At 50.6% G+C, this 68913-nt stretch overlaps 3 protein-coding genes across 7 annotated transcripts; 1 reads left to right on the forward strand and 2 right to left on the reverse strand.

Moving 5' to 3' along the window:
• Nucleotides 1-10093: 10093 nt before the first annotated feature.
• On the forward strand, nucleotides 10094-22436 carry LOC120858174 (voltage-dependent L-type calcium channel subunit beta-3). Of its 4 annotated transcripts, none has more exons than XM_040234072.1 (13): nucleotides 10094-10272; nucleotides 17221-17343; nucleotides 17533-17655; nucleotides 18105-18220; nucleotides 18516-18580; nucleotides 18779-18798; nucleotides 18996-19076; nucleotides 19277-19335; nucleotides 19513-19622; nucleotides 19930-20081; nucleotides 20288-20383; nucleotides 20477-20626; nucleotides 21073-22299. In XM_040234072.1, exons 1-13 carry the CDS (start codon nucleotides 10231-10233, stop codon nucleotides 21385-21387), a joined length of 1452 nt encoding a protein of 483 aa, XP_040090006.1. In that variant the 5' UTR covers nucleotides 10094-10230; the 3' UTR covers nucleotides 21388-22299. The 4 variants fall into 4 exon arrangements, with proteins under 4 accessions (XP_040090006.1, XP_040090005.1, XP_040090004.1 ...); XM_040234071.1 differs by lacking the exon at nucleotides 10094-10272 and adding an exon at nucleotides 13369-13604; XM_040234073.1 differs by lacking the exon at nucleotides 10094-10272 and adding an exon at nucleotides 13635-16308.
• An 885-nt stretch (nucleotides 22437-23321) lies between these two features.
• LOC120858164 (probable ATP-dependent RNA helicase DDX23) lies at nucleotides 23322-37690 on the reverse strand. Of its 2 annotated transcripts, XM_040234045.1 has the most exons (18): nucleotides 37577-37681; nucleotides 37044-37099; nucleotides 32701-32909; nucleotides 32174-32284; nucleotides 30582-30675; nucleotides 30400-30465; nucleotides 29719-29857; nucleotides 29307-29440; nucleotides 29080-29192; nucleotides 28706-28849; nucleotides 28384-28609; nucleotides 27940-28085; nucleotides 27402-27579; nucleotides 26450-26692; nucleotides 25885-26036; nucleotides 25555-25663; nucleotides 24633-24807; nucleotides 23660-24226 (listed from the first exon to the last, which is right to left on the reverse strand). In XM_040234045.1, exons 3-18 carry the CDS (start codon nucleotides 32907-32909, stop codon nucleotides 24003-24005), a joined length of 2463 nt encoding a protein of 820 aa, XP_040089979.1. In that variant the 5' UTR covers nucleotides 37044-37099; nucleotides 37577-37681; the 3' UTR covers nucleotides 23660-24002. The 2 variants fall into 2 exon arrangements, with proteins under 2 accessions (XP_040089978.1, XP_040089979.1); XM_040234044.1 differs by lacking the exon at nucleotides 37044-37099 and having other exon boundaries at nucleotides 23322-24226; nucleotides 37577-37690.
• Nucleotides 37691-41816: 4126 nt separating this feature from the next.
• LOC120858203 (rho-related GTP-binding protein Rho6) lies at nucleotides 41817-48892 on the reverse strand. The gene is made up of 5 exons (XM_040234126.1): nucleotides 48668-48892; nucleotides 47791-47878; nucleotides 45094-45203; nucleotides 43881-44015; nucleotides 41817-42926 (listed from the first exon to the last, which is right to left on the reverse strand). Exons 1-5 carry the CDS (start codon nucleotides 48785-48787, stop codon nucleotides 42681-42683), a joined length of 699 nt encoding a protein of 232 aa, XP_040090060.1. The 5' UTR covers nucleotides 48788-48892; the 3' UTR covers nucleotides 41817-42680.
• Nucleotides 48893-68913: the final 20021 nt, after the last annotated feature.

Raw genomic sequence — 68913 nt, forward strand, 5'->3', positions numbered from 1 at the left:
AAATGGACATGAGTTTGAGCAAACTCTGGGAGATAGTGAAGGACAGGGAAGCCTGGCATGCTGTAGTCCATGGGGACACAACTTATCAACGGTACTATAGTTGCTAACAACAAAACAAATACTATACAAGCTTCTAGCAAAGGTAAAACTATGGAAACTGTAAAAAGATCAGTGGTTGCCAAGGTTTGAAGGAAGAGAGGAATGAATAGGCAGAGCATAGAGGATTTTAAGGGCAGTGAAGAGCCTCTTGATGAAACTGAAAGAGGAAAGTGAAAACATTGTCTTAAAGCTCAACATTCAGAAAACTATGATCGTGGCATCTGGTCCCATCACTTCATGGCAAGTAAATGGGGAAACAGTGGAAACAGTGTCAGACTTTATTTTTCTGGGCTCCAAAATCACTGCAGATGGTGACTGCAGCCATGAAATTAAAAGACGCTTACTCCTTGGAAGGAAAGTTATGACCAACCTAGAAAGCATACTAAAAAGCAGAGACATTACTTTGTCCACAAAGGTCCTTCTAGTCAAGGCTATGGTTTTTCCAGTGGTCATGTATGGATGTGAGAGTTGGACTACAAAGCTGAGTGCCGAAGTATTGATGTTTTTGAACTGTGGTGTTGGAAAAGACTCTTGAGAGTCCCTTACTGCAGTCCCTGGACTGCAAGGAGATCCAAACAGTCCATCCTAAAGGAGATCAGTCCTGGGTGTTCATTGGAAGGACTGATGTTGAAGCTGAAGCTCCAACACTTTGGCCACCTGATGCAAAGAGCTGACTCACTGGAAAAGACCCCAATGCTGGGAAAGATTGGGGGCAGAAGGAAAACAGGACGATGGAGGATGAGATGGTTAGATGGCATCACCGACTCGATGGACGTGGGTTTGGGTGGACTCCAGGAGTTGGTGATGTACAGGGAGGCCTGGCTTGCTGTGATTCATGGGGACGCAAAGAGTCGGACATGACTGAGCAACTGAACTGAACTAAAAGCATCCTACTAGAATAGTCCAAAAGCATCAATTTTTCAGCCCTCAGCCTTCTTCACAGTCCAACTCTCACATCCATACATGACCACTGGAAAAACCACCGCCTTGACTAGACGGACCTTTGTTGACAAAGCAATGTCTCTGCTTTTTAGTATGCTTTCTAGGTTGGTCATAACTTTCCTTCCAAGGAGTAAGTGTCTTTTAATTTCATGGCTGCAATCACCATCTGCAGTGATTTTGGAGCCCAGAAAAATAAAGTCTGACACTGTTGCCACTGTTTCCCCATCTATTTCCCATGAAACGATGGGACCAGATGCCATGATCTTAGTTTTCTGAATGTTGAGCCTTAAGCCAACTTTTTCACTCTCCTCTTTCACTTTCATCAAGAGGCTTTTTGGTTCCTCTTCACTTTCTGCCATAAGGGTTGTGTCATCTGCATATCTGAGGTTATTGATATTTCTCCCGGCAATCTTGATTCCAGCTTGTGCTTCCTCCAGCCCAGCATTTCTCATGATGTACTCTGCATAGAAGTTAAATAAGCAGGGTGACAATATACAGCCTTGACATACTTCTTTTCCTATTTGGAACCAGTCTGTTGTTCCATGTCCAGTTCTAACTGTTGCTTCCTGACCTGCGTATAGGTTTCTCAAGAGGCAGGTCAGGTGGTCTGGTATTCCCATATAGTGGGTATATTCCATTATACATGTCAAAACCCATAGAAAATGAAGTAAGCCAGAAAGAAAAACACCAATACAGTATACTAACACATATATATGGAATTTAGAAAGATGGCAATGATGACCCTGTATGCAGGACAGCAAAAAAGACACAGATGTGTATAGCGGACTTTTGGACTCAGTGGGAGAGGGAGAGGGTGAGATGATTTGGGGGAATGGCATTGAAACATGTATAATATCATGTAAGAATCGAATTGCCAGTCTATGTCCGATGCAGGATATGGCACGCTTGGGGCTGGTACGTGGGGATGACCGAGAGAGATGTTGTGGGGAGGCGGGTGGGAGGGGGGTTCATGTTTGGGAACGCATGTACACCTGTGGTGGATTCATGTCAATGTATGGCAAAACCAATACAGAATTGTAAAGTAAAAATTAAATTAATTAATTAATTAATTAATTAAAAAAAAAACCATAGAATGTATGGCTTATTCATGTTGATGTTATTCATGTTATACACCAACATCAATAAGCATCATGTTAATGCTTATTCATGTTGGTAGAAACCAACAAAATTCTATAAAGCAATTATCCTTCAATTAAAGAATAAATAAATTTTTTAAAAAACCATAAAATGTACAACACCAAGAGTGAACCCTGATGTAAACTAGGGACTTTTGGGTAACAAGGATGTGTCAAAATCATCCTCTATTGATTTTAACAAAATCATACTGTACTACTCTGGTGGGGGATATTAATAATGGGAGAGGCAGTGCGTGTGTAGGGGGAGGGTGTTAGTGGGAAATGTACTTTCCCCTCAATCTTTCTGTGAACTTAAAACTGCTCTAAATGTAGTCTATTTTTTAAGGGTGTTGTGAGAACTTACCAGAAGAGGTAATTATAATAAAAGGTAACTGGAGGAACCTACTTTTTTTTAATTTTTATTTTATATTGGAGTATTAGGAAGATCCCCTGGAGGAGAAAATGGCAACCCACTCCAGTATTCTTGCTGAGAAAATCGCACGGACAGAGGAGCCTGATGGGCTATAGTCCATGGGGTCGCAAAGAGTCAAACATGACTGACGGACCACAGATGGACCACAACGGACCACAGACACACATAGCTGATTAACAGTGCAGTGACAGTTTCAAGTGGACAGCCATGCACACACCTGTATCCATTCTCCCTCAAACTCCCCTCCCATCCGGGCTGCCACATAACATTGAGCAGAGTTCCCTGTGCTATACAGTAGGCCCTTGTTGCTTATCCATTTAAAATACAGCAGTGAGAACGTGTTGATACCAAACTCCCTAACTATCCCTCCCCCGCCTCATTTTTCCCATCTTCCTCCCTGGTAACTGTAAATTTGTTCTCTAAGTCTATGAGCGGAGGGACCTACTTTAAATAGAATGAAAAAGGAAGCTGTCTTCTCACTCATAAAATGTAAATAGAAGTATTGGTCTATATATATGTGCGTGTGTGTGTATCATATATACATTAAGTGACACTTGCTCAGTCATGTCCAACTCATTGCTACCCCATGGACTATACAGTCTACAGAATTTCTCTAGGCCAGAATACTAGAGTGGGCAGCCTTTCCCTTCTCCAGAGGATCTTCCCAACCCAGGAATCAAACCCAGGTCTCCCACATTGCAGGTGGATTCTTTACCAGCTGAGCCACAAGCCACTGGAGTAGGTAGCCTATCCCTTCTCCAGCAGATCTTCCCAACCCAGGAATTGAACCAGGGTCTCCCGCATTGCAGGTGGATTCTTTACCAACTGAGCTATCAGGGAAGAAGTCCTTATATATAAAGTTCCCTTTAAATTATTATACATCTTCCCATCAGCTCTGAAATGGCTCCCCATGATCCCTACTTTCTGGTATCCAAGTCCTTGTTTAATCACCACCCTCTGAGTCTGGATTGGATCTAGTCACTTGCTTTTAAGGAATAAAATGCAGCAAGAAAGATGACAAGTCACTCCCCAAATTCGGTTCCAAAAAGACCACACCTTCCCTCTCTCTCTCTCAGCAGCTGCCATGTGTCTGCAGTTCTGCGTAGAGGTCCACGTGACAAGGAGCTCATGTCTCCAGCCACCAACCAGCGAGGACCCAAGGTGAGGTGTTGCAGGATGCAGTGTGTGAATTCTTGATGGGATACTGATTAGGGCACATCAGCTATACAAGACATTTTGGGGCCAATTGGGAGATCTGAATATTGACTGGGATTAGATAAAGAGAAAATTAATGAAATGGAACCGTGGAGAACATTGGATGAAAATAAGCAGGTTAAAAAAGCATTCATTTCTCTCTGTGTGTATGTGTGTATGTGTGCGTACATAAAAAAAAAAAAAAACATACAACCTAACCTATAACGCAGCAATTCCATTTCTTGCTATATACCTCCAAGAGAAATGGGTTCATGTGTCTAACCAAAAGACACATGTTCAAGAATGTTCATAGTAATTTTATTCAGTATACAACAAAATTGGAAACATCCTAAGTGTTTGTCAAGAGGAGAATGGAAAAATAAATCATAGTGTATTCTAACAATAGAATACCACATGACATTTTTTTAAGTTGTTGATAAATGCAACAGAGATAAATCTCAAAAATATAATATTGTGGGAGAGACACCAGATATGAGGGAGTACACACTGCACAATCCTTTTTATATGAAGTTCAAGAACAGGCAAACCTAATCTATGGTGATAAGAGCCTAAGGCACCATCACCACAAGACTCTGGATCCTGACCATGAAAGGGTACAAGGACAGCTCTTGAGTGAGGATGTCACAGACCTTGACATGGATGTGGTTACACAGACATTGATGTATCAGTACATATATGCAAAAAATTTACCCAATTGTACATTTAAATCAGTACGCTATATACAACTAAATTATATCCCAATTTTTTTAAGGAAAAAATATCCAGAAGGATTACACCAAAAGCATTAATGGTGGAAATAACAGGGTGGTGAGAATACTGTGTTTTGATTTGTCTCATCTTGTTGCTTGTCTGTATTTCCTTTCTCCAATACATAATCCCTACTTCTGTAATGATAAAAAGTTATTTTTAAACTACATTCCACATGCTTGATAATATCATTTATGCTGCCTCAGGGGAAAGCTAAGAAATGTATTTGCTGTGTTATTCCTGAAGGAGAGAGGGGTGTGGCCACACATGAGACAAAGGAATGAAGTACTCATCGCTGTGGCATCAGGGTGTGGGGGACTTTTTGGGGAAGTCCCCTGTGCTGAGCACGGGTGGAAGGTCAGAGTGGACCAGAGTGTCCAGCCCACATGGTGTAATGGAAAGAACCCAGGAGATAGAATCTGAAGATCTAGGTCTAAATCCAGAGCCAAGCACTGAGTGTGGCCTTTTGAAAAGTCCTGTAACCACAGAAGCGGAAAGACGAGGGGTCAGTCACAGGGCACGGGTGGTAACCCAGATCATGACTCTGGACAGGTTCTCTCCACTATGCACCGCTTCCCTGTTTATAACAACAACTAACTTTTCCATGGGAATTTACATTTTATGAAACACAAATATTCCTGCTGAATTCTCACAGAATCTCTTGAGCAAGCACTGCTCTTGCCCCTTTTAAAAGTAAGAAAACTGTTTCCAAGTGGCTCGCTTGAACTAGTGAGTGATCGAATTAGGATTTGCCTGCTGGTTTTCAGACTCCACATCCTGTGTTCTTTCCACCAATGGCCTACCTAGAACCTTGACCCTCGACTGTTGCCCTCCTCCCTGTCAACCGTAAACCAGCACCTGCTTCCAGAGGCTCTGTGGTTCTCCTGCAATCTTGGTAGGGCCTTATTTCTGGAGTGGGGGAGAACAGGGGGGAACAGAGAGCTCTGTACAGAGCACCCCTAGTGACCTGATGCTGACTCAAAGAAGGATCCAGACTCCTGGCTCTATGTTACTCAGAAAGGCATATAGGAGTCCACCCCTTGACAATGCAGCCCCTCAAGTCAAGGGTCTTCCAGGCTCATTTCCCAACCCAGCTCCAGGGTGAGCACCCCGTCGTCATCCACGATGAGGGGCCACAACTCTTCACCAGTCCTCTGCCCTCCTCCCCAGAAGGCTTCTCCTCAAGGCCTGAGTCAGCACTTCCCCATCCCTACAAAGTTCCAGCCTCTCCTTAATATCTCCTAAAGCCTGTCCCATCCCAGGCAGCTAGACCTCATCTTCCTCACAGCTGGTGAAGGAGCCGTGAGAAGCAGAGTGACAGGCAATGGCAGGCCCCAGGGGGCAGCCGCCCAAGCAGCTAGCACTCTGTTCTCTTCAATAATTCATTCCCGGGGAGGCTGAGGGCTCCAGGCCCTCATTCTGAGCTGGAGATGGCTACCACAGCTCAGACCCTGAATTGACAGTGGTGGGAGTCACAAGTGGGTGAGAGAGCTAGAGTAAGCAAGTAGAAGAGTACCCAGCCTCCTGCCCCACCACAGACACCTCTCCCACTAATTCTTATTTTAGAGAAGGGGACTGATCTGGGTGGAGGTCAGGCGTCCTGTGAGAGATAAAGGAGCCGAGGACCTGCAGTAGGCCCAAGGGTGCAGAAAGAAAGGACCCAAGTCTCAGCTCTCTCATTCCAGCTGTATGTACACCAGGGTCCGCCTTATTACCATTGCCCCGAGCCTTTTTGAGGCCACCTCAGCCTCTCATCAGCAGCCCCACTTTTCTAAAGGATGCCCAAGTCCACTCTGTCCCAGCTTTTGGAAGGCCTGGGATGCTTCCACTGCCTCCACTTAGGGAATCCTGCCCCCACTTAGGCCTCAGCACTCCTCCCAGGGATTCCCCACCTCCATCACATCTCTTTTCAACCCCAGCTTCCCCACCTCTGATGTTTACAAAGCTTGTAAAGATGTGAGAGTGGAGGAAGGACTTGACCTGATCCCTTGGGTGGTGCTGAAATTCAGTGTCTGAAGTGTTAAGAGTTTGGCAAGAGCAAAGGAGAGAAGGAGGTAAAGCCTAGGCCAGCACCCCCTTCCCCAGGCCACTCTAGGGAGCCTGCCTCTCATACCCCTTCCTCCAACCAGGGCAGCACTAGCATTCCCCTCCTGTGCCCAGCCTTGTTCCTCTCTCCAATCCATTCTGTGGAACTGGAATCACCAGTCACATTCAATGGAAACTAAGATCTAAGACTAAAATAGACATATGTCAAACACCTACTATGTGCCACCTACTCTGAGCCAAACTCCAGGGAGAAAGAGAATGAGAGCTAAGCATCTCAGCCTTCTCACCTTCCCCTCTTCCCAGGGATGAAAAGGAACCCCCAAATTCACAGAGCAGCCACACCACTTGCCTCAGGACCAGCAAGAGTTGGGTCTGGGAGACATAGCTGAGAGCCCAGTCCCTCTAGAGAGGCCTTGTGTGGGAAGGAAGGTGCAGTCTTGCTGAGCACTGTCAGCAAGAAACTCTTCAGACATATTTATAGCAAATGCTGCGTCAGGGGATGGAGACTGAAAGTGCCCAGAAGCATCAAATATCACCACAAGTCTAGAGGCAGAGCCCAGAAAAAGAAAACAGAGATTGCAGCAAGAGGGATTGAGGTTTGATGGTAGAGGAACTTCCCCAGAGTAATATCTGGAGTTGGCAACAGGGATTCCCTGTGGAAACTACCCCCACAGAACTTCCTCAGAAGCTCTCAGTAGAGTAGACATAAAGGGACGGACATGGTGACCTCTGTTCTCTGTCTTTGCAGTACAGGGGTTTTCAAATGTTAGGGCCCCAAAGTACAGTTATGTGAGTTATGCCTTGCTGAGGAGGCAAGTGGGGATTGAAATCTAGCTCTAGGTCAGCAACATCCCGTGCAGGGTGGGGTCTGCACAAAGGCTAGCCAAAAGGGCTAGCAGAGTCCTGTCAAATATCCTGAGGGCCTGACAACCTGGGAGGTTAGAGAGGAGGATGAAGGCTGTCTGGGAAGGCCACCTGGAGGGCGGGGGTGCGGGGTGGGGGAAGCAGATAGTGGAGCTAGGGGCCGGAAGGGGCTAACCTAAAGCATGGCTCACAGGACTGCATCCAGGCTTTGAGGCCCCTCTGAGCAGGGTGTCAGACACCGTGAGGTCAGGGCCAGAGATGGGGGCGCTAAGGGAGGTAAAGCGAGGAGGAAGACTGTGTGGGTCCTCTAAGCAGTCATCTCACATGGAGGGGGCTGGAAGAGAACTGCTCTGTGAACCTGGAGGCTGGGCTCCCAGCTCCAGCTCTGAGGGTCCTACCTTTTCTCAGTAGCAGAAGAGAGAGGGGTGTGTGCTCCAGCAGCTGGAGTGGAAATGAGAACAAGTAAAGGGTGCTCAGCTGTCCCTGTGCACCTAGATTCCCTCTGATAGGCTCAGAGAGAAGTCATTGATATTTCTATTTTAAAGTAAGGGATGGAGAGGCTGTAGGTTCTTGAAGAGGAGGGAGGGAGGGGGAAGCTAGGGACAATTGCTTGCCTTGGCCAGCACCCCCCCCCTCCCCTTCTCCTATGGAAACTTAAGCTGCCCCAAGGCCCAGAGGAGCTAGTCCATTAGCTGTGGTCAGCAGGGGTGTAGGGAGGGGCCTCTCTCCCTCCAGGTCCTATTGCCAAATGATAGCAAAGCTTCTGCTCCCTGTTAGAGCCAAAACAAAACAAAACCCATAAAAACCTCCATGCACAATTTTAAAGCACACAAGCAACCTCTTTATCTCCTCTGAATAGTTGAAGCTGAATAACTGAGGGGTAGGTGGGTGGGAGGGGATGCAGGGACTAGATCACAGAGAGAGAGAGAGAGGAGGTCCTCCCCCAAAGGACTTTGCAGGTTAAGCATAAGGAGGGGTTGGGGGTGGAAAGAGGAGAGTTGATTCTCCTTCAGTTTAGCTCTCTCCGGAATGGGGGCAAGGACAGGGTAAGCTGAACGGGGAAGCAGGGAGAAGTCTTCCAAGATCCCCAGAGAATAGGAGGATGGGGGAATTGGGAACTCCCCAAAGGAAAGCAGCCAGAAGAAGAGCCAAGAAGGAGAGTGGAATACCCTGGATCCAAAAGGAAAGAGTTCTAATTGATGCCGAGGGGAAAGTTGGAGACGCCGGGTCACTGGTCTTCAGGGTGTATCTGTCTCTGTCGGCCGCCCCCTCCCTCCATCCGCTGTCTTTGGTATGGAGAAGAGTCCAGCCTGGGGATACTGGGGGTTTGCAGGGACCAATGAGAAGCTGATCCGCTCACAAGGGTGCAGGGAGAGAGCTGGCTGGGGCTACACCCCTGCTCCCCCTTTCCCCTGCTCCCCCCTTCCCCCGCCAGAACTTGGGCTTGTCCTATTTGACGTGCCCGCCTAAGCGGGAGGGAGCCGGTATTGACCCGAGGACTGGTCCCACGACTCCGTACTCCCTGCTACCCAGGCCGGGCCAGGACGCCGCCGGGCTCAGCAGGAGCGCCCCCGGAGAGCAGGATGGAGGTAGGAGCAACGTAGGGACCCAGAAGGGCCAAAGACCTCAAAGAAGCCCCTTGGGGGAGGGGATAGAGTGCAGATCCCAAAGGGGTCTGGAGGTGGGATCGCAGTTCCTGGAAAAAAGAGCGGATGAGGGGGGGCCCTGTTAGGCTTCTGGCGGGCGAGGGTCTGGCTCCGAAACGCGCTGCCTCTGGTCTAGCCAGGGCAGCGCCTCCTGCTGGCAGGGCCAGAGCCCTGCCGGCCGACAGGCGGACCCCGGGTGCCACCACCTGGAGGGCGTGTGCGACCGCGACCGCGGGGCGAGCAAGCCCAGGGGGCGCTGCAGCTGGCCGGGAGGAGCCGCCTCGCCTCGCTCTCCGCCTGTGCGAGCTGAGTCCCGCGGCTCCCGGAACCCGGGAGAGAAGAGTGACAGTAGAGACGCCCCGGGTGCCGGGCGCATCCCCGCTGGGGTGTCTCCAGTTGGATCCCAAAGGAGCCACCGGGTCTGGGCCTGGGACGGGTGGATGGACGGAGCTTCCCCGGAACCCAGAGGGAGCGCTGGACGCTGGGGCTACCGAGCCGTACACAAGCATTCTTCCTTTCCGATCTCTCCCTCTGCTGAGGACAGGTCGAAGTCGTCTCGGACCGCGGCGCCTTTCTTTCCGGGCGCACCGAGCAGGTGTCGGAAGGGAGCGGAGCCTTCCGCCTAAAGCTCCGGAGTCCGGGCAGCCCTTCGGCTACTCCTGCCCTTCTGCCTGCGGCAGTGGGAGCTCCGGAGCCCCCACCTTTTCTGGGGAGACGGTTAAGGAAGAGAAGGTGGTGTGTGGGGGGGCGGTCAGGGAAGAAAGGCGAGATATGTGGATGGAAGGACAGTGGCAGGCCCCCAGATAAACAGGGATCGTAGACGGGGGAAGAGACGGAAATGGAGAAAGCTGGGCTGAAAAGCGAAAAGGGAGGGAGAGAGTGACAGAGGCGGCGAGAAAGGAAGAGAGAGAGAGAGGGAGGGAGGGAGGGAGAAGGGAAGGGAGGAGGGAGCCCGGAGAGAGGGAAGGGAGCGCCGTGGGAGCCGGGCGTGGGGCGAGGCCAGGCGTGCAGGTGGGAGCCAGTGTGCAGAGCAGCTGCCCGCTCCTGCTCCCGCCTCGGAGCCCCTGCCCCGGAGGAAGGAGAGAGGCCGCCAGCCCGGTCTATGTCTTTTTCTGACTCCAGTGCAACCTTCCTGCTGAATGAGGTAAACGCGAGGGCCCCCTCTCCAGTGGGTGGGAGGAGAGCCCACTCCGAGCTAGGGAGAGGGCTGCCATTTGGGGGAAGACTGCAGTGATGGGGAGGGAGGCGGAGTAGGTGAGGCTAAGGGTAGAGGTGGCAGGTAGGAAAGGAGGGAGCGCCAGTGCTGGCACCCTCTAAGCACTGGGACTGGAATGGGGGCGGGGAACCGTGTGGGGGCCAAAAAGGGGTCTAGATGTGAGGACTGAGGGGAGGACTCTGCGAAGCTCCCCTGGTGCTCCTCCCTGCATTCCCTGGGAGCAGCCCAGCAGCTAGAATGCTAGAGGCTTTGGCTTTCTCCAGATCTTAAATACTGCTGGGGAGGACTTCCTAGAGGTCCTAGCTTCTGCCTCAGTTTCCCCCCTTCAACACTCCGCGACTGGGATCCACCCAGTTTCCTGGTGCACTTATAGGAGAAGCTAGAATGTATTTTGGAGATTCCCAAGAATTCCAACTCCCAAACCCGGTTATTCAGGCTTCCCCCCAGCCCCGATCCCACGTCCTGCTTCCATGCCTTGGGTATCTGCCAGCTGCCAGTCTAATGATGCTCTCCTAGAAAGAGGAAGGCAGGAGGAATCCTGTCCACGAATCCTCCTCCCACCCTAACCTTCAGCTCACTCTCCTTATGCTTAGCCAGGGAAAAGAAAATGGATTAGGGACCACATGGGTAGTGACAGGCACATGTCTTGATATAGGACAGGAAGCACTAGGCTGGCATGAGAACTAGAGCAGGCAGTTGTGGGTGAGATGAGAAATGGAAGAGGGCAGTGAGTAGCAACTCGGAGAGAAGGGAACCAGGGAGAAGCTCTGAAGCTTCTGCAGGACCCAGGAGATGGCCCAGGTATGAGGAACTTGAATACATCTCCTGGGGGTGGTTGGCATGGCAATTCATGCTTCATAAGCAGACTTAAGACACCACTGTCCCAGATGGGGATGAAGACAAGGTGTGTAAGACAGGAGTGAGGTTGATAGCAGATCCACTGTTACCTAGAGTCCCAAAAGAAGGGGCCAGGAGAGTAAATTCAGGGATGGAGAGAGAGGCAGATGCCCCGGTAGCTGTCGCCTTCGTTAGAATCATCTCCCAGGAGAGAGCACCTTAAGGGCTTATTGTGTCACGTTTAATGCCCCTTTTCTGTCCCTCTGGAAGGACAGAAGAGACAGAGAATAAAGGAGGCTATGAGAAATACTGAGGAACTGGGGGAGGGCACAAAGCGAGAAGACAGTGTCTGGGAACTTCCGATACAGAAGAATCCAACATATAACCAAGCCCCAAATGGTGCTAGCCTCGGGAGAGGCAACTGTGAAAGTACACTGCCTCCCCCAATAGTGGGCCATAGGGGCTCCAAGAAAGTTGCACGCCAAATCCCTGCGGGAGGTAGATGCTGGGCAGGGCTGGACTGCACCATTCACAGAGGGGTGAGAGACTGAAGGCAGACCAAGACAGTCTTAAAATGAGACCCCCTTCTCTTTTTCTTGTTAAGGAACACAAACAAGTGACCTAAGTGGGAAGCCAGTTGGTTTGGGTGGTCTTCCTCTCTCTGCCAGGCACAGTGCTTCCTACCACAGATCTCACCCAACCCTGTCAGAGTTTTGGTTTTCCAACTCCCCTGTAGCCCAGGAAGAAAAGGGATGAGCAAATATCAGATTCACCCTCCTGGGTGTGAGACTCTGGGAGGGGAGAAGGACTGAGACCCAGAAGCTGTCCAAGAGCACCCCTCTATCTCACATCCCCCATCCCCGCCAGCCGCCTCAATCTCTGGGAGGAGGCAGAGAGGGGAGGAAAGGGTAGGGAGGGAATCAAAATTCAAAGGAATAATTTTGCTCTGGAGTTCAAATGGGTGGATCTTTGAGGAAGTTTCCTCAAGACAAGGGATGCTGCTCGGGTCTCTAACCTCAAACCTTAGTGCCCCTTTGAAGGAGACTGACTGGAAGAGTGGTACATGTGCTTCCAACCCACACACTGGCCACCCGGACCACCCTCATCCTTTTGCTAAGGAGGGTATCTGGCCTTGGACTAGTGCCTGAGGAAATTGCTCCCCCCACCAACCCCGGCGTGGCCAGGCTCCCTCCTTCAGTCCCAGCCACAACCACCCCCCTACCTCCACTCTCTGGCTTCTTTCCCCCTCCCTTTAGGTTCGCCTAAAGCAGCCCCTCCCTACGCCAATTCCCACGATGCCTTGGCAATGCCTGGCACAGTCCTTGGCAAGGAAATGAGGAAGGGAACCCCCATCCTGGCCAGACTAGGATGAAATCTGCCCGCGCAACAGGTGTAGTAAGGTGGCCGGGCCCCAATCCGCCCGGGTTGGGCAACCACCGAGGCCCTTTGCTGCGAGCGAGTCGCAGCACTAACGGGGCCGAGCGCCTGGCGTGGGGGGGGTTGGGGAGGCGGGGGACGGGAGCTACTTTTCGGCATTTGGCCGGGGGTCGTTAAAGCCACTCCTCCCCAGGACCCCTGCAGGGTTTGTTCTTGGAGTCTCCCGGGCCGCCGGGGCGCAGACACGCCGCCCTCTCACCTGCCGCCCGCCCCCGCCCCGCCTCCCCTGCCTCCGGTCTCCCGCTACCCGGCCCCCCCTCTTCCTCTCTCGGCCTCTGCCCCTGCGCTGCCTCTCCCTCTCTCCCGCCTCCCCTTAACCTGCGCCCGCTCCTCGCTCGCGGGGTCCCGGCTCCGCGGCCGGCCCCGCCCCGCCCCTCCCCCGCGCCAGCCCTTTGTTTCCCGGCGGAGCATTTCCTGGGTTGCCGAGCGTCTCGGTCTCCGCGTCCCTCCTCGGCCCGCCTCCTCCACGCCGGGATCCGCCCCGCCCGCAGTCTCTCCTCCCCTTCCTCCCCGCCGCCCCTCTGCCCCGTAGGTGCTCGGGGACCCACCTTCTCCCCCGCTGGCGTCGGCCACCCTCCGGCGGCCGGGCCTCGGGCTCCCCCGGCGGCCGGCGCCCCCCGCCGCCGCCCCCTCGCCCGCTCCCGGGGAGGGGGGTCAGGTGGGCGGGCGCTATTGTAGGAGCCGGCGCCAGATTTCCTCAGCCGCGCTCGGGGTGGGACCGGCAGGGTTTTGGGGGGGTGGGGTAGGGGGAGCGGTGATTTGAGCTCGGAGCAGCTGGTCTTCGCGGCTCGCTCCCTCCTTCGCGCTCTCGCTCTCCGCCGCCGCCCGCAGGGCTGCGGGGCTCGGTGGCATCTCCCGGGCGCGGCCCGCTGTCATCGCCCCTGCCTCCGGGCCGCTCCCGCCCCCGGCGCCGCTCGCTTCCCCCCCACCCGGACTCCCCCATGTATGACGACTCCTACGTGCCCGGGTTTGAGGACTCGGAGGCGGTGAGTGCCTACGGGGAGGGTGGGGGTGGGGAAGCTGGGGTGACACTCCTGTCCCTCGGACCCTTCCCCCAGTTCAGGACTTTGAGGAACGCCTCTGTGGCGGGGCAGGGCATGGCGTGGGGGGTGGGGGGCGGTGGCGCTCCAGCAAAGTGGAGCGATGGATGTTCACGCCGGAGGCTTCCCGGTGGCCCCGTCCTAGAGCAGGGCGCATCCGGTGTGTGCCGAGAGGGGCTCGGGTTGGGGGAGGCTCAGAGCAGGTGGCTCCACAGACCAGGACAGACGGGTAGAGGGAGGCGGGGCTGGAGACTGAGGGCCCGGAGGCATTAGAGAGGCCCTCGGGCAAGGTCTGGAGTTCCCCAGGGAGGGTTTCTGGGGTCTGAACACAGCAGACACAGGATGCGAGGCCCTTACAGAGGGGGCCAAGCCAGCCCTCCTGTGCCTTAGTAAAGGACAGATTAGGGAGCCTGGAGGAGAGCAGAGAACCCCATACCAGCCCCTTCAGACAGAAGGATCATGAAACTTGAGGACCTCCATTATCGCCTTCAGCTGGCCATCCCCGGGCACTGCCTTACCTCCTCACCCCTCAGCCCAGCTTCTCTCCCAGGCTGGAAACTGGGTGTCCAGCACATGGGTGGGCTGGCTGACTGTGCCCCAGCCATCCCACTCCTCCTGCTGAGGCATCCCCAAGCAGGGGCCCCTCCTGAGCACCTGCTCAGCAGGGAGGCCAGGAGATGAAGCCAGAGGAGCCCAGGGCCTGGGGATGGAGAGGAAGCTCTTTGCTCAGAGAACCAGGCAACTGATAAATATTTAATTCTCCTCTTTGCTTTTATCTCCTGACCCACTGAGACAAATCAGCTCATTAGGCAGTGATTCCCGGAGCTCAAGAGAGCAGGGAGAGTGCCTGGAAAGATGCGGCAAGGATGAGCAGCACTGTCTCAGTCCCTTCTCTCCAGCATCCGACAAGAAGTCCTCCTTATGAAAGCAGCTGGATGGCTTGAGAGGGGTCTCTGATCTGATAAGGAGGGTAGAGTGTGCCAGGGTCAAAGGGGAGTGTTGGCGTCTTCTCCCATCTCCTGCTGCCAGGTCCAGGATAGATGAGTTCTGGGGCTCAGGAAAGGCACCTATCTATCCGTCCTTTTCGGGGACTGGGCCCCTGCTGGGCCCAATTCCCCACTGGGCCTCTGAGGCTAATTACATTGCAGCTAGAGCAGATGATTTTCAAGGCTCTGGTGAACACCTCTTCCTGACAGTTGAAGGGACAGCTGGCCACGGCCCAGGGTGCCAAGGTGAGCTGGAGAATGAACCTCCCTCTGTGGGGCTGGAGGGCCCTAGAAGGTTCTTCCCATCCCTGGTTGAGAAGGCTTGGACTGTTACAAGGTAAAGCCTGACACAGGGATGGTGTTTGGGGCAGCCTGCTAACCCATTGCTGGCTCCCCACCCCTCTCTGGTTCCTGGATTACCCTCCCCCACTTTCCTTTCTCTTGCCTGGCTCCTTGCTCTCCCTGAGGCCCCCTCTGAAGCAGTAGGAGGGAAATCAGGCTCTAAATAAATCCAACGGCTCATCTCCCTCCTCTCCTTCCCCCGTGCCAGGCAAGAGTAGAGCTGCAGCCTGCCCACACACTCACCAGGCGAGGGGGGCACCACCAGGGCACAGTGCCAACTCCTGGCAGCTCCAAAGCACTGAGCCTCTGGCTGTTCTGCCATAACAGGGGGTGGGGGAGGCAAGACCCCAGGGTCTGCTCGGTGGGGCAGCCCTGGCCTCCCTGAGTCATGGGTGAGCTCTGAGGACCTGGGAAAGATGGAGAGGAATTGCATTCTGAGTGTGACTCACGGAACATTAGGAAGAGACCCTGTCGTTCCCATCTTAGGCTAAGAGGTCAGGTAACCCAGGTGCCCCAGGCAGGAAAACAACAATGACTCAGGCTGAGAGCCTGGAGAACAGAGGAAGGGTCAGACTCCTCTCCCATCTAGGAAGCATCTGGCATGCACTTACCAATGCGAGTGGTCATCCTGCCTGACCTGCCCCCTCGCCTGCTGGCCCCTGTTGACTTCAGACAGCTGTTTCCCACAGAGGCATCTCCTGCGCCCCAGGCCCCTGGGATGAGATCCCCTACTCAGCTGATAGAGCTAAGATTCTTCCCGGGGCTCAGCTGCTCTTTATCTTGCTGCCAAGCCGGCCTTATTTAGTTCTCAAGGGAGATGGGAACGTGCTCTGTAAAATGGAGGCCCTTCCCTCCTCGTGCTGTTTTCATGCCTTGGGTCTAGCACGGACATTGTCGTTAGCTTCCACACTAGGACCTGGGCTGCCCGCAGGCTGACCAGCCCTCTTGCCCACGGTGGGCTGGGCAAGCTGTGTAAGTTTGTCTTCCCCACTCAGAATCAGGCCTCCGCTGCCTTCTGTGGTGGTCATGCACAGTGGGTCTGAAGGAGTGTTCCTCAGCCTGAGAACATTCTACTACACACGCACACACGTGTACATTCCTACACGGTCCCTTTATCTAGGCTCCTGCCTGATCTCTGCCCCCTGGACCTCAGAACTGATGCATGTATCACTTCAGGCTTCTGCTCATAAAGAGGGGAAACTGAAGCAGGAAACCAAAGACTCCCTTCTCCCTAGACTGAGGGGGAAACCCAGACATTCTGACTTCTTCTCTTCTGCCCTGAGGTCCAGCTTCCCTTGTTCATCACCCTCATGGCCTTGAAGGTGAGCTCTGCCACCCTCCCAAGGCCCCTCATTGCCCAGAGGCCCGACCTCTGAGCAGGACTCACACCCTCCTGGCTCAGGTTACCAGAGAGCCCCTCTCTCCATCCCCAGGGTTGCTCCAGGCTGGGTTGCCCAGCACCAGCACCGCCTTCCTCCAGGGCTGATATCCCCCTGGGCAAGGGGCAGAGAGATGTAGGCCAGCTGGTAGGCGTGGCCAGGGCTCACCTGGGCTCAAGGAGGTAGCTTTATGTTGCCTCCTCAGTCTGTGCTGCCCACACCTGGCCAGTTGTCCCAGCAGGGGTGAGAGGAAAGAAAGTGAGAGAGAGCAGGAAGGGAGTAACTGCCAGGAGTTGGGAGCCTGGTGTCCTCCCCTTCACCCTGGATGAGAGAGGGGATCTAAGGGGCTAGGCAGCTATATCCTGACACTCAGGACCAGCAGCATGCCAACCAGTGTCTCTTGACTGTTCCTGGCTGGCTATACTCCTGCCAGGCATTTTAAGGAAATAGTTTCCAGGCTGCTTTGCAGGCTGATGTGAACAAGAGGGTTGAGTCTTCTGGATTCCAAAGATTCCAGATCATCCCCAGTATGTCATCTTCAGTACATCTCACTTCCCTCTGCCTCACAGGACATGGTCAAGGGGAGAAAAGGGAGGAAGGAGGGAAATGAAGGCTCTATTCACGGCTGCAGTATTAATAGGTTTGGGAGGAAGAGCCCAGATCTCAGCACATATGGGTTGGACTGGCTTTCCTGCAGCCCCACAAGCACTGGTGCCTTTCCTGGGGAAACAGGAGGGACTGACAGGGCCAGCCACCCCCATGGAACTGGAGAGGCTGAGGTTCGTGGGGTTCAGAGGTGCCTCTCTAGTGCCCAGCACTCCTGAGCCCACAGGTCACAGCCTCTCCCCATACCAGGGTTCAGCCGACTCCTATACCAGCCGCCCATCTCTGGACTCAGACGTCTCCCTGGAGGAGGATCGGGAGAGTGCCCGGCGTGAAGTGGAGAGCCAGGCTCAGCAGCAGCTGGAAAGGGCCAAGGTATCCTCTTGCCGGCTGGGGGCACAGTGGGCCAGGCTGGGTGGAAACTGGTGCCAGGTCCTAAGTCTCGAGGGGTCAACGGGCAGGATGTGCGAATGAGTGTGTGTGGTTGGGTGGACGGTTGGGCCCTGAACCTGGAAGGGGTGCTCTGAGGTTCTCCTCATTTGCGCCAATGGTTACGTTCCCCAGCACAAACCTGTGGCGTTTGCTGTAAGGACCAATGTCAGCTACTGTGGCGTACTGGATGAGGAGTGTCCAGTCCAGGGCTCTGGAGTCAACTTTGAGGCCAAAGACTTTCTGCACATTAAAGAGGTAACTGACCCCCTCCGGACAGAAGCCACCTGGTTTCTCTGCTCTTACCCAAGTTCCCAGGCCTCTTGCTTCAGTCCTCTTTAATAAACAAGTCCTGAAACTCTGAAACTCATCCTTAACACACCCCTGTACATATACACACCCCTCATACCCGAGACCTAGTCCTCAGGGTCTCTGTCCTCCTGAGACCTGGGACTCAGCTCCCATCTGTACAAGTGAGCAGTTAGCTTAGTTGCCTCTGAGGCTCCCAGTGACCAGTGTGAGGCCTCACGGAAATCTTGGGGGTCTCAGACATGGCTGCCCTCCCCTCTGGCACCTTCTCCTGACCCCCTCCCCTTGCGCTGCCTGGCTCAGACCAGCTCTCCCACGCCTCCCTTTTCACTGAAGAGCCAGCGCTGAGGCCTGGACCGCCTCCTCTCACCACCCCTTCCGCCCCACCCCACCCCTAGAAATACAGCAATGACTGGTGGATCGGGCGGCTAGTGAAAGAGGGCGGAGACATCGCCTTCATCCCCAGCCCCCAGCGCCTCGAGAGCATCCGGCTCAAGCAGGAGCAGAAGGCCAGGTGAGAGCAGGGCTGAGACTCAGTAAATGCCTCCTGACGTGTGCTCTTTACCCACGGTCCACATCACCACACAGGCATGGACACCCCGCCCCCCGCAATATGCAGGGTGCACACTCGGACCTAACGTGTACATTCACAATGCACAGGTACAAATGCACACGTATTGAAGCTCACACACAAAGGCTCAGGTCACATGCACTTCTCTCACTAGCAGAAACATAAGTGTATACAGCTATTGAGTACTGTGTAGAGCAGACACACAAAGACTCTCATTGACCTCCCTCTCTGCTCTCAGGAGATCTGGGAACCCATCCAGCCTGAGTGACATTGGCAGCCGACGCTCCCCTCCTCCATCTCTAGGTAGCCTCCCCTCCACCCACCTGTCTTGGGTAGGTGGGCCACTCAGACACAGGGGGAAGGGAGATTCTCCCAGTGAACAGTGTGGGAAGGGGTTGGAGCTGGGAGAAGCCCAGGGTTTCCCCTGGGGACGGGAACACCGTGCCCTCGGGGTCTTTCCCCCTTCACCAACTTTAATCTTTTATTTCCTTTTCCAAAAAGCCAAGCAGAAGCAAAAGCAGGTGAGTCAAGGAAGGGACTGGGGCTTGGGGGGCTCATGGCGTCTGGCTGTGGGGACAGGTTTCTGGGCAGTCATTGTTGAAGGGGCAAGAAAACACAGAGGGGAGGGGGCCCAGACGTCTGCATCTGTCCCACCCAACTCAGGCGAAGGGCAGGCCACATGGCCATGACTTTGCCTGACCTCAGGTCAATTCTGCAGGCGGAACATATTCCTCCATATGATGTGGTACCCTCCATGCGGCCTGTGGTGCTGGTGGGACCCTCTCTGAAAGGTTATGAGGTGAGAGGTCCCTGACCCCAGAGTTGCCTCTACCAAACTTGCCACAGAAACAGTGGGAGGGGGTGTTCCCCACTGCCCATCCATCAGGGTCTGTGTGTGGAGAGGGTGAACTCCATGGCCATACCTGGGGAGGCTGCCCATCTCCAAGAAGGCTCCCAGTCAATTCCACGCCTTTCCCCTCACCCACGCCCCCAACCCAGGTCACAGACATGATGCAGAAGGCGCTCTTCGACTTCCTCAAACATAGGTTTGATGGCAGGTAAGCTACTCTGGCCTGGGGAGGCATGAGAACCAGGGAGAAGTCCTTGCCTCCTTCCAGATGCTGTAGCCAGGTGTCCTCTAAAGTGAAAGTTGGTGGGACCTGGGTAGGGAGGGCCCTAGGCTTGAAATTTAAAGGTGGTGTGCTTCTCCCTGTGCTTTTCCCTGCCCACCCCAGGATCTCCATCACCCGAGTCACTGCAGACCTCTCACTGGCAAAGCGATCCGTGCTCAACAACCCTGGCAAGAGGACCATCATCGAGCGCTCCTCTGCCCGCTCCAGCATTGGTGAGAAGTCCCCAGTCCTGCTTCTCTGCCCACTCATGCATTAGGGAAAACCTTCCTCATATCTTTCTCTTTCCTGACAACTTGCATTCCTGCCCAACCCCTTCTCCACCTTCCCCAGGATTGGCAAGAACCCACCCCAGTCTCAATTCCCCATGCCTCTACCTGCCCAGGCCTTGATGAACATCCTCTCCCTCCACCATTCCTTCCCATCCATCATTTGGGAGACCCCAAAGCCCTGTTGGAGTCAGATGGGGGTGGAGCCACCGGTGAGCACTGCGGCTCCCCCCACCCCTCCCTCCCTTCATAGCTGAAGTACAGAGTGAGATTGAGCGCATATTCGAGCTGGCCAAATCCCTGCAGCTAGTAGTGTTGGACGCCGACACCATCAACCACCCGGCACAGCTGGCCAAGACCTCACTGGCCCCCATCATCGTCTTTGTCAAAGTGTCCTCACCGAAGGTAAGACAGCTGTGGCGATGGAGGAGGCCTACAGGGCTGCCCTCTTAGAATGCGGTACAACTCTGCTTGGTCCCTGCCCAGGGGCTCCTCAGTCCCCTTTTCCTGCTGCTGCTTAACACCGCTGAGTCCTCCTCACCGGCTCCTCATGCCATGAGTCGGGGACATGCCCAGTGCTTCCTGGGCCCAGCTCTGCCCTTGCCCTTCAGGTGCTCCAGCGTCTCATCCGCTCCCGGGGGAAGTCGCAGATGAAGCACCTGACTGTGCAGATGATGGCATACGATAAGCTGGTCCAGTGCCCACCCGTAAGTGGCTGGGGCACCACTCCTGTGCCCACTCTTGCTTTTCCAGGGCTGGGTGGGCTGATAGAGACGGAACATTCCCCCTTCCCCTTCCAGGAGTCATTTGATGTGATTCTGGATGAAAACCAGCTGGAAGACGCCTGTGAGCACCTGGCTGAGTACCTGGAGGTTTACTGGAGGGCAACCCACCACCCAGCCCCCGGCCCTGGGCTTCTGGGCCCTCCCAGTGCCATCCCCGGACTTCAGGTAACCATTTCCAAGGGCACTGATGCTCAGGCTGAGCTAACCAAAGCAATGCCCCCTCCCCACCCAGCGGATCATTCCTGACCTCCAGTTTGAAGGCCAAAGGATCAGAGAGCAGAGCAAGGGTATGTGGGTGAAAGCACTCCCTGATGAGGGAAGCAAGCAATGAGACAGGTAATCAGGGGCCACTTTTCCTAGGATTCCAAAGAAACACTCTCCAAACTCCTCCTCGTCTGTCCTGAAGGCAGAGCCTGGATTTGGCTGGTGTCAAAAGTTCCAGTTTTCCTTGTCTGAAGTAGAAGAATGCTCCGGGGTGCTTCTCCTTCTGCATCATTTCCTGTACCCAGGGACTGAGAGTTGAGGGCAGGAATCCTCACGCTGCCAGAGTGGGGAGGGAGACTGAGGCGAGGTCCACATGGCCTCACTTAGAGCTGCCATCTTGCCCCCAGAACCAGCAGCTGCTAGGGGAGCGTGGCGAGGAGCACTCGCCCCTGGAGCGGGACAGCCTGATGCCCTCAGATGAGGCCAGCGAGAGCTCCCGCCAAGCCTGGACGGGCTCTTCACAGCGCAGCTCCCGCCACCTGGAGGAGGACTATGCGGATGCCTATCACGACCTGTACCAGCCTCACCGCCAGCACACCTCGGGGCTGCCTAGTGCCAATGGGCACGACCCCCAAGACCGCCTCCTGGCCCAGGACTCGGAGCACAACCACAATGAGCGGAACTGGCAACGCAACCGGCCCTGGCCCAAGGATAGCTACTGACACAGCCTCCTGCCACCCTGCCCCGGCAGGCACAGGCACAGGCTGGCTGGGGCCCCTGCTCCAGGCAGGTCGGAGTTAGACTGGCATGAGGCTGGCACTAGGCTCAGCCCCCGAACCCCCCTGCCCAGCCCCAGCTCCAGGCCTGCCTGTAGTCCCGAGGTTCTGGGAGAAGAGCAGGGGGCCCCCTCACCTCCTGGGCACAGTGACCCCCCCCCCCAGGCTCCCATTCCAGGAAATAGCTGTGTGTGCTGCACCCTGGCACCTTTCCTCTCCTCCCGCACAAGAAACTGCCCCACTGGGCAGTGCCCTCAGGCCAGGACCCCCTCAGCAGGGGCCTTCCCACCAGACTCAGGGAAGGAATGCCACCCAAAGAGACAAGAGGGTGGGGCATGGGCAGCATGGCATGAAGGAGAAACAAGGTCCCTGAGCAGGTACAGCCTGTCCTAACCTGAGGGACTCGGGGGTCGTGCTTTGGGGTCCGAGGGCCTCTACTCACCTCACTGCCACACGTGAGACATGAGACAGTCGAAGCCCAGCAGGGTGGCACTCCTGGCATCAGCTGGGGTGAGGCATCCACACCAAAGCTGGAGCACGGGCTGCTGGGCCAGGGCCAGCTGAAGCTCCAGCAGGAAAGGGCTCTGCCCACCTGCCAGGAAGCATCTTAGCATCTGAAGGGACCAGGGGCTAGGAACATGGTGGACTGGGGCCTGGGGGAGGGAGGGCGAGTGTAGCAGAGAATATATGGACGGCTTGCTCCGGGCACCTCCTTGCCCCACTCATTGTTTCGCTCTTGCATCCTATCTTTTCTGTTCTTGGCCTTCATGCCTCCCACGCCCATGGGATATGGGCCTCAGACTTTCTTCCCTGATCCATAGCTGCTGCTCGTTAAGTTAGGATTAGAGGGGGAGATAGGACCCAGTGGACAGCCCCCAGAGGCCCTGTCAGCCTGGCTACCCTTGTCTTAAGGCTCTAGTGTGTGACCTACAGAGCATGCTCCACAAGACCCCGCCCCACCTCACTGCCATCACTAATAAACACCATGCGCAGACCCTTGGGCTCCTGTTCTGTCTGCTGGCTCAGGTAGCCAAGGTCCTCACTGCATGGCCCAAGTCTGGAGGAGTTGAAGACGTTATCCTCGACGTGCTCTCTCAAAAAAGACCGAATGGGAAAGGAAAAGGACAGAGCTGGGGGAGGCACTAGACTCCCAGGCGCCCCTTCACCCAGCCGCTCATGCCCAGGCCCTGGAGGGACACTGTCAGCAGCACAGAAGGGACTTGTTCGGGGAGGTGGAGAAGAGGCTGAGTTACAGCCTCACACTGTCCCAGCCTCACGCCAGAAAGGCCCTGAAGTAGCTGCAACTCGAACTCCATATCCTTGCCCAGCTCTTTGAGGGGTACGGAAGAGCATGTGAATAAGAGTACTGGGGGAGGACCCAGGCCTTGCAGCCCCCTCCCCACATGGAAACTCAGCCGGGCCCAGCTCATCTCTCCTTGCTGTCTCTGGTGCCTGTCTCCTCACCCTCCAGAGCAGCAATCTGGGAGCCACAAGCAGTGGTCCTGAAGACTCGGGGTCAAGCACACTGTTCCAGGGTGGGAGAACGGTTCTGACTGTGCTGTCCCTGCCAGAGTTTCACAGCTGCTTTCCTTCCTCACCCTTGTGTGAAGACCCCAGAAGGCTGTCCAGGCCAGAGCTACTTCTGTGAAGCCAGAACTGAGGAGGGAAGATGCATGACAGTCCCTCCAACACTGCCTTTCCCATCTCCCCTCAAGTGGCTCCTAGAGACTTAAGGCTAACAGCCTAGACCCAAGGATCTTTTTTGGATGTGATTTGCCTTCATTTCCCAAGTCAACCCACCGTGCCCAGTGCTGTCCTTCCGTCTCCTGTGGCACTAGGGAGGACCTGGGAGAGGAGTTTAGCCAGAACTAAACATAGCCTTCATATTCGTGTATTTATTCTCAGAACATACAAACTCATCTTCTCAGAGAGTAGAAAACAGAAATTTCACTGACTTCAAGATGGACTCAGCCAGCTCACCCTGTCCCCTCATCTACTATAAAAATTCCCTGGGTGAGGGACGCCTCGAGTGCACAACACCCCTTGGCACAGGGGCCGTGCACAACTCTAAACAAGGCTCTCAACTTGTTTTATAATCCAAAAGGGCAAACAGCTGTCAAAATGACGATAAGAGTCCAAGGTCCATAATCCTCAGTACCCGATTCCCTGGGTCATCTAGGGCAACGATGGTGCCGTGGCTTAGGCAGTCAAGTCTGTGCCAAAGAAGTCCCAGCCCAGCAGCCAGGTTTTTGTTCAGTCTGGGAGGCGATGCCAATTGGCTGCCCCTTTAACTGGCAAGAGCTGATGGCCCGATGCAATCCCAAAGCCCGCCTGAGGGGCAGAGCTGGGCCAAATCCCTGGTAGTTTGTTCTGCCTGCCTCCTAGAGCAGCTTCCTCCCCTCTGACAGACCTGCACTCAGGCTCCTTCAGCCCTGAGGGCCTGGGCCAGGGAGTCTGACTGCTTCCTAAGCCCCTGGAGGAGTGAGGGCCTGGGAAGAGATGTAAGGCTCCTGAGGAACAGGCTCCAGAGCGTGGCCTTGAAGCCTGGGGCGAGTGCTGTGTCAGGCAAAGATGGTCTCTTCCCGGCGCTTCTTGGTGAGGATGGTGCCTGGTTTGTGCTGGGCGTCAGGATGGTTGGCTAGCTCTGGGGGGCAGGACGACACTGGGCTCTCCAGAATGGCTTGCTTCAGCTCATAGAACACAGCAGAGTCCTCTTTGGTGAGGAAGGTGATGGCCACACCACTCTTGCCTGCTCGTCCTGTGCGGCCAATGCGGTGGATGTAATCTGGGGAGGGGGAGAAATGTCAGGGCACCAGGCCAGATGCCCTGTGGGCAGTGTCTGAAGCCTCCACTTCTAAAGGCACCCTCTTCCCTTCCACACCTCCAAGGGCAGTAAACACAGCTTGTGCTGCCTGAACCTGCAGGGCCCACAGTGCTCTCCCCAGCAGCACTGCTGATGGAGGTCACCCTATAACACTCGGACAGTGTGGCCCAGCTCCACTCTTCACACCCAGAAGACAGAGTGCTGTCCCAGGCGCTGAGGGACAGGAGCTCTTCTCACAGGAACAAGCAACCCCAAGCTCGAGGCTGAGAGACCTGACAGCAGCGGCCCCCTCGGTGGAGATATTCGAGAAGAACCAGGCAGGGAATCACCCTTTACCTGGAGTGAAGCTGCTTTCCCCTGCACTCACCCTCAATGTTCTTGGCCATGTCATAGTTGACGACCATAGATACATCTTGGATGTCGATACCACGACCCGCCACATCTGTAGCCACCAAAATATCCTTGGCCCCAGCCTTGAGGTTGGACAGTGCAAACTCTCGCTGCTCCTGGCCTTTTCCACCGTGCAGCGTACAAGCGTTGTACTGTTGGAAGAACGGTGAGGTGAAGAAAGAGCAATGGGATCACAGAAAGACACAGAAGGCAGGAGGGGGTAGACAGGGAGGGAGAGTTGCAGAGAGGAGAGGGAGAAGGAAGGGGAAGGAGGTGGGAGAACAAGGGCAAATGAAGTACGAAGGGAGCAGATGAGCCGAGGAAAGGGATGGGAGAGACGGGGGTGCGGCAGACAGACAGGACAGTGTTAAGGGTAGGGCAATCGGGGTGAGATGTGGAGTCAAGACAGATGACAAGTAGTGGAAGGGAGAATGAGGGCAAGATGAGGATGGAAAGCAGGGACCAAGAAATTCAAGGCCGTTTCAGCGCTGAGTGGAGAGGACACACCCTTCCCCTCAAACACCAGATTCAGGAGTAAAGGACACTGATCACTAACATCTGCCTCCTGACCACGCCATCCCCTCTCCCCAAAATACTTGGTAACAGAACACTCCAACCCACTCCACTCCACACGCTCAGATCCTGCCAGGATATGTCTCTCCCTGGCCCCAGCCCACCTGGAGGAAAAGCCAAGGCAGCTGTGGCTGGCATTGCTGGAACAGACAGGGAGTCACAGCAACTGACCCCATCTACCACCCCTCTCCCTCTGACCCTGACTTGTTAAATACTGTAAAGGTTCAAGAATGGGTCGGCATTGAAAGCAGGAGCCCAGGGGGCCCAACTAGCTTCAGAAAGCAGCACCAAAGAGACGAGGCATTGCCCTCCCCTGCCAGACACACCCCCATCTTCTCCAGGGATTTGGCCAAAACATCACAGCCCTTCTTCTGGTTGACAAAAATGATGATGGGTGGATCAAAGCCTTGCTCCAAGATTGCCAGCAGCTTTTTCCTGGAGAAAAAAGGATGAGAAAAATTACACGCATACTACCCCTCTACTCCAAGTGAAATGCCCAACCCTGATCTACAAACACCAATTCCAGAATCTCCAATGCCCATGGAATTCTGAACAAGAAAACAGAAACTCTTCAACGTGGTAGAACAATCACCCCTCCAGCCACCACTCGCACTAAAAAGTCTCTTCTCCCTTTCCCGACTCAGGTGCCCCCATACCTCTTTTCGGACTCTGACATGAGGAAGACTTTCTGTTCCACACGTTCATGGGGCTTGCCTGCAGAACCAATGTACACCACAGCAGGTCGCCGAAGATAGCTCCGGGCCAGACGCTCTACGGCTGGGGGCATGGTGGCCGTGAACATGACTGTCTGTGAAAACAAGAGGTCTAGCCCTGAGCGCAGGCAGACACACCACACATGCCACCATAAGCACAAGCAGCACACCCCAAACTAAAGAACAGAAAATGAGCCTGGACAGGAAACAGTGTTTCAGAAAACTGCCCCTTGCCTTCCCACTTCTTTCCTCAGTGGCTACTCAGCAGAGTACTTTCTTCTACCTTATGATAGAAGAAGGGCTGAGTCATCTGGAGAACCCGCGGCAGCAGCAGCGTGACTCTCCAGAATCATCTTTCCAGGCTAAGAGGCTACACTGCTCGTGCACGGTCGTATGTGGCCATGCCTCACCATTCTGGAAACAGGTACTCTGGCCCACCAAGGGCAAGGGCCCTGGAGCAGGTTTGGCAACTTGCCCAACTTCTCCCGGCCTAGGGAAGCAGCCTTACTTGGCGGTACTTGTGTTTTCCTGACTCAAAGTTGGCCAGCATCTTCTCAGGGTCCTCAGCCTCATCTGTGTCCGGCTTCTGATTGCTCACAGGCATGTGCTCCAGGATCTTCTGGACGTCTGGCTCAAAGCCCATGTCAATCATCCTGTCTGCCTCGTCCAGAACCACATAGGTGCAGCGGCTCAGCACTAAGTAGCGGTTCTCTAGCACATCGATCAGACGTCCCGGGGTAGCGATCACTATCTGGGGGGCACAGGGGAGTCACGTGTGGCCCCAGCAGGTACTCTTTCCTTCCCGTCCTGTCAACTATCCACCTACTTGGGCAACAGATGCCCAGTGCTAAGAAACTTGGCCCCCAAACTCTATTTAGGTTTGGGAGTGAAAATTCCAGAGAACTGGCATGAAATCACTTGGATTTTTTTTCTCAGGAGTGAATGGGGTCTCTGGGTAAGGTCCAGGGGTTAGATGGAAGAGGCAACATCAACAGGAACTTTCTTAGATGGAAGAGAGACTAAGTGATACGGTGGAGGGGGTTGGATAGTAGGATTAGGAAGCCTGCAGAAGACTCAATTCCTCCAGCAGACCTCTTCTAAAAAGCTCTCCTTCTACCCTGAGAAGAATGCAAAGCAAAATCAATGACGCAGTCTGGCAGAGTGATTAAGAGCACAGCCTTCAGACATGAATCTCAGTTCTGCCCATCACCAGCTAGGACTCTGAGCAAGTTATTAACTTGATCCTCAGCTTCATCTGTAAAATGGAAGTACCATTATCCATTCTCTTAAGGTGGTTGTGACAATGATGTGCAAAGTACAATCCCTGGTGCCTAAGTCCTCCATAAATAATAGCACATATCTATAAACCAGCCCCTTTTTTCATTTACTGTACATCTATGGCAGAACTAGAAACACTTCCATCCCAAACGGCGGGCTTGCTGCTGGCTAGGTGAACCAACCTCACAACCCATGCGCAGCCTGAAGCCCTGGTCTTCTCTGGAGATGCCGCCAATAACAGCCACAGTGCGGATGCCCAGCGGCTTCCCAAACTTGATGGTCTCTTCCTCAATCTGCTGAGCCAGCTCACGAGTGGGGGCCAGGATGATAGCATAAGGGCCCTGGTCGGACTCTTCGATCCTGTGGTAAATGGGGCAGCCCGCAGTTTCATGAGCTTTGGTTCTCATCCAACCACAAACAGGAGCAAGATAAAGTCACTCTTAAGGGCAGCTATGAGAATGGGGAGGGTGGTGGGAAAAGAATGCAACAAGTGCTCTTAAAAATCAGACTCCAGGACAGCCAAGCACTCCAAGAAGTGATCTGTACCAGCAATAAAATAACCATATGCTTCTTTGATATCATGATCCAATTATTCCCTAATATCTGACCCAGGCTAACTGAAGAAGGGCCCTTCTGATTACAGACTTAAAAAGAAGACCAAATGCTCATTTGGCACTTTCACCCTTCCCGCCCAGAGGAGCCAATGCTGGCTGCTCTCACCTGTCAATTTTGGGCAGAGTGGTAATCCAGACCAGCAGTGGGATGAGGAAGGCTGCGGTCTTGCCGCTGCCAGTCTCGGCCACTCCAATGATGTCACGATTCTGTAGCCCAATGGGGATTGCCTGGCGCTGGATAGGTGTCGGCTCCTGCAGTGACCCAGAGATAGCAACGGGTACAGACACTGGGTACAGAATTATGCTACCTGGACTACTGCTGTCAGGGTGGGCACAATGGGAAGAAACCAAGCACTGCGAAAAGGTATGGGACCCGAGAAGAAACACAATCAACAAACAATACTTCAGAAACTGACAACAACATCACCTTGGTGCCCACTGGCAGAGGAGGCACCAAACAGTCAAGGAACAAAGTCTTCTGTTCGCAAATTAAGCATGTGCCCCTGGAATCTGGCAGCATGTCGGACCTCGGGCAGTCTGCGCGTCTCACCTTGTAGCCACACTTGTCGATGACCTCCAAGATGTGCGGCGGCAGAGAGGAGTCTTTCCAGGATCGGACGGGGTTGGGGATCTTGCCGCCTTTGGTGGTGATGCTGTAGTCCTCGCGGAAGATCCGCCAGTCCCTGTCCGTCATCTCATCTAGCTTTTTCTGGGACCAATGCCGATCATCCCAGCGTTGCTTGGCTTCCTTCTTTCGAAGTTTGCGGAGTCTCGCCCTGGAGCAGGACACAGGGAATAAATGGGGTCCATATCCTCCATCTCCTTCCTGTAGACTCGGCTGTGCCCCTGAACCCATAGCCCTGACCACTCACTCCTCTTGCTCCTTTTCTTCCAGCGTCCGCCTCTTCTCCATTAGGTCTCCATAGAAACGCGACTGCTCTCGTTTCTGCTGCTTCAGGTCAATGCCTGCAATGAAGCCTCGCCCCAACAACTGTACCTGGTGCCGTTCTTTGTACCTGGGATTGAGACAGAGAAAGAGGAAAAGAGAAGAAGCTGCTAAGCACAAGGCTGAAAGTGTACCAGTTCCCCTTTCGGTCAGAGTCTTTTCCCACCCAGAGGGCCGGCTGACTATTGTTTTACCCATCTCCCCGTCCCAGCCTATCTCACTCCTATCTCTGTAGTCACTTATTCTCTCTAGCAACTGCCTAGTTTAAAAGACCTAGCACTGAGGCATGAAACCACTCACAAGGGGTTGTAGTCAATGGAAGTGTCCTCAGACGCATCCCACTCAAAGACAAACTTGCGGTCGTTGAGATGCCTTGTCCGGCGCCGCTTCTTGATGCCACCGAGGTAACGCTCCTGCCCAGGGACAAAACACAAAGCCCTTCAAGCAGGAGGCCCAAACCTCACATACGGAGATCAGAACGGTCACACAGCTAAACCTCATTTGTGTGTGGAGGGTGGGGCCCAAACCTTAATGGCGTGCAGCTCCTTGCTCTTATCCTTCTCCTCCCGGATCTTCTGCCGCCCTTCCTCATCCTCATTCCCGTTGGTCTCCCTCTCCATCCTCTCCCTGCGCTCCCGACGTTCCCGTTCCTGAGGGTCTTCTGCAGACCAAAGAGAACAAAGCTGCAGAAGAACTCAGTGGAAGAAAAAAGAGGGCATGGAGATCATCCAAACAGCAGACACCAAATGAGTAAAAAGGAAGGGGGGACATTTATGATACAAGGGAAATGAAGACCTAACAGAAAGAGATGTTTCTCATGAATGTGCCCCAGCCACCCTCCTCCAAACTCAAACAGGTCTCAAGCCCTTCTGAGTGACATTGCAATCCTGTCCCACCCTTTCCTACCCCCAGCGAGGGCCACGGGGTAAGGAAACGAACCCAACATTTTCCTGCCCAAGTCCTGGAACTGCTTCCTTTTCCTCCTCTCCTCTTCAAGCATCCTCTGCCGTTCCTCCACCTCCTGTTGTCGTCGCTTCAGGGCTTCAGCCTCTCGTTCTGCTTTGGAGAGGAACTTGGGCTACAAAATAGATTACAACTGTTAACAAGGATCTGGGGACAGGGTAGACTCACATCACTTGTGGTGAGATGGCAAAGGGCCCAGAAATACCTGTTCAGGCACTAAATGTGTAAGGAAAATACAAACAGGCCTGGGACCTTGTTAAAGGCTAAACTATGTCTCCCTCAAAATCTGGATGTTGAAGCCCTTAACTCCCATCCCTCTGAGTAGACTGTATTTAGAGACAAAGCCTTTAGAGAGGTGATTAAGGTAAAATGAGGCTCCAAAGATAGTCCCTACACAGATCTAACTGTATCTTTATAAGAACACTTGGACACACAGAGACACCAGAGGCCTGTACACAGAGGGAAGAGCCTGTGAAGATGGAAAACCCATCCACCTAAAAGTCAGGGAGAGAAGCCTCAGAAGAAACAACCTCATTTGATCTTGAACTTCTAACATCCAGAACTGTAAGAAGATAAATTTCTGTTCTTTAAGTCACTCAGTCCATATGTTCTGTCGTGGCAACCCTAGGCAACTAATACAGACCCTCAAGCTCTTACCTTGGCCTCAGCTTCCTCCTCAGCCTTTTTCTTGGCCAGAAGTTCCTCCAGGGATAATGGCTGGGCCTGAAGATAAAACACAGGACTTCAGTCCATAGAGGCTCTCTCCCTCTGAAGAACAACAAAGTCAGGCTTAAACTGAAAAGGATGGTAAGGGAAAAAAAAATTCTTCCTCTTTTTACCTTAGGCTTCTTATCACCATGTTCATCCTCTTCATCCTTTCTAGAGTCTCTGTCTTTCCGAGATTTAAAATCCTTTCCACGGCCAGGAGATAAACTTTAAGGCAAATGAATAAGGGAACAGTCCACATCACTTTTTTTTGGCTATGCTGTGAAGCATGTGAGATCTTAGTTCCCCAACCAGGGATCCACTGCAGCAGAAGTGAGGAGTCTTAACCACTGGACCACCAGAGAACTCCCCATATCACTGTTACTCTAGCTCCTGGATGAGATTCAGACTGAGCCCCCTAAAAGACAATGGAAGTTTTCCCATGACTCAACAAGACTGGCCCATGGTCATCCAACAAGTCCTGAAGTTCCTTTGGCAGGCCTGGTCACTCCGCCTGCTCTGAAACCAATGATGGCCCTGTCTTGCCCCCATGATACCTGAACCTCCTTTTCTGAGACTAATCTCCTCTGGGAAGTGCGTCTTAACTACTGATATCAAAAATATTTCCTCCAAACATTAGTCACAAAAAACAATGAAATATTACCATTTGTAGCAACATGGATGGACACAGATTATCATACTGAGTAAAGTAAGTCAGACAGAGAAAGACAAATATTAGATAATATCACTTATACATGGAATTGCAAAAATAATCAAATGAATTATTTACAAAACAGAAACAGACTCACAGACACAGAAAGCAAACTTATGGTTACCAAAGGGGAAAGTGGGCAGGGAGGGCTAAATTAGGAGTATGGGATTAATAGATACACACTACTATATATAAAATAAACAACAGGATTTACTTTGTAGCAAAGGGAACTACATTCAATATTTCATAGTAACCTATAATGGAAAAGAGTTGGAAAAAAAAATATATGTGTAACTGAAATCACTTCACTGTACACCTGAAACTAACCCAATATTGTAAATCAACTATATTTCAATTTAAAAAAAATTCCTCCAAATAACAAATACACATCAGAAGGAAAAAAAAAAGACCCTGCCTTACTTTGTAATGCACAATGAATTCAGCCAACATGGCCACCACCCACACCCTTCCCAGATACTGCTATATATTCCTTTGCTCACTTCTCCTTCCTATCAGTCCCAGTAATCTTTCCCCCATATCTGCTATAATCTTAATATACAAGAGATCTCAAATAACCACAGTGTTTGTTATGAGGATTCTATCCTTCGCCCTGAATTCTAACCTACATATTCAGAGCCTAATAAAACCTTTGTATAGAAAGTTTCCAGAACAAAGAGATCAAGATATTGGCACATTAAGCTAACCCAACAAGTACATGTTGTATATTCTGGGTAGGAAACTGAATGGTCTGATGGAGCTATAGGAATGTTCTGTTGGCTAGTAACCTTTTCAAACTAATTTCAAAATTCTAAGAACAAGAGGACCCTCAAGGGGCTGTGACTTCACTAACTGATTATACATTCTAAAGAAGATGTGTGCCTTCTAAAAGACAGCTCTGCAATAACTACCAACAGGATTCACTGTGGAAAATTCCCCGTGAAGCTGGGCAAGCTGAGATACAGAGAAGAAGCAGTGAGGGCGTTGCCCTAAAGCCCACTCCAATCAGTCAGGTACCTGGATCGCTTGCGGTCCTTGTCCCTTCGGTGCCCATCCTTATCCCGGTCTCGGTCCTTCTTATTCCGATCTCGTTCCTTATCTCGCTCTCGCTCTTTGTGCCGGCGATCTCTGAAGACAGAGCAATTAAGAAATCATGTGATATTTCCTGTGGACCTGCACTGCAGTCCTAAGAAGGTTCCCATGCTCTCTTCTTCCCAAAGTAATATTTTACAAATTAGAAAATGTGTTTCCCAAGAAATTATGAGAGAATTCTATTAATAAGGTCTTAGAACTCCAAACTGTACTGCTAAGTACTCATGACAATGAGAGGCCATGGACTGTGTGAACAGATGAACTATCTTCCTCAATCACTGGGAACTTCATCTTACAAGTTTCCTCTCTACCTTTAAGAGCTACTGGGTCCCCAGGTGTAGAGAAACCTATGACAGGCTCATGTCCCAATATGGAGGCATCAGAGGAACCAAGGATAAAGGAGTCTGAAATGTACACTCCCTTTCCAGGTAACACACAGCAAGTTACTTTACCTTTCTGTAGACTTGGATCGGGAACGGGAGCGAGAACGGCTGACTCCTCTACGCCGATCCCTTGAACGATGCCGTTTCCTGTCTTTAGATGGGGAAGACTTCCGGTCTCGGTCTCTATCGCGGTCTCTGTCAGGAGTCCGAGATCGCTTCCTTTCCTCCTTGGAAGGTGATGCATCACGGTCCTTCTTATCAGCCAGCTCTCCTGCCATCTATCGTGCATAAGACGAGTATTTATTATGTACTGGGTACTTTTCTGAACTTTTTACAAACAATTTACTTAATCTCAAAACAATCCTCTGAAGTAGATATAGTGGTGTGCCTGCTTTATGGATAAAGAAACTGAAGCTCAGATATATAAAGTAACTTGCCTAAGGATACCTGGGTGTTAAGTGTCAGAGTTTCAGGCAGTCTGGCTCCAGAGGCCCATTCTTATTTATTAATACTCTCTCTCTGGGATTCATTTTTGTATATATTCATTTCCAAAAGTGTACAATAAGCATACCTAATTTTTATAATTAAACTGCAAGAGTATTAAAAGAAAGTTACCAAATGAATAGTATACTAGCTATCTCTAGAAATATCTCGTATTGCTCATCTTAGGAATCTACTGTATCTGCCAGCCCACTAGGATCAATAAACTACATCTAAGGGAGATAAGTTATCTTGGGCACATAAAGAAAACTCAAAAGAAAAAAAAAAAAACTCAAAAGAGAAAAAAGGAGTTTAATTTTGAGATGTGGGATTATGATCAGCACCTCAAGGAAAACCTAAGTTCAAATAGAAGAGAAACTCACTTTTACACAGATTAAAAGAAATGTACTTCTAGTTATGCAATGGCAAAAACTTGGGTGACAGGTACATAGGACCTCCATGCACTTTTGTTTTAAAATTTCCTGTGAATCTATGTCTTATGGAAACAGTGAGAGACTTTATTTTTTGGGCTCCAAAATCACTGCAGATGGTGATTGCAGCCATGAAATTAAAAGATGCTTGCTCCTTGGAAGAAAAGCTATGACAAACCTAGACAGCATATTAAAAAGCAGAGACATTACTTTACAACAAAGGTCCATCTAGTCAAAGCTATGGTTTTTCCAGTAGTCACGTATGGATGTGAGAGTTGAACTATAAAGAAAGCTGAGCACTGAAGAATTGATCCTTTTGAACTGTGGGGTTGAAGACTCCTGAGGGTCCCTTAGACTACAAGGAGATCAAACCAATCCATCCTAAAGGAAATCAGTCCTGAATATTCATTGGAAAGACTGATGCTGAAGCTGAAACTCCAGTACTTTGGCCACCTGATTCGAACTGACTCATCTGAAAAGACCTTGATGCTGGGAAAGATAGAAGGCGGGCAGAGAAGGGGATGACAGAAGATGAGATGGTTGGATGGCATCACCGACTCAATGGACATTAGTTTGAGCAAGCTCTGGGAGTTGGTGATGGACAGGGAAGCCTGGCGTGCTGCAGTTCATGGGGTCACAAAGAGTCAAGACACGACTGAGCGACTGAACTGAACTGTGAATCTATGATTATTTTAGAATTAAAAATAAGGGAGGGAGGGATGGAGTAGAGCAAGGAGGGAGGGAGGAAGAAGTATACCAAAAACTAGAGGTCACAGACGTTCTGACATTCCGTACACAGATTTTCACAGCCTTGATTATGATCCAGTCCCACAAAAAGTTTGAGCAGGAATTGTTCTGTCCCCATCCTGCCTGGGGGACACTGAACACCATATCATACTGTCAACTGCCCTTTAGACTACAAAATCTATTTCAGCGAGGTGCTAAATTCAGACAGCAAGTCTGAATCTGCCTCTATTCTACCATCACCATCATCATTCCTAAGCCTCAGGACATATTTCTCAAAACTTACTTTATCTCCAAATGGTTCCCATGCAATAACAGTTCCCTAACCTCAGCTTACAATCCCCCTTTCCCATGTAATTCCTGTCATGTATCTTTAAGAAGGGAGAGGGTAAAGAAAAGAAAAATGAACAAGTAGCACTTTTAAAAAGTTGGAGACAACCTATTTTACCTCAGAATTGCCAGTACATCATGCATAGACCATGGACATTATACTTATGTCTCTTTCACTTATAGCCCTAAGAAAACAATCAGAGGAAAGGCAATCCTGGACATCACCATTATTTCAACAAATACTCACTGAGTACCTGAGAGGCGCCAGAAACTATTCCAGTACTAGAGACACAGCAGTAAGCAAAACAAAGCCTCTGAACTCACAATGCTTAAATTCTAGTGAAGCAGACAGCAGTTAGGCAGAAAATAAGAGAATTTCAAACAGTATAAGTGCTAATGAAGAGAACAAAGCAGGGTGTGTGGTGGGGAGCAGCATGAACAAGAGGGCTCTGGAAAGAATTTTTTAAATGACATGTAAGCTGAGACTTGAATGATGAGAAATAGAGAGTCTGTAAAAATCAAGGAAAAGAATTTATTGTGTAGAAGGAACAGCAAGACACTGGGGCAAGAGCTAGCTTAGCATGTTTGCTAACTAAAAATAGACACGTGTGGAATTCCCTGGTGGTCCAATAGTTAGGCCCTCACAATGCCAGGGCCAGGTTCAATTTTTGGTCAGGAAACTAATATCCTGCAAGCTATGCAGCACTGCCAAAAAAAATACCCACGTGGTCAGAAGTGGCAGTGACCAAGGGGAAAACTGGCTCAAGATGCGTTCAAGGAGGTAGGCAGGAGTCAGATCACGGAAACGTGTTTTAGGGCAGGCTAGAAGAACTTGGATTTTAGTTTAACTGCAGTGGGAACCTTAGAAAGGTGTTAAACCGGAAGTAATAAGGTCTTATTTTATATTTTTAAAGAATCACTTTGGTGACTTGCAAAAGGCAAAAATGGACACGGAACCACTGAGAATGCTATTATGGTAGTCTGGACAGAAGATAACAGTAGGGCCCTCTCTGGTGGTTCAGTAGCCAAGACTGCACTCCCAATGCAAGGGGCCCAGGCCTGATCCTTGGTCAGGGAGCTAGATTCCACATGCCACAACTAAGAGTTTTATGCCACAACTAAACAATTCCTTGTGTCGCAACTAAGACCCGGTACAGCCAAATAAATAAATAAAAATTTTTACAAAGGTAACAGTGGTTTGTTCTAGGAAAGTGAGAGTGGAGACGGAAAGAAGAGAGCCTCAAGGCAGATTCTGAAGACAGGGCTAACAGGACTTACTGATGAAGGGAGGAAGCAAAGAGGAGACACCCAAACTCCTGTATGGCCTGACCAACTTAAATGGCTCACAGCGCCATTAGTGACTGCAGAAGACTGGGGAAGGAGAAGATGGAGGAAGAAATCGAATGTTTCATTTTGATCACGGTGAATGGAAGATGTCAGTAAGAAAACCAAGTGGCGATTCCAGGAAGGCAGCTGAAAATGCAATTCTGGAACTTATGAGAGAGTTGCAGACAGTAATGTGAGTTATCAATATACAGATGGCTTTTAAAACCATAGGATACTAAATGATTATTATCTAAGTAGGCATTCTAGTTAGGAAGAAAACAGAGCAGGACCCAGGGACTTCCCTGGTGGCCCAGTGGTTAAGAACCCACCTTTCAATGCAGGGGACACAGGGTGGATCCCTGGTCAGGAAAGTAAGATCTCACATGCTGCAGAGCAACTAAGCCCACCTGCCCCAACTAGAGAGCCTAAGCGCTGGCAAGAAAAAACCTACACCACGGCGCCGCCACCCCCTCACTACCGGAACTGCAACTAAGACCCAACTCAGTCATAAATATTTGTTTTAAAAAGAGGACCCAGGATTGAGCTCTGAAACACTGTAACATTTAGAAGTCAGGCATAGAAGCCAGAGAAGAAAATTGGAAAGACTGGAAAGAAACAATAGCCAGTGAAAAAGAAGAAAAGATAGTAAAGTATGCCATCACAGAAGCCAAAAATGTGTTTCAAGGAGGGAATGCTGATCTGTGTCAAGTGGAGAAAGACTGGAAGATAAAGGAGTCACCTCGCCTTTGTAAAAACAGAGATGACAAGAGCTGTTTTAATGGCATGATGGGAGTAAAAGCCTGAGTGCAATGAGTTTAGAAAAAAATGAGAAGTGCAAATAAGCAGACAGTAAGCACAGGCAACTTTTATTGTAGGTTCTACTCATCACAAACCTCCGGATCTTTGAGTTCCTCAGTGCTTGCAGGACAGCACTGAGGAACTTCATTGAATGAACTTCATTTCATTCAATGAAGTATGCATTTATCAAACAACCACCATATGCAAGGCACAGTGCTAGGCACAGTGTGAGTTACAAAAGGAAATCAGGAAGATCCTGTCCACAGGAAGCTTACAAAACAATGGAGGATATGAGACACATACCAAGATGCAGGCTCAGATGAGTTCAAAGAAGTTTCCTTTCACTTGAAAAAGGAAATCTGGAAAGAGTGTAGAGGAAATGGCTCTTGAATATTAAAATATAGGTAGAATTTGAAGATGTGTAATTGAGGGTTCCGGAAATAAGTCATTCCCGGCAAAAGAAATAATACAGAAGGCGCAGAGGCGGGAAAGCATGATTAGTTATGGGAGAAAAGCCAGAGTTTCAGTTTGGCTGGAGCAAGGGCTACTCCAAACATGAAAGAATAAGATCGGACTGAGGATATCACGGGTGCTGTGCGCATGGGCAAAGGTCTGACCCGTAACATCGTCCAGGGACCTGCCCTATCCCCGCCGGAGCCAACACTCCCACTGGGGCCCGCGCCCCTTCGCTCCTGCCGGATAGATCTTTCCAAGCTCGTGCCCTTTCCCTATGGCGTTCTTCCTCGCCTCGTCCCAGAGACAGGGTAGACCGCTGTGCCCTCATTCTCGCCTTCTCTGCAGGCTCGTGGAAACCGCTTCCATTGCCCGAGACTCACCACTCTTGAGCTCAAACCGCCCAACGCGGCCTCAACGTCGCCGAGTAGTCGCCATCTTTCCCGTTTCCTGGTCGCCGGGCTGCTCCCTCGGCCGCGCGGCAAGCCGGGAAGGCGAGTTCCTGGTCCTGGGCAGCGCAGGCCAACAACGCGGGGCCGAGAACTACCAATCCCCGAATGCACAGCGCGAGCGCCGGTCCCTGGACACGGAGGCCGCTGGGCAATGTGGTTCGCCAAACATTTGAGTCTGTGGGAGGAAGAGTTTTCCATAGGTGGACTTTCATCAGAAGGTTTTTCTCTCTGCGGGCGCAGCCCTCCTGGAATATGCTGGTTTTCCCGAAAACTATAGTTAACGACATCATGGCCCGTGGCTTACAACGGAGTAATTTAAGGCTTTCCTTACATATGAACTCGCCTGGCGTGCTGCAATTCATGGGGTCGCAAAGAGTCGAACACGACTGAGCGACTGAACTGAACTTACATATCAATAGTGAAGTCGCTCAGTCGTGCCGACTCTTTGCGACCCCATGGACAGTAGCCTGCACCAAGCTCCTCAGTCCATGAGATTTTCAAGGCAAGAGTACTGGAGTGGGTTGCCATTTCCTTCTCCAGGGAATCTTCCCAACCCAGGGATTGAACCCAGGTCTCTCACATTATAGACAGACACTTTACCGTCTGAGCCACCAGGAAAGTCCAATACATATCAATAGCACTTAGTTGTAACTAGCAACTGTACTAACAGCAATAAATACTTTACCATTTGTGGAAAAGTGGGCTTAAAAAAATCTTTGAGATAGATTATTAGCCCCATTTTACAGATGGACAAATGAAAATTTAAGTTACAGGAGCAGCCTAGTATTTACCAGTGAGGGTGGGACAGTTCATTGTGTGAGACTATCCCAGCTTTGGGAGAACATATTAACCACCCTGGCCCCCGCCCTAACACCGTAGTTACTGTTACAACATTTTGAACATTTTGAAATGAGCTCACACAGTGGATTGCACCTCTTGGAAAGATAGTGTCTTCCGGGCTGTGGCACCTGGTTTTCTAAACATCCCAGATAGGACCTGCCCTTTTCACTTTCTCGCTCTTTGGAATCTGGCCAGTTGTTTGGGTTACCTTAATACTTTTTATTCTTTCTCTCTCTAGTTCCCTCTCTTCAGTCCTCCAATGAGCTTTTTTCCCCAAAAAACTGTACTTTTGTTTTTTTTTCTCTTTGATCTTGTGGTTAATAATTCTACCTCCCTTCCTCCCCAAAACAAAAATCTTGACAACTTCTAGGACGGTTTAGATAGATGCATTCATGCTAAGTCGCTTCAGTCGTGTCCGACTCTTTGCAGCACCACGGACCAGAAGTAACTAATGTCTCCTTCCTTTCCTTTTTTCCCATCACAAGCTTTTGGGTTTCAATCCCACATGGCTCTTGGTCTGGTTTTTCTCTCTGAATGTGTTCAGTGCTGCTGAAGCAGAGCCTGGAGTAAGCCCAAATAACCTAAAACTCGGAACCTCACTGCACAAAGTCCAACAGTAACCCCAGGAGAGGCATCCTTCTGCTCTTAGAACTCTGAAGCCTTTATCTGCCCTTTTGGACCTCAGAAAAGGGAAGGAAAAAGTTGTCCAAGATCATTTAGGTGTAATTCACCCAGTGAACACTAGAGGGCTCTCCACTCACAGACTGGAACTAACAATCAGACCAAGGGGTAGAGCTGCGACTGCTCTTTACTAAGTTATCTTCTACTGCCCAGCTCTGTGCTGGATACTTAAATTACATTACTTACTTCACTGGTTCTAACACTTTAAAATGGGCATTATCTCCATTTCAGTGATAAGGAGATTTGTGGCTCAGAAAGATTAATTATACCTTTGAAGTCCACATAGTTCAAAGAATGAAGTCAGGATTCAACTCCAAGTTCATTTAACTTCAGCGTAGATGCTGTCCCCATGTTCAGGCTACCATTCTCAAACATCTTTAAAGATAGTAAATTGAGGCCCAGAAAATTGGTTAAGCTTGTCCAAGTGCATAGAGGCAGAGTTCCCTAGTACTTGCACATAGCTTTCTCATGATACTTGTGAGACATTGAGTTTAAAGAATACCTGCAGGACTTCCCTGGAAGTCCTGTGGTTAAGATTCCATATCCAATGCAAGGGGCGGGGGTTCTATTCCTGGTCAGGGAATTAAGACCCCACATGCCTAGCAGAGCAGCCAAAAAAAAAAATTTTTTTTTAAAGGATACTTGCATGGTTTGTCCTACCCTGCTAGCTCTTTCACAAATATGCATCTTTGGAGATGGAGACAAAGTGGCTACATTCTTTTAGGGTTCATAAGTATAGTCTCCTATTTCAGTACCACATGGCTAGCAGTAAAGGACTCACGGAATTAGTTAACACTGAGACTGGGTTTGAATCCTGACTCCACTATTTACTAGAGTACGATCTTGTGCAAGTTATATGGCATCTCTGGCTTTTCTATTTACTCATTTATAAAATAGGAATAAGACCATTTGCCTCACAGGATAGGATAGCATGGTCTTCCCTGGTGGCTTAGATAGTTAAGAATCTGCCTGCAATGCAGGAGACCCAGGTTCAATCCCTGGGTTTGGAAGATCCCTTGGAGAAGGAATGGCAACCCACTCCAGTATTCTTGCCTGGAGAATCCCATGGACAGGGAAGCCTGGCAGGCTATAGTCCATGGGGTTGCAAAGAGTCAGACACAACTGAGCAACTGACACCACTATAACCATAGGATAGCAGATCAGTAAAAAGTGCATGTTCTGTAGAGAACAAACTACTGGTTACCAGTGGGGAGAGTGAAGGGGCGATATAGGGGGGAAGGGGAGAATATGGGATATTTGAAATCATGTGTGTGAAACTTAAAAATTGCACAGCACTATAGAATTTAAAGACATTCAATTTAAAAAAAAAATTAAATGGTTCATTTTTTTTAAGTGCAGGTTCTACAGCCAGGTTGCCTGGATTTGTATTCAGGTTCTACCACTTTCTAGCTGTGTGACCTTAAGCACATTAATCTCTCTGAACCTCAGTATTCCTGTCTGTAGAGTGGCGTTAGTACATCATAGGGTTACCACAAGAATAAGTAACATAAAGAACTTATAAGCACACCTAACCAATAGTAAACATTTAATAAATGTTATTTTCATTTATGAGGTGAAATGTGATAATGTAGGGGGAAGGATTGGAGGTTTGGGGTCAGCATATATAAGCTATTATACATAGGGTGGATAAACAACAAGGCCCTACTGTAAAGCACAGGGAACTATATTTAATATCCTGTGATAAACCATAATGGACAAGAAAAATAATATGTAACTGAATCACCTTGCTGTATACCAGAATACAACATTGTAAATAAACTACCATAGGATTTTTTTAATACTAAATCAAAAAAAATAAAAATAAATCCAAAAAAAAATGCGATAAGGTAAAGCACTCAGCACAATGGTGAGCACATAGTAGTAAGTACACAATACACAGTAAATTTTTATTTCCAGTACAGTATGAAACTTAGAAAAAAGGAGCTATAAGCAGCTAAAGAGATGATAAGGCCCCTGAGCTGCCATCAACAGGCCTTGGAATTAGAAGTTCAAGAAAGCAAAAGGCATCACCTCACGCTGAATTCAGAGGAGACCTGAACCCTTGGAACCTCCCAGCCTTGGCTTCAGCCTGCCCACTTTCTGTAGGGGTGGGGTTGGCTCTCCAACTGATGCTTTCACTGGATTTTGTCTCTCTCCTCTAGACTCTCTAGGGCAATGGTTGTCAACCCCAAATGACTTTGCCCTGGGAGACATTTAGCAACATCTGGAGACATTTTGGGCTTCCCTGGTGCTCAGATGGTAAAGAATCTACCTGCAATGCAGGGGACATTTTTGGCTGGGACAACTCAGAGTGCTATACACACCTGGCAGGGAGAGGCCAGGGATGTTGTTAGACATCCTCCTGTGCACAAGAGAGCCCCCACCACAAAGCAGTAGCTACTCCAAAATGTCATTGGTTCCCACGTTGAGAAACCTTGCCCCAGAGGTAAGGAGAGCCTCACTAGATTAGCAAGAAATGGGTGGGGAAGGGGATGAAGCAGGGCTGTGGGGAGAGGGAGCAGATCCTTGCTGGAGGTGCCAGGGAATAGTGGAGGCAGCCCCTCTGCAATGCACAGAAAGAACCCCAGCACCACTTTCTCCTCAGTATCAGAGACCAAAGGAAACTAAAGAAACTAAGAAAACGGAGTCTACTTCTTTGTATGTCTTATATATTTAATTAATAAATAGGTTTTCTTCTTTAAACACAGAACATATAACAGATTGAAACACTCCCCCCTCCCCCCAATTCCAAAGACAAGAGTCTATAAAACAAATGCCAGCTATACTGCCCTAAGGGCAGAAAAAGTCTGGTGACCCCCACCCAGCCCTGCCTCCTGCAGCACCACCACCCCCACACTGCAAGAGAAGGGGGTCTGGGGCTTCTCCCTTGGACCCTGGGGACTCAGGCGAGAAGCATGCGAATGTATGATGTCACCTCTCCATGAGGCATGGGCTATGCAAAGATGAGGTTTCCTTCTCGGTGGCTCTGACCAGCTCCTGCCTTCTGATTTCAGTTACCAGTTATGAAGCACCTGGGCTCAGCTCCCAAGGGAGCTGCCTCTTGGCTTCCCCACTCTCCACTCCTCTGCAGCCTCCTCAGAGGGGAAGGGAAGGGTTCAGGGACCCCTCCCATCCCCTGGCCTGCATGGAAACGCTGTGTGGAAGAGGCATGATGCTGAAGTGAGGCTCCCGTAGGCCCCCAACCAAAGCCGTGAGGCCAGCATGCCCCCCAAGCCCCCACACCTTTTCTGTCACTGGAGCAGAGGGCACGGGGACAGCTGCCCCCTCCACCACCTAGTGCCTGGCTTGGGGTGTGATGGTTCTTTCTCAGTGTCAGGTCCTCAAGCCGGGCCTGGCTCTTTCCTTGTCTCGTTCCTGTCTCCTTCTGAGCCCTCACCGTGGCCATCTGAAAATCTCATGTCCAGAGTCCTAAATTGTCTCCTCCTCCCTCTCCCCGTGCCTCTGCAACCCAAGGGAGGAAGTGGGAGGTTGTCTCCCCTCTCCAACCCCCACTTCACATAATGGAACAGCTTTTGGCCTTTTCCTTCTTGAAGGTGGAAGAGATGAGTTCAGAACGGCTGGGGAGGTGGAGCAGTCGCTTGGAGAGGCTTCGGACAGGGCTCTTCGGGGGCATCGGGCTGGGTTTGTTCAGACACACCATGGACGCCGTCCGGAAGATGCTGTGGATACTCTTCTCTGAGGTGAAAGCTGAGCCTTCCAGGTATATTTCTGCGCCCAGCTGCTTGGCAATGGCACAACCCTGCAGGAGAAGTGAGGTCATCCATGCAGTGACCCAAAATGGCTCTGAAACCCTGCTTTCTCAGGGTAGTGGTCCTCCCCAGGGCGGCTCCAAGGGACCCAACCGCCAGGCTCCCACCACCACCCTCTACTGATTATTTTCTGAGAGTGAAGCCTGACTGCACCTTAAAATCATCTGGAACATTTTTAAACCATATTGATGCCAGAACAAGTAAATCGGAATTTCTGGGGGTAGGCCTCGGAATTAGTATTTTTAAGAACTCCTCAGATGATTGTAATGTGAAAGACTGGTTTGAAGAAATGATCCTTACCTTCCCATGTGCATAGGAAATTATCCAGGGACTTAATTTATAATGTAACTCCCATACTTTTCTCCCAGAATGACTGCAGATAAGGAGTCAGGAATCTAACAAACACCTCTAGTGATTCTAATGAAGGTGGTCCACACATACACACAAAAAACCACCTGAGAAACAGTGACACACACAGGAATGGCTCCCTGAAAACCTATCGTTTGTGCCTGCGTGCATGCTAAGTCACTGCAGACGTGTCCAACCCTGTGCATCTCTGTGGTTTGTAGCCCACCAGGCTCCTCTGTCCATAGGGTTCACCAGACAAGAATACTGGAGTGGGTTAGCCATGCCCTCCTCCAGGGTATCTTCCTGACTCAGGGATGGAACCCATATCACTTGTCTCCTGCACTGGCAGGCAGGTTCTTTACCACTAGCGCCACCTGGAAAGTATGAATCTGAGCAAATTGGTATCCACTACCTCTATCCAGGTAACTAGTTTGCTGATTATAGATGGCCCCCCAGAATACCAATTCTCTCTTGCTATAGTGAAAGAGTGTGAGCAAGAGCCATTTTCCAAGCCCTCTCCTGTAGCCTTCCCTAGCTCAACTCCCAGCCCACACATGGGCGTGCACATACACACACACACACACACACACACACACCTGCTCATAAGAGATGGGTGCCTGCTTCTGGTGTGACAGCTCCATCAGAGTGCTCAGGTCTGTTCTCAGGTCGGTCTTACAACCAATAAGCAAGACACGGGTGCTGGGACAATAGTCAAGGATTTCCGTCCTCCACTGAAGAGCCATGCAAGAAGACAGGAAGGAGGAAGGAGGGAGAGTCAGTGGCTGACGGACACCGGAGGAACCCAGTTGGCAACATCACATACACCATTCCGCTTATCCCCAGCCCAGCCCTCCCTGTGAGTCACAGCATCGCCACTGCACTAATTACATCATCTTCCTGCCCATGAGGCCTTTGGGGCCACAGGAGTGCTGACCCAAGAGTCTGTCCCCAGATTCAACGGCCCAGTCTCCAAAGAGAGCACAGGGACAAATCTCTCACTCTCCACCAGGCATATGGGGCACGGGTCCACCCCCTCAACCCAAAGGGCTGCACAAGTCCAGAAAGCCAAGAAGCCAACCAGTCTCTTTCCAAGGGAAGGAGATAATCCCGGAGTCTTCTGGGAAACTGGGCTAGTTCCGCAAGGTTTCCTGGGACTCCTCAGTATGGGTAGACCTTACTACCATGACCGAGGCATTTCCTACCAGCAATTCAGCTCAGGCCTGCCTGGCTAAGTCCCAGAAGGCCTGGGATCAAGGTCTGTAAAGCTGCCACCCAAAGGCCCCTTCTCCGACTCTCAAACCATATCACCAGAAAGTTCTCTACCCTCAACCCTCATTTCCTGAGTCTCCAACACCACCCTTCCCTGCTGGGCCTCTGGCAGATCAGTGCAGGACAGGGGCAAAGGCAGGATGAAAAGGGACTGGAGATCTGGGTTTAGCCCCAGTGTTTAGTGGCTCAGTTGTGTCTAACTCTTTGCGACACCATGGACTGTAGCCTGCCAGGCTCCTGTGTCAATGGGATTGTCCAGTCAAGAATACTGGAGTGGGTTACCATGTCCTCCTCCAGGGAATCTTCCTGATCCAGGAACTGAACCCGTGCCCCTACACTGGTAGGCGGATTCTTTACCACTGAACCACCTGGGCAGCCCCTCTGGTCCCAGAACTGTAGCTAATGGTGTGGCCTTGGGAAAATCTCTTCCTTCCCTGGCCTCAATTTCTTCCTACACAAGAAGGGTTAGATGACAAGGTCCCCAAGATTCCTTTTTGTTCTCCAGCTGAGCTAGAGATGGTAGAATTCATTCAGTCTTACCTTCTTGAGTGCACTGTCCACAGTCTCTGGACGGCTGATATCGAAGCACAGTAATACTGCGTCCGAGTCACTGTAGCAGAGTGGACGGACATTGTCATAGTAGGGAGATCCTGGTAGCAGGGAGAGAGAGCTGATGGTAAATCATGGCATTTTCCCTCCCCTAGAGGCCTAAACCCAAAGAGCACTGGGAACACTATGCTTGGTCCCTTAAGGGAGAGGGCCCCACCTATCTCCCGGGGGAACGTGCTGCAATGGGAAGCTTGGCACCTGACCACCTGCCAAGAGACACTACAAGAAGGTCATCTTCCTTAATCCTGAAAAAGGGAAAGGGGGCAAAATAAAAGGGAGGTGAAGTATAATCGGGCCCTGTCTGGATCTCCTACAGTGGGCTTCATTGAAGGTCCACCAGTTTTCTGAGTCCCAGGGGAAGCGCCTCCTACTCCTGCAGAGACCAGGCCTTGTTTAAGGTCTCTTTTCTAGAATCTGCCTGATGTCCAACCTCTGCTCCTGGCTTCTGCTCCAGGGTCTCCCCAGTGAAGAAACACGTCTGCCTGTTATATAACTGGCTGCCCTGCTTCTTTGCCATGGGGTCAGAACTCTAGGAGGCAGGCAGGGAAGGGACAGCATCAGGAATTCAGGGTCCCACTGCTCCTCCCACCCAAATAAGCTTACACTGGAAAGGGCAAAAGGAAAGCTGCAGCCCCCTGTCCCAAGATCTCAGGGAGGCATTCTCAAAGACAGCAACACCAACAGCTGGGATTTAGAGGCTCTCGAATAAGGGTCCATCGCTGGGAGGGGAGTAGGCAGTGCAGACCCAGGTGGTCCAATGTGGGAGAAGGCTGGGGGTTGAACCTGCCCCCCTCCACCCTGGGGAAGGAACAGTAGCAGCTTTGGAACCCAGACAATCCGTGCTCAGAATAGCAAGCAGCCCCTCTCCCTGAACCGCAATCGCCATGGAAACTGGGGGGAATCCAAGCTGAGGCAGGGGGTTGGTTGTTCAAAAAAAGGAGTAGAGGGGAGCTGAGATAACTGCCTGCTCCTTCAGTAATCAGCCCCCATCCCTCTCTGAGGGATGAAGTGGGGTCTCATCACAGTATCACTGAGCAAAGGGAACACTGCAGCACTGGGGAAGGAGGAGGAGAGGAGGCCTCCCTTCTGGCTCTAAGCGATCCCTCTCCCCTAAGACCAGCAAGTGAATAATGGCCCCAGTGCTGGGAAGCCCCATCCCACACAGCCCTGCCATTCCTCCTTCCTTACGGGCATCTCATTTGAAAGAGGGAGTTTGAGGCCACGACGGACAGCCGGCATCCTCTGGGAACTTGGGGGGTGGGGATGCGGCACAGGGAATAGAGACCACCTTGCTGATTTTCCATTATCTGAATTGGGATTCCAGGACTGCATTCTGACTGTGGGAGGAGGGGGAGGGGCTCTTTGGGGGCGGTGGTAGTGAAAAGAGATGAGCTGCAGGAAGATCCTGGGAAGATTGAGAGGTGGGCAGAGTACAGCAGATGAAAACCCATATATCATGCAGCTGAACTGCATTCCAGCTCAATCCAGCCAGCGTAGCACAGTCCCGATAATCAGAATCCTGGCTCCCAATGCCTGGAACTGCAACAGGGGGAAGCAGACCAGGTGGAGGAATTTCTGTCCTGTTTTGGGGAGTGGGGAGCAAGGGGGATGTCTCATTTTCTGATTACCCATATCCTACCTCGTCTTTCCAATCCTCAAAATTGGATGATGGGAATAATAGATCTTTGGAGGAGTAGGAGGGCATATTTATATGTAACAGGAAACCCCTAGTGATTTATAGTTCCTCTTTAAACTCAGCATTTTTGAAGATAAATGGATTTTATTTTCTTTCTCTTATTTCTGGCTTTCAGCCTTTAATTATGATTCCGAGCTCAGTCTATTTTAAAAGGGCTGGGGTAAAGAGATAATGGAAAGGGGGTCAGAGTGAAAAGCAAAGGATAGCCTAGCACTGAAGATTTAGGGATGAGAGACTTAAAACATTGCTTTTCACGTTCCAGAAAGATAGAGCATCTTCTACCTCAGCCTAGTCAGAGCCAACAGCCCCCTGCTATGTACAACATGACCATGACCCATTTGAGCCCCCACCCTCCAAAACACTGACGATGCATCGCTTCAGCCCTCAGCCGCAGAGGCATGACAGTGGGGCTGAGCTGCGGCAGGCAGGCAGGCAGGCAGCAGTGGCCAGAGATGAAATGCGGAAGAGAAAACTGAGTCAGGAGCAACATTTCCCCCAAAGCAGACTTGTCTCCCTGCCACAGCCACCACTGCCTCCTGCCTCTTATTTGGCTTTGCTCTGGGGCAGTAAAGGCTGTGAGTGCGTGTGTTGGGGGGCAGAGTGTGGAAATGCAGAAGCGCTAACTGCCTTCTCCAGTAGTCTTCTGGGGTCCATTCACCTCCCCATTCCAGCTCTCCAAAGGATGGAGCCAGACCAAGAGAAGTGATAGCTTCTGGGGTTCATCCACTCTGCACCCCTGGATGAGCCAACTGAGTTAGCCAAGCCCCACCCCCCCACCCCCGGCCAAAGAATCTTCAGGTCTCTCTCTTTCAGTTTCCCGGCAAGCACCATACTCCTTCCCCCCCGTCAGAGGGAAAAACAATTTCTAAGAGAGAGCAATTGCAACAGACCAGTGCGGGTGGGAAAGGGGCACTTAGGGCCAGCAATCTTACCTGAAGTGTCCCAGAGACTGAGCTCCACTCTCTGTTCCTCTGTCTCCAAGCAGGCTGTGTAATTCTCAAACACAGTGGGCACATACGTCTGTGAAAAGAGAGGAACTATTCACACCTTGGACGTACCAACCCTCAGAACCCTCCAGTTAGTGCTGGCTACACAAGAACCCACTCACCCTAGTGAGACACTAACGTGGCAGGAAAGGAGAGGATACCTGGGGCAGGAGGGACCACGTGGGACAGCAGAGAGAGGTGTAGAGGCTCAGGCACTTTGCTCCATCAAAGTGAGAAATGTAAAAGACTTCCTGCCAGGGACAATCTCCCCATATCCTAGACGGTCAGGGAGACACCACACACACAAACAGACACACACACACACAGACACACAGACACACAGACACACACACACGGATTCCTCTTGTCCCCAGATTTGCCTGTCTCCAAATTTCAGAGCCACAAATCAATTCTAGCTCTTTTTCTCTCCACAGGTCCCTTGGACCAGCAGGGCGGCAGAAGCCTGCCTGAGGACAAGCGCATAGAATGGGTGAAGGGACGGCAGGTATTACGTCAAGAAGAAACCCCTGACTCTCAAATGCCTCCAGTTCCCTCTCCCAAGAGCAGACTCCAGGATGAAGAGAGGTAGGAGGGGATTTGATCAGGGACCTATGGGTGAAGAGGTGAGGAGGAGCCAGCTGGGCGGCAGAAGTGGAACAGGTCTCAGGGGAAGCTAAGGCAGGGCGGTCCTCCAGCCAGAAAGCGGCTGAGGATGGGGAGGGGTGCGGTGGGATGAAACAGCTCCCCTAGGCAGGTGGGAATCTACCCGCAGCAGCAGGCGGTCAAAGAGGAAAGGTGGCCGGCGGGCGGGCTAGCAACTCACCTCGGGATAGCAGTCCTTCGCCAACACCTGTAACATTGCTGTCTTCCCACACTGCACATCCCCCACCAGAACGAGCTTACATCTGGCCACGACTGGCTGGGGGGCCCGTCTCTCCTTCATGGCTGCAGCCTCCGCGGGACCTGGACTCGGATTCAGAAAGGAGAGGGTTACGCCAGGTGCGTCTCAGCACACTACCCAGCCGGATGCCCTGCCTCTCTCCGACTGAGAAGGAGGCCAGTACTGCCACCTTATATTGCCATGGCTGAGCCAATCACAAGAGAAGGCGGACTCTGTCACAGCCAATCCCTGAAGTGGGATCCCCTCTAGCAGCCAATGGCAGGAGGATCTGACTCAGAACCCTCTTCTTCCCTTCCCTTTCTCTTAAAGCTGCACCGTTTCTTGTTTCCTCTGAAAGGGAATTCCCACGTTGTTCTGCGTTTGTATCGGGGTTGGGGTGGGGGAAAATGAACCAAACTTTAATGGTCTTGAGTGTCCACCAATTAGTGTCAAAAACAACAAACTAGCCAAGAATGTAGATAGTGAAGTCAAGCTGGAGCTGTCCCAGGAGAACAGGACTTGCCTAAATTGTAGTCTGGTGGCACTTCCTTGGGGAAGGGGTGGTCCCAGAAATCTCTGGCCCCCTTGTTCCATCTAATCCCCACTCTCGGACCACTTCCCATTTCTGGCTTCTTTTCACAGAAGCTCCTGCTGGACCCCCTTATTAACTCGGTTGGACCTCTTTCAACACCCAAGTCTCTTCCTCAGAAATCACCTTCACTAAAAAGTACATAAATTAAACAACCTTCTTGCGTCATCTGGAAAAAACCCACAGAGCTTCTGACCCAGAGATGGGCACGGAGAAAGGAACGAGGGAGTCTGGCAAGTGGGGAGGGGCATGAAGAGGGCAAAACAAACAAAGTTGCTGTCTGTTTGGCCAGACAACCTCTCACCCCAGGCCTGGCAGGAGCTGCTTTAGGGGTGTTTGTTCTGCCTCTTGGGTTCAGCTTCCTGGATGAATCAGGCACAGGTCCAGTTTCAGGTTGACACCTATTGACGCGGCTGTACTGCATGTGTCAGCTGGTTGAAGTCCAGACTGGAAGAATGGGCCTGGGACTTTGGGATTCGGAAGCTGAAGGGCAAAATGAGGTTGAGACGAGCTACCTGCCAGCCCTTGGCCCTCAGAGCCCTTCATGTTACCGCCTCGCCACTAGACAGAACCAGCTTGAATAACATACTGATTATTCAGGAACCAAAACAGTCTAGATGAGGCCTCCTGGGGGATCAGGGATTGAAGTGAGACTGACCCTGGGCAAAAGCGGAGCACTCCAGACTTCTCTAGGTCCCTTCACCTTGTGAAGCCCAGTGCCTCTGGAGCACAGCCTGAGCCCTATTCCCTTGGAGCTTTACTCTGACTTGCCATCACTGCTGCCCCACTGGGGCAGGGGAGGGGAGTGTGTTCCCTGTTACATAGGATGTTTCAAATCTTCCCTGGTCCCAAAGGGACAGGATTGCTAACACCCTCTATAGACAGGAGAATGGAGAGTATTTTGAGAATGTGGCCTAACCAATGTGCGTGCATGCTAAGTAGCTTCAGTCTTCAGTGTCTGACTCTTTGCAATACCAGACTCCTCTGTCCATAGCATTCTCCAGTCAAGAATACTGGAGTGGGCTGCCATGCCCTCCTCTAGGGGGTCATCCTGACCTAGGGATTGAAACTGCATCTCTTATGTCTCCTGCATTGGCAGGCAGGTTCTTTATCACTAGCACCACCTGGGAAGCCCCAACAGTGTTGGTCAATCAGTCGTGTCCAACTCTTTGGGACCTCCTGGACTCCACGGACTGTAGCCAGACAGGCTCTTCTGTCCATGGAATTCTCCAGGTAAGAATACTGGGGTTGGTAGTATTCCCTTCTCCAGGGGATCTTCCCCACCTAGGGATCAAACCTAGGTCTCCTGCGTCTAGTCCAAGTTGCCTGGCTGAGGGTCCTGGGGCTAAGTCCTGCACTGTCCTCTGCCCTAAGGCCCCCCTTCCAGGGATCAGGGATCACTTCAGGGAATCTCCACGGTAGAAAGACAGTTACCAGATGATACCATTGGCTGGTTACCCTCCTCTCCCAGGCAGGCTCTCTGGAAGCTTCTTTCCCCTACCATTCCCCAGGTCTCATCCTCAGCCCTAAGATAATGTTCTGTCTATAGAATTTGTCCTCTTTCTGCCCTTTTGCAGCAGACTGACAGCCTCTCTGAGCTCCCCATAAACATGGTTTGGGAGTGTTCCAGGAACAGCTGTAAGATCACAGACTGCCTCAGCCTGGAGTCCTCTCCCTCAGCATGACTTTTTCCTGGTGTCTCCCTCCCTCCGTCTCATCCAAACTCAGTTCTGGAAGCACCAGTGGGGTTCCCATACAGCCTCTTAACCCTTAACTGGGTTCCCTCCAATGGCAGCCCGAAAGGCTTTAGCCCTCTCTCTCCCCATGTTCTCTCCCAGCCTCCCGAGGCACTCCAAATAATATTCAAATAAGTAAAAACTGTTCTTGCTATGCAAACAACTTCCTCTAACTTCTAACAAGATTGCCACTCCTGAGGTCCACTGAGATAGAAATTCTGGGAACTGGTGCTAACACTGCTTCTTCCCTGAGTGGTTGCATTTCAGGGGAGGAAAGCAGAAAGCCTGAGCTGTGAGACAGAGCAGCCCCCATCATGGGGCCTCCTGGGGATCAGGACTGAAGTAAAACTGTCGTTGAGCAGAAGGGAGAGCTCTCCAGACTTCTTCTCTAGGTCCCTTCACCTTGTCGAGATGTGTCTCCGAAGATATTTTGTGGGTCACATGTTTATGAATTATGGTGGGAAATGTGGGGGAGGTGTGTGTTCAGAAGGCAGTGTGGCAACATGAAAGGAGGATGGAACCAAAACTCAGCTGGTCTGGATGTTGGACCAGCTCTGTCCTTAACAAGCTATGTGTGTTTGGGTTAGTCTCTCTGGGCCCCTAGTTCCTTGAACGTAAGGTGAGGGGTTTGGACTAACGAAGGGGTTTTTAGCCTTTTTTTTTTAGCAGTTAGACTACCTCCCCCAAGTTTGTTTAAACCTCTTCCATGTATCTTTCTTTAAAAATCCAAAGCCAGAGTAATACATGTATAAGGTTGTTTTTTCCTGTGAGGCTGACTCTGCAACCATGTGGACTGTAGCCTGCCAGGCTCCTCTGTCCGTGGAACTCTCCAGGCGAGAATACTGGAGTGGGTTGGCATTCCCTTCTCCAGGGATCTTCCTGACCCAAGACTCAAATCCAGGTCTCCCGCATTGGCAGGCAGATTCTTTACCACTGGACCACCAAGGAAGCCCTCCTATAAGACCAGGAAAATTTAAATCAAGGTTTTACTTGAAACATTATCCTAAGGTGAAAGGAGCTGGTCACAAAAGGCCATATGTTATATGATTTCACTTGTATGAAGCATCCAAAACAAAACCAAAGACACAGAAAGGAGATTAGTAGTTGTCTAGGGCTGTAAGGGTTATGGGGTTCGATCCCTGGGTCGGGAAGATCCCATGGAGAAGGAAATGGCAATCCACTCCAGTATTCTCGCCTGGAAAATCCCGTGGACAGAGGAGCCTGGTAGGCTACAGTCCATGGGGTCGCAGAGTCGGACACAACTCAACGACTTCACTTTGTAGAATGTCTGCTAATAGGTGCGAGGTTTCTTTTTGAGGTGACAAAACTCTTCTAAATTTGATTGTGGTGATGGTTGTACAACTCTCTGAATATACTAAAAACCACTGACTTGTTTAAATTGGTGAGTTGTATGGTATGTGAATTACATCTTGATAAAGCTGGTACTTTTCCTGACATTTTATTTATTTATTTATTTTGGGCTGGGTCTCTGTTGCTGTGCAGGCTGCTGTCTAGTTGCGGTGAGCGGGCTTCTTGCAGTGGCTTCCCTCGTTTCGGAGCACGGGCTCTAGAGCACAGGTTCAGTAGCTGTGGTCACAGGCTCAGCTGCTCCTTGGCATGCAGGATCTTCCCGGACAGGGGATGGAACGCATGCCTCCTGCACTGGCAGATAGATTCTTTACCACTGAGCCACCAGGGAAGTCCAAAGCGGTTACTTAAAAAATAAATAAATAAGTTTATAATTTCAAATTTTCTTTGCAATCTCCTTTAACTTGTTTGTTTTTTTTTTTTTCCTAAAAAAAAAAAAAAACTTATTGTGTGGAGATGTTCAAATATTTAAAGAAATAGAAAAATACAGCGAACCCATTTGTAACCATCACTCAGCTTCAACAACCATCCACACAATCCTACTTCATCTATACCCCCACCCAGCTTCTCCCCAGTACACCTCCTCACTGGACAATTGTAAGACAAATTTGGATGTCATATCATTTAATCCATAGAGGTTTCAGTACTCATCTGAAAAATAAAAAGATTCTTCATTAACATAATCAAAATACCATTATCCCCACCAAAAATAAATAACTCCTTAAAAATCACCAAATAGTCAGTCAGTGCTAAAATTTCCCCAATTGTGTCATTCACTGATTTAGTTAAATTGGAATCTGAACAAAGTCCACTCACTGAATTTCATTGATATGGCTCTTAAGCATCTTTTATTTCATAGGTTCCATTTCCTTTTTTTCCCTATAGTTTACCTGATGAAGAAACCACATTGTTTATTCTACAGTGTCTTCCATATTCTGGATTTTGCTGATTGCGTCTCCATGGTGTTGTTAACATGTATTAAACACTTTTACAAATTACATCTCATGCAGTATCCCTAAACACAAAAAGATGAAAAACAAAACTTCTGTGGTTAAATCAGAATTAGGGACTTGGGATGGGACTCACTCAGCCCCCCAGTTTGTCCTAGGGGACAAACTCCAGGGAACACAATTTAAAAGCCACTAGCCTGAATATCATGTGCATGCGTGTGTGTGTGTGTGTGTGTGTGTGTGTGTGTGTGTGTACCACACCTTCAAAGCTCAGGGCTGTCCTATCTTTTTTGACTCTGATTACTGTGATAAGGTCCTTATCTAGGACAGTGACGTAATACACCAAGGTGTTCAGGGTGGTAGCAAATTCAAATCCACTTTCTTAGCACAGAGTACACAAACCCAGGACTTTCTCTGCCCTAGGGATCCTTACAAAGAGCTCCCAGGGACACTGCCACCTGTGTCCCCCAGGAGTCTGGAAGGCAAGGCCCACTCACCCCTCCTTAATATGACTCAGGCGCCCCACTTCTCAGTTCTAAACCATAACTTCTCATGATCTCAGGGATCCCTGGCTCCTAGCCATGGGAACACCCAACCCTTTGATGGGGCCTTTTAGCTGGAGCAGTCACTAGAGTGCTAGACAAGATTTTAAGACTCAGTCCCCATCTTCATGGAGTTTATAGCTTATAAGGAAGAGATAAAACAAGAGCCTGGCGGGTAACTGAAACAAGTGCTGTAGGAGTGCTGAGAAGGGAGAGGTCAGATCTGGTTAGGTGATCTTGGAAGCCTCATCTAAGAGAGTGGTTTCTCCTGGGCTTCAATTTTAATGCAAGATTGGAGACGACAAGACTTCCTTGCTCCAGTGGTTAAGAATCCTCCTGACAATGCAGGGGACATGGGTTCGATCCCTGCTCTGGAAGCAAACATACCCATATGCTGTGAAGCAACTAAACCAGAGCGCTGTAACTATTGAAGCGAGTGCTACAGACAGCTGCAACTAAGACCCAAGGTAGTCAAATACATAAACAGACAAACATTATTTAAAAAAAAAAAAAAAGACTGGAGAGGAAAGATGCAGGAAAATGCTCAGCTCGCCCAAGGACTGAAGAATCAATGTAACCAGCTGAAGCAGATGATTCAGGGGGTGGGGCAGTTTGCCTGAGAACATAATTAGGAAAGGGAATGTGGTACTAAAATATCATAAAATACACTTAAAAACCAAAACGTAGGAGTTCAGAGTTTTAAAAGATACGCACAAGTATACTTGTATGTTTTTTCTTGATTGTCAATGCCCTCCAGCCAAAGACTACCAGCAGACACTTGTAGTCAAACCAAATGGGGTTTGTGAACTCATTTCATCGAGGAGAACACCACACACCAACTGTGGGGCATCCAGGAAAAGGCTTAGGATCTGGACTTAAATTTGCAGATTTGCGGAGAGGTCAGCGAAGCAGCAGAGAAGGTGATGGCACCCCATTCCAGTGCTCTTGCCTGGAAAATCCCATGGATGGAGGAGCCTGGTGGGCTGAGCGACTTCCCTTTCACTTTTCACTTTCATGCATTGGAGAAGGAAATGGCAGCCCACTCCAGGGTTCTTGCCTGGAGAATCCCAGGGACGAGGGAGCCTGGTGGGCTGCTGTCTATGGGGTTGCACAGAGTCGGACTCGACTGAAGCGACTTAGCAGCAGCAGCAGTAGCAGCAGGGAAGCAAGGTTGCCCTGTGTTAGAGGTTGTCAGGAAGCTGGAGGATTCTACAATTCGGTACCTTTTTATTTTGGAGGGGGGGGCTTCTATTTTTTTTGGCTGTGCCGCACTGGCATGAAGGATCTTAGTTCCCCAACCGGGGACCTAACTCATACCCCCTGCAGTGGAAGCACAGTCTTAACCTCTGGACCGCCAGGGAAGTCCCCACCTTCTCCGTTCTAAACCACAGTGGTACCTTAGTAAATAAGAATGAAGCAAGACTAACGCTGTGAGTGGTAAAGGAGCAGCAGCCACTTGTATGAGCTAGAACAGGGGGATGTTTGCTCATGTTTATGGCTTGGACAATTTCTTGGTTTTGTCTGTGTTTGGATGTGACTACAGCGAGGTCTTGCTCTTGATCTATTTCGGTCATTGGGTGGCCTTGCTTGATGTTGATATTCTGTGAAAGTGTTATATTCCATAGGAGAAAACCAAAGATTAGCTGTGAAGGCCAGGCCTATTTCTGCGGCTTTTCTCTCTCTCGGGCTCTTCTGCTCCTTTTCCTGAGAGCTGAGTGTTGTATGAGTCTGGTGAGCAATTAGAAGCAGAAACAAAAGGAAAAAGGAGAATTTTCTTGGGAAACTTCCTAGAGGAAGTAGCATTAAGCTGTGGTTAAAATAAGAATAAGATGCTGAGAGGTGGGTAGTATATAGGGAATGATCTAGGGAATGGGATGGTGTGGAAGCAAGAGATGGAAAAAGAGGACCAGTGATGCGTGCGTGCGTGTGTGTGTGTGTGTGTGTGTAAAGGCCTATAAAGGAAGAGAAAGAAAGAAAAGCTACCTGAACTAGACTAAGAATTAGGAGGGAAAAGATGGCTGAGGATGGGGCAGGGGGGGAAATAGGGACACAGTAAAGACAGTGGTCCTGGGGAAACCTTGTTCTGCCTGGTCTGGACTGAGTTGTGAGCTGGGAGTGGGGGACAGTGTGTGGCCAGAGTGAGTGTAGCCACCATTCCTGAAACAGGTACCTGGAGCAGAGGACCCTGGTAAGACCGCAGCAGGTAGGGCTTCCTGCCTTCTCTTGCCGCCACTGAGGCTTGTTCAGGGCCAAGATGCTAGGGGGCCCTCACTCTGGGGGAAGTCTAAGGAAAGAGAGGCACTCGGGAACATGGGAGTGAGCTTGGAAATGATGGGAAGGCTGAGCCGCACACACTCCCTTCCCCGCTTCCCAGGTCCAGCCACTTCCTCATCTGCTGTTGTGGCAATCCCCCCGCCCTCCTCCACGCTCTCTGGGCCTCCTTCTGCCACCCTTCATTACAGCCTCCCGGGGATCTCTGTGTGCCCCCTCTCCTGGGTCCCTCCAGGAGGTCCTTCTTGATCTGGCAAGATGGACAGAAATATAACTTTCCTCTGCCTGCCCCCAACCCAATTTCTTGCCAGCAAAAGCAAGGCAAATCTGTTTTGGTGGAAAAAGCAACTATAAGGAGATTCAGTTTATCTATTTCTAAAAGGCAAGATTAAAAACAAAACCAAGAAACTACATGGGTCATGTCCATTCTCTGTTTAAGTCTTATGGGGTCAGGTTCATTTTGAATAAAATCCAGTTTCTTTTAGAACCATACATGACCTGTCTTGCCCTTGTATTCTTCCCCTCCCCACTGTGCTCCAGCCATGCTGAACCTTTGCTTCCTCCAATCACGGCTCTCAAATTTTCTATCACAAGTCATAGTCAGAAATTTGTTATGGGGACTTTCCTGGTGGTCCAGTGGCTAAGAATCCATGCTCCCAATGCAGGGGACACGGGTTCAATCCCTGGTCAGGGAACTAGATCCCACGTGCTGCAACTAAGATTCTGCCTGCCGCAGCGAAAATTGAAAACATCATATACCACAACTAACGGGATCTCCCCAACTCAGAGATCGAACCAGGGTCTCCTGCATTGCCGGCAGATTCTTTACCACCCAAGCCATCAGGGAAGCCCAACTAAAATCCAACACAGCCAAATAAATAATAATAATAATAAACACTTTTTAAAAAGAAACACATTACATCACAGCCCAAAACATAGACATGTTCACGCTTTACATATACATTTACATATAAATATATATTTATCACACACACACACGTTCATACTTCACTAGCGGATGAGGAAGTGGCCAGGCCTGGGAAACTGGAAAGGGAGTGTGTGTGGCTCAGCCTTCACATCATTTCCAAGCTCACTCCCATGTTCCCGAGCGCCTCTCTTTCCTTAGACTTCCCCCAGCATGACAGCTCCCTATGAAATTAAAGTTCCTGGGGGAAAAAAAGAACATTAAAGTTCCCCAAACAGTCACCTTTACTAAGTACCATGTACTCTGCTTGTCCCTGGGAGCTTTTAGCTGCATTCCCTCTTCCAGGAGCACCCTGCTCCTTGATGGTCCCCACTGGTATCCTTTCATCCCTTAGATCTGGGGTTTTAGTGTCATCTGCCCAGAGAACTCACCTTAACTAAAGTAACCAGTTGGCAATTCCCTTTCGTGTTCTCTGGCATTGGTTACCACGATCTTTTCCTGGCATGTGTTTTTTGTGCACCTATTTTTTGTTGCCTTTCTCCTCCACTCTGGTAAGGCAGACTTGCACGTGTGCTTGCTGAGTCGCTTCAGTCATATCCAACTCTTTGCAATTCTATGGACTATAACCCTCCAGGCTCCTCTGTCTATGGGGATTCTCCAGGCAAGAATACTGGAATGGGTTGCCATGCCCTCCTCCAGGGGATCTTCCTGACCCAGGGATCGAAACTGCATCTCTTACATTGCCTCTTGGTGGGGTCTTTTCAGTACCATTTCCTGCCATATCCCCAACTAGAATGGTAGCTGGAACCCAGCAGGGGCTCAGTGACTGTGGACAGACTGAAGGAATGACCCTGACCCAGACTCTCTCTCTTTGGGCCTCAGCATCCTTATACAAAATGTGAGGCTGGACTTGCTCTCTGGGAGCCTCCCGGCTCACCCCCAGTCCAGTCTTCCAGGGCATGCCAGGGGACGTGCCCCAGACAACCAGAGTCTGGCATTGGTTGGACTGTGAGGGTCAGGCAGTCACCGCTTAACCCACAATCCTGTTTACTGACTGAGGGCAAAGATGGAGGAAGGACAGATATTTGCTTCCAGATTAGTGAAGGCCAAGGGCATAAACCCCAGCACAGAGCAAATAGCGGAAAGGCAGACCCAAAGCCAGCCAGACAGAATGAGGACAGCCGTGTCAGCTCTCCTGTGTGCTGGGCTCCACCTGCACTGTCTCACCCAGTCCTCGGTCCTCCGAGGGTCCAAGAGGTGCTACAGGACTTCATTAGCATCTCCGCTCCAGAGTCAGCCCCACCTGCTTGAGAACCAGACTCCACACATCCAGAGGCTGCTCAGATCATGCAGCCCGGGTTCGCATCCTGGTCCCAGCCATTCTGTTATATGAACTGGGTGAATTACTCCATCTTTCACTGAGCTTTGCTTTTTCTGAAATGGGGGTGGCAATATTGCATTACCTCGTGTTCTTTCCACCACTTCCTAGGGATGGGACTCTTAAGCAAATCAGGAGTCTCCACTGGGTTTGCCAACCCATCTGACCCCCCGGGTCTGGGCCTCTGGCCACAACGTGTGGGTTGAAAGCCTTGGCCCACGTTCAGTGGGCTGTGGTCTGTGTCCATGTCCAGGGCCCAGCACCAACTGCCTTGTGACCTTAGGCAACCTCTGTGAGCCTTGGCAGAGATTTTTAATTTCTTGAGCCAGAGTTTCATGCACAGCTGGGACATTCTTCTGCTCCCCAGTTCCTAGACGCTCCAACCCCAACACTTCCTCTTCCCTGAGGGAGACAAAACAGAATGTGACACAGAGAGTCCTGACGTCTGTTATTATTATTAAAAGCCTTTCCTTCCTTCCAGTTTTCTCCAGACTGGATAATCCAAATCCTTGTCTCTTGCCTTCTCAAGAGAAAACCCTGAGCCCTCCCCGGGCACCTCTCCTGCGCCACCTCTGGATGTCACCTGTGTCTTCGGGCAGCACTGAGTCCAGCTGAGGACTCTGACGGGCAGGGGACAGGGTTGAATGAAAGAGGCCTGAGAAACAGCGCTGCATCCTGGAGGACCCTCAGGTCCATTACCAAGGCCTCTGCCGCCTGCAAGGCACCCAAGCTCTGTACTCTCCGTGCATTAGTTCACTTCAACCTCGCTACAACTCTGGTGGTTTAGTCACTCAGTTGTGTCCGGCCCTTTTGTGACCCCATGGACTATAGCCCGCCAGGCTCCTCTGTCCATGGAATTCTCCAGGCAAGAATACTGGAGTGGATTGCCATTCCCTTCTCGAGAGGATCTTCCCAACCAAGGGATCGAACCTGCGTCTCTAATGTCTACGGTGTTGGCAGTCAGGTTCTTTACCACTAGTGCCACTTGGGAAGCCCGCTGAGGCTTAGGCAAGTGCTATTTTATTGATGATGAAGCCCAAACCTAATTGGTGGGGTGTGGGTTCCTAGATTCGTTGGACTCCCCAGCTCCTGCTTTGAATCAGGTGCTGTCACAAAACTGCAGAAATAGAGTGGCTCTTCTGAAGGGAGGGAAAAGAATGCCACAGTCGGGAAAGCTTCCCACTGTGGGAAAACAAGAGGGAAACAAGACAAAAGGATAGAAAGGATGTAAGACCCAAAGGTTCACATTACAATCAACAGTTACCAGTATTGAGGGGATGGGAGAGGCGGTAATGCGAGATGGGTAGGATAAGGCTGGAAATTTTCAACAGAAGGTAAGGATGGGTGGGGCAGGGTTGAAGAATGGTCGCGGTCATGGAAAGAATTGCCCTTACCCCCACGCCTATGAAGATCCGAAAGATCAGGAAGGTGCTAGTGTGTGAGCTGTGTTTATTTTTTCCGAAGTCTAAAAATACAGCGAAAAGGAAACACACACACACACACAAACTAACCTAACCAGAAATGGGAAAAAGTGGTCACAGCAACAGCTGAGAAATCGGAGTCAGGAATTTCAGGAACCCGGATAACTCGGTTACTGGAGCTTGGAAATTCCACCTCATGACGAGCTCGTAAAAGCTGCCAGCTTCCGATCAGAGTCTGGAGCACTTTCCAGCAGTCTGGGGTGGGGCGGACAGGGAGCAGGGAGGAGGAGGTGAAAGCCTTCTACCGAGGGCTGACCTGTCACCTTGAGGGGCTGTGGGTGTGGAGCGAATAAGGGGTAGGGTCCTCCATTTAGCCCCCTCTCATAGTAATAATAACTGTAACAAGAATAACCCCTTACCAAGTGTTCACCATCTTTCAAAGTAAGAATTATGAACCCTACTGTACAGATGAGGACTTAGAGGCACAGAGAAGTTAAGTAATTTGCCAAAGGTCTGACAGCTAGCTAATGACAGATCTGGGGAAATTTTTGAGATCACAGATACCTTTGTGGAGTTGATGAAAGCACACAGGAGATGAGAGTTCAATCCCTGGGTTGGGAAGATCCCCTGGAATGGCAACCCACTCCAGTATTCTTGTCTGGGAAACCCCATGGACAGAGGAGACTGGCAGGCTACAGTCTATGGGGTCACCAAAGTGTTGGTCACAACTTAGTGACTAGACAACAAGAACTGCAACTTATAAGAATTTATATACAACATTTTACATTAAATTCCAGGGGTTTCAAAGAGCAATTAGATGGTAGGGCCAGTGTTGAATTAGCTCCCAGCCCCATCCCATCCCACCAGGGGCTTCCCTGGTGGTTCAGACAGTAAAGAATCTGTCTGAGATACAGGAAACTTGTGGTCGATCTCTGGGTCAGGAAGATCCCCTGAAGAAGGGAAGGGCTACCCACTCCAGTATTCTTGCCTGGAGAATTCCATGGACAGAGGAGCCTGGCGGGCTACGGTGCTGCTGCTGCTGCTGCTGAGTCGCTTCAGTGGTGTCCGACTCTGTGCGACCCCACAGCGCAGGGGATCACAAAGTCAGACACAACTGACTAACAACACTTTTTTTCACTGCCCCATCCCATCCCCAATCAACTAGTGCAGTAAACAAAGCCAGAAGAGGGGGTGGCTTACAGAAGTTACCTACTCCCTGACCCAGAACCCTGCTATTCTGGGACCTGGGGTTCACCCTGGCTGGTCTGTAAGGTTTCCCCAGTTTGCTCTGGTGTGAGGTGGGGAGACACCGGCAGGTGGGAGGGGATGGGCTGGGAAAGCTATACTGGGTGCTGTGGAGAAGCCAGAATTGTGCTATACTGGAGGACAATGTTTTGCCTCACCCCCTCAGGGTATCCTTTTCGGGCAGAGATTTGGAACTGCCGGGACTAGAAGAGATGAAGGCCTCCTCCCTTAATTAAATGCCCAGGGGTTGCTATGGAAACCAGAGCTTCCAAATCCTGGTCAGACAATGGGGAGAGGAGCTGCCTCCAGCCCAGACAAGTGAAGCTTCAGAGGCCTCATCGGGGACAGGAATGGGGGCGAGAGGGTGAGAAAAAGGGGGATGCTGACCAAGGAGTCCAGCCTCGTCTCTCCATGGAACTGTGGGAAGAGGCCTCTCAGAACCAAGGGGTCTGCTTGAGACGACAAGGGGGGTGTGGGGGGCAATGCTACAGGGGAGAGGGGAAGGGAGTGGGGGCGGGGAGCTGGAGCCAGACACTGCCCAGAACTGAACACCTCCTTTGTTCCCAGAGGAGAAAGCCATCCAAGTTGGTAAACAAAGGGAAGAGGCCAGAGGGCAGACAGCTAAGCGATAAGAGTGGGACTGCCGAGAGCTGAGTAATGGAGCCTGAGAGACGGAGGGGAAGCTCCTGAGTCCCGTTGACAGGCAGAACTCTGGCATGCAGTCACCAGACCTCACGGGGCCCACGCAGACACACATCTCTACAGAAACGGTGTGCACTGATGCACCTGTTTTGGGGGACAGTCAGACTCCCAATGCCTTTGTCACCCCAACTTCTTTCTGAAATCCCCTTTACCCCTGCCAGGCTTTGGAACATCTCCTTATGGACAGTCCACTGTAATCAGCTCATGTTCCTGCATGTGAGCCAGCTGCGTATTGGGGTCAGGGTCTTAGTAAGTCATGGATCGTGACACCTCACCTCAAGGGAAAAGACTTAACACTTTGAAAGCACGACAATACCTACCATTCATCAGCACTTGTCAGGCAACTCTGCAATGATTGTCTTTCTAGACACAGGAACCCAAAGGAAAGTTAGGTGACCACAGCTGGGCCTCCCCCTGTAGGAATGGCAAAGCTGGGATTTGAACCCAAGTTTGTCTGGCTCTGAAGCCTGTGTGCCTTTCCACTTTCCCTGCCTTTGCTTTGAAAACCTCTTGGAAACTTTTCTGAACAAGCCCACTCTGTTCTCGTCCCTTCACTCTCCCACTCGGTGTTACCTAAATACTTCTCTAGAAGCAGTTCCCAATTTGTAAGCTGGTTATCTAAAGGGTTTATATATAACTTGGTTGTTTGGAACCCAAAGACATTTTCCCCAAAGAAAAGGGTCCAGAAAGGCCACTTGACCCAGAATGCAGCTGACAGCGGTACATCTGGTTCAGAACCAGCCTGGGGCCCCAACCATCATTACTAATATTGTTTCCTGGAAAATCACATCCCCGCTTACACCAGAGAGAAAGAAACAGCTCTCTTTTCTCACTTTCTCCTCCATCATCCTGCTGCACCTATGCCAAGTGGCTGAGAGTAGGGGCTAATAATTCATAAATGAGGCTACATTCTGAGTGCTGACCAAAGTGGGTGTTTCTTGAGAAAAGAGCCCAGGGTGGAGAGGGTTAAGAAACCAAGGCTTCCAAAACTGAAAGAACTGTTTAGGTGGCACAGCAAAGGCTTGAGGGTGGAGGGGCGAGGAGGATGGCTGTCTGTAAGCGCTTGAAGGACTGTCTTGATTGCATGTAGCTCCAGAGGGCCAAACTAGGACAAAGAAATAACAGGGAATCCGTTTTTTTTTTTTTTTTCAATAAGAAAGAACTATTCTTTTACCTGTGCTGTGCTTAGTCGTGTTGACTCTTTGTGACCCCATGGACTGTAGCCCCCCAGACTCCTCTGTCCATGAGATTCTCTAGGCAAGAATACTGGAGTGGGTTGCCACTTCTTCCTCCAGGAGATCTTTCTGACCCAGGGATTGAATCCAAGTCTCCTGTGCTGCTTACATTGCAGGCAGATTCTTTACCTGCTGAACCATCATGACGCTTTTTTTTTTTTTTCTTTTTCTATTAAATCTCTTCAAAAATGGAGAGGGCGTCTTGTGAAGTAGTGAGTTCTCTGATATTAGGGATATTCAAAGGGAAAGTAAATGACTGCCTACTGAGCATATGATAGAGGGAAACCAGCATTGGGCCAGTAGACCTCTGAAACCCTTCTAAATTCATACACTCATTTTACTCATTTAGCAAAATGTTATGGAGTGTCTATATGTGTCTAGCACTATGCCAAGAGCAAGGTTTCATTTTGTTTGTATTTGGGGGGCTGCACGGGGTCTTCATTGCTTTGTGTGGGCTTTTTCTAGTTATGGAGAGCGGGTGCTATTCTTCATTGCAATGCATGGGCTTCTCATTGCCGGGGCTTCTCTTGTGGTGGAGCATGGGCTATAGGGCACTTGGGCTTCTGTAGAAGTGGTGCACAGGCTTAGTTGCTTAGTTGCATGTGGAACCTTCCTAGACCAGGATCGAACCCATGTCCCCTGCATCGGCAGGCAGATTCTTATCCACTGAGCCAACAGGGAAGTCTATAAGCAAAGTTCAAAGTGGAGAATAGAGTGGGGCCCTTGTCCTCAGGTGGAGAAGGCAACGGCAACCCATTCCAGTACTCTTGCCTGGAGAATCCCACGGACGGAGGAGCCTGGAAGGCTGCAGTCTATGGGTTGCTAAGAGTCTGACAGGACTGAGCGACAGCACTTTCACTTTTCACTTTCATGCACTGGAGAAGGAAATGGCAACCCACTCCAGTGTTCTTGCCTGGAGAATCCCAGGGACAGAGGAGCCTGGTGGGATGCCATCTATGGGGTCGCACAGAGTCGGACACGACTGAAGTGACTTAGCAGCAGCAGCTTGTCTTCAGGAAGCTTGCAGTCTAACAGAAGAATCAAGCATCAAGCACAACTGGATCTATAACTTCAAATTATAATATAGGTTATAAAGGGAAGTAATAGGTTACTACTGTGAAAGTATAACAGAATAACCTAATCCAGAGATGGGACCCAGGATGGCCTCTCTGAAAAACCCACAGTGAGGCTGAGATCAGAAGGATGAGTGGGGATCAGCCTGAGAAAACATGAGGAGGGTGTATCTGTGTGCAGGGGGTGGGGTTGGGCAGGGGGTGGGGTGGTTCAGGGCAGAGGCCACAGCAAGTAAGACCACCCTGGGGGTAGGAAAGAACAGCAAGATGAAAACATTGTGCGTAAGGGGAGAATGGCTAGAGATGACAGTGCTAAGAGAGGAAGGGGCTGGGCTCAGGGACCACAGTAGGAGAGTCCACTTTACTCTGCCCCTGACCTTCTTGCTTAGCTTGTGCCCCTCTCCAGTCCTGGATCCCCAGCCTTAGCCCAGCAGATGGCCAAGGGCTCACCATTCCCTGTGCTCCTCCCACTGCCCCGGGACCTCCTGCAGAGCAAGGCTCCAAGTGCTATGTTAGTGTCTTGGGAGGTGGACTGGTAGAGTTCTCAGCTCTTGTGTGGGAGGCCCAGCCTCAATTCTTAGCTCTTGCAACTGCCTTCCTTTCCAGAGGTAGCCTCACTCAGTGGTGAAGAGCCCAGACTGCCTGGATCCCGATGGTGGCTTTGTCCCTTGCTATTTGATTTTGCCAAGGCACTTAACTGCTCTGTGCCTCATTTTCCCCAGGTGTAAAATGACACTGAAGATCATGCCTATTTCCTAGAGGTGTCATGGAATAAAAATTGATTAAGTGTTTAGGACAGTGCCTGGCATGCAGTAAGTCCTAGATGAGTGTTTGTTAAAATAAATCACGGACAATAAATCACTGCAATACCCGCTTGCCTGTCTCATCCAGTGCTCTTCCTGTACCACCCCTAACCCTATAGCAGGGGCTGGGGGCGGCAGGTCTATTGCTGTCTCTCCTCACCCACTTTTCTAGCCAAGGCTGCTTCTGGCCTCAACTCTGAAGTTAAAAAGTAGGCAGAGCTGAGCTCACTCCAGCTGAGCCTTCTTCACCCCCAGCATAAAAGGTGTTTCCTAACGATAGGATGCAGTCAAACCGAGGGGCACTTGTCACTGCTCCCTCCCCATTCATCCTCTGGCTCTTTTCAGAGGCTGAGGGTATCCTGGATATATACCATGTGTATCACTGAGCCTCACGTCCTGGGCCCTGGGCCGATCCCCAAGACTGGGTAGACAGCTCCTCCTGCACACTCCCACACTGCGCTCTGCTCACTCCTGGTGCTGAACTTACCCTTCTACAGCAGAACCACCAGCTTTCTTGCCAGTGTCCTTGAGGGCGGCAGCTGTCTCCCTGTTCCCTGTCACATCCCAGGGGCTGCATATGGCACTCGCCCTCTAGCCCCATTTCTCATGCGTTCTCCGCCTGGCACTGCTGAGCCCGCTGCACAGGCCTCCTGTTAGCATCTCAGGTTTGCTGTTCCCTCTTCTCAGAGGTTTTCCCTGTGCTTTTCTCCCTGCCCAATGTGTTCTCCCTCAAGCCTTTGCCTGACCAGCTCCTGCTCCGTCTTCAGGTCTCAGCTTTCCGTAAGGGCCCTGGTCTAGGTCCTGGTGGGTCTCCTGTATTTCCCCGCTGTAAATTAAGCATTTCTTTACTGTCCTGTGTCAGTGGAAAGTAATCAATAAACGATCTTTAATAGCAATAGAAAAAAGTTTTCTTTGAGCCAAACTGAGGATTACAGCCAGGAAGACAGCCTCTCAGGTAACTCTGGGGAGCTGTTCAGAAAAGCACGGCTTTCAGCACAGAACAAAGAACATCGAAAGAGTCAGGGATATCTTCCTTCAAGGTTTCAAAAGAAAAACCAGACAGGCACTGTACACAGTGAGTCAGTATGGCCTTGGCACCTGGGAAGGGAGTCTTATCACTGAAGGAGTACTCAGCATTGGCTTCCCAGGAAGGGAAGTATTTAATCTTTATTTTTAACATGGACATTCTTTTACTTCTGGTCAATGTGCCCTTTTCCTTAATAATTAAAGCAGATGTACAATGTACGTTTGATAGGCTACAAACACACTGTTCTAATTAGCATCAAATTCAAGTTAACCACGCATAAACCATAATGACTTCCCCATACCTCAACATGTAAAAGTGTCTGTAATCATCTGTGTCTCCCACTAGCCTCTGAAGCTCAGACAGGATGGGGCTATGCGCACCTCACTTGTATTGTACCCTCAAAGCCCAGCACAGGGCTCACAGTAAACCAGGAGTTTAAGTCCTGAGGCCCATGGGTGAACTCCCAGGAGTTCATGAGACTCCCCAAACCACACAACAGCATTTCTAGATTTGCAGTGCATTCTTTCTGGGAGAGAGTCTGTATTTTTTATCATAATCTCAAAGGATATGTGACGTCCCCTCCTCTGCCCCCGGAAAGGTTAAGGACATTCCGTAAACACTCTATTTGACTGGATGCATCCATCCGTGAATATAATCGCTGATACTCGATAAACAGTTATTGAGTGGATGACTAAGCCTCCTCCTCAGGGGTAGGGTGTTTCAACAGATCAAGATAAACCTCAGAGGAAATCTTTGCCAGCAGAAGTTAAAGTGTCCTCGCTTCGGCCCCTGACTCGGGGCCCTAAGCACTCCCTCTCCCCAGCCGAGCGCACAGTCTAAAGACTAAAGCATCAGCCGCTCACAGCCCCTGCCAGAACCCTTCTTCTGTCCTGAAATCCACCTACTGCGCCTTTGCAGCCTGTCAGCTGAAAATAATCCTGGTGAGAACAAGGGTGGCGGGAGCAGAGAGGAAGGAGGCCGGCAGAAGCTTTGACGGAGGGAGACTCTGCCCCCTGCTGGCCGCCCGGCTCCCCTTCAGCGACCCGGCCGCGGTTCAAAGAATGAGGTCAGAGCAGGCAGAGGATAGAGGGAGGCAGAGGGGGCTAGTGGAGGAGGCGGCCCCCCAACTGGGTAGCCTCTCCCGTCAAGATAACGCTTTGTTTTCAAACAAGTCAGAGGCGGTAGCTTCTGCTTTGAAGCCCCCACCGCTTCCGTTCCCCTGGGCTCCTACGGTCTACTCCCAAATTAGGAGTTTGAGGAGGGCAGGGGTGTGGTGGGGGTGGAAGTCCTTCTGGAGCTCCAAGGGAGGTCCAGCCACTCAGACTCGGCTTTTTCATCGATCTCTTTTCCCAGAGCCTGGCTACTGCCGACTCCTTTGGATCCTGAGCCAATTCTCTGCATCGCCTACCCTTGGCGTGTGTGGTACCAGCCTCCGCACATCACCATGGAAACAAGAGCCTCTGCATCCATCCCAGAACTGATTTGTGAAGCTATGAGAAGAATCTGAATTTCAGGGCGGGGTGCATAGGAAGGGCAAAGAGGAGACATTCACAGAAATTATGGGGAGAGGGCCAGAGACGTCAGGGTCGGGGAGAGATTGCTTTATAAGTGTTACCGGAGTAACCTGCACCCTGCGAAGGGGAGCAGCTTTCTGGACGGACCATGGGCTGTCCTCTCATGGGCTTACTGGTCAGCTCAGACAGACCAGCCCCTCCCCACGTGCTGTCCTTTTAACTATATAACCTTGAGTGAGTTGTTTAATCCATCCAAGCATCACTTTTCTCATCTGTAAAATAAAAATAATAACAGCACTTACTTCACAGGGTTATTGTAAGAATCGAATGAGGTAATGCATACACAGCACTTAATATAGTGCTTAGCACACAGTGAGTGCTCAAAAATGTATTGTTGCCCATGCTTATATTTCTATATTATTTATGTCTCCTTAGCTAAATTGCCAGCCCATCAATAATACCTGAAGTAAGCAAAAAGTGAAAATGTTAGTCACTCAGTCATGTCTGATTCTATGTGACCTGATGGACTATAGCCCACCAGGCTCCTCTGTCCATAGAATTCTCCAGGTAAGAATTCTGGAGTGGGTAGCCGTTCCTTTCTACAGGGGATCTTCCCCACCCAGAAAATTGAACCCGGTCTCCTGCATTGCAGCCAGATTCTTTACATCTGAACCACCAGAGAAGGCCTCAGTAATACTGGACTACCTCACAATTTTCAAAGTGATTTCACACACATTTCTCTAATTTCTTTTCTTTTAAATCGCTCAGTCGTGTCCAACTCTTTGCAACCCCGTGGACTATACAGTCTATGGAATTCTCCAGGCCAGAATACTGGAGTGGGTAGCCTTTCCCTTCTCCAGGGCACCTTCCCAACCCAGGGATCAAACCCAAGTCTCCTGTATTGCAGGCAGATTCTTTACCAGCTGAGCCACAAGGGAAGCCCAAGAATCCTGGAGTGGGTTTCTCTTCTTTTTCTCACCCCAATCATGAAAAATAGAAAGATTACTCTCCCTACTTGATAGGCCAAGATGCAGGTTCAGAATTTAAGCTTGGGACTTTCCTAGTTGTCCAGACTTCCCTGGCGATCCAGTGGTTAAGACTCCATGACTCCAGTGCAGGGAGTGTGAGTTTGAGCCCTGATTGAGGAACTAAGATCCTACATGCCTCATGATGCAACCAAAGTGGATGGGGGAGAATTGAAGCTTGTTCAAAGGCTGAGCCGTAACCTAGTGCTAAAACTCAGGTTTCTATAGAACCTGGGTTTATTGCGCTGTTCACTCATGTCCCCTCTGCATCCCAGCCCAGTGCCACAGATGGTCAGTGCCTCATCATTTCCTGACATTGATCCTGGAGCAGGAGTCTCTGGGAAAAGCTAGTCCTGAAGTTTGGGCCTTGGGTTTAACCATGAAG

This window comes from Oryx dammah, unplaced genomic scaffold, assembly GCF_014754425.2.
Source record: "Oryx dammah isolate SB20612 unplaced genomic scaffold, SCBI_Odam_1.1 HiC_scaffold_29, whole genome shotgun sequence".
Lineage (NCBI taxonomy): Eukaryota > Metazoa > Chordata > Mammalia > Artiodactyla > Bovidae > Oryx > Oryx dammah.

What these genes read in the sequence shown, in the direction of transcription:
- LOC120858203 (XM_040234126.1), bottom strand. Translation starts at nt 48,787, where the DNA reads ATGAAGGAGAGACGGGCCCCCCAGCCAGTCGTGGCCAGATGTAAGCTC. An exon ending in CGAAGGACTGCTATCCCGAG is followed by an intron (nt 47,879 to 48,667) that starts GTGAGTTGCTAG and finishes CTCTTTTCACAG; the next exon opens with ACGTATGTGCCCACTGTGTT. An exon ending in CACCCATCTCTTATGAGCAG is followed by an intron (nt 42,927 to 43,880) that starts GTGTGTGTGTGT and finishes CTTCTCCTGCAG; the next exon opens with GGTTGTGCCATTGCCAAGCA.
- LOC120858164 (XM_040234044.1), bottom strand. Translation starts at nt 32,909, where the DNA reads ATGGCAGGAGAGCTGGCTGATAAGAAGGACCGTGATGCATCACCTTCC. An exon ending in ATGGTGATAAGAAGCCTAAG is followed by an intron (nt 30,466 to 30,581) that starts GTAAAAAGAGGA and finishes TTTTATCTTCAG; the next exon opens with GCCCAGCCATTATCCCTGGA. An exon ending in CATGGCCAAGAACATTGAGG is followed by an intron (nt 24,227 to 24,632) that starts GTGAGTGCAGGG and finishes CCCCCTCCCCAG; the next exon opens with ATTACATCCACCGCATTGGC.
- LOC120858174 (XM_040234070.1), top strand. Translation starts at nt 16,972, where the DNA reads ATGAAGGCTCTATTCACGGCTGCAGTATTAATAGGTTTGGGAGGAAGA. An exon ending in AAACATAGGTTTGATGGCAG is followed by an intron (nt 19,336 to 19,512) that starts GTAAGCTACTCT and finishes TGCCCACCCCAG; the next exon opens with GATCTCCATCACCCGAGTCA. An exon ending in GTGCCATCCCCGGACTTCAG is followed by an intron (nt 20,627 to 21,072) that starts GTAACCATTTCC and finishes TCTTGCCCCCAG; the next exon opens with AACCAGCAGCTGCTAGGGGA.